The sequence below is a fragment of the Cibotium barometz genome, chromosome 2, assembly GCF_041138505.1.
Source record: "Cibotium barometz isolate CiBa-2024 chromosome 2, ASM4113850v1, whole genome shotgun sequence".
Classification (NCBI taxonomy): Eukaryota; Viridiplantae; Streptophyta; class Polypodiopsida; order Cyatheales; family Cibotiaceae; genus Cibotium; species Cibotium barometz.
Window position 1 is genome coordinate 58,181,876 of NC_141047.1, and position 72,089 is coordinate 58,253,964.

The following is a 72,089-nucleotide window of genomic DNA, read 5'->3' on the forward strand; positions in this document are numbered from 1 at the left end:
TGATGGGGCATAACTCATCTCCTCTTCAGGTTCTGGTTCATAGCTATGTGGGCTCTTAGGTTCCCATTCACCCAGTCAAATAATTGTCTCCAAAGTTATGTGGGCTCTTAGGTTCCCATTCATCTAATTGGATAATTCTCTCTATAGTTATGTGGGCTCTTAGGTTCGCAGTTGGGAATTTCCTTGCAAAATATAATTTATTGGAACTCGAACTTCTAAGCACAAGAAGAAGGTTATGAGGCTTGCTACATCCCATGGTGGGGAAATACTCATACTCGTCACACTAGGTTCATTCACTCAGTGGACTAGGATGTGCATTGATCCTTCCTTGGGGAGACTATGCCTTTGAAGGGGATAAAATAAATTCATCATCAATCACCTTAGAGAAAATGTTACAATGTGACTGTGATGACCCATGGAAGGTCAACTTTCACCTCCCATTGAGTCCTCCTGCACTCCATCTCGTAATGTGGGGCTTTGTTGGATTGTTCCTAGAGGCAAAGGCTCCGAAACTTGTTCTATTTGTTGTATCTTAAGAATCGTTATGGGATTTTTTAGATACTTGGGTAAACTCTGAGGCTCATCCATGGGTTTATGATTGGCTTTGGGATAAGGTGTGAGATATGCTCAAGCAAGGTTAGCAGCTTGTACTTGACCACTTGCTTTGGTACCATCAACATACACCTTCCTCTCACAAGCTCGCGAGTTTGTTTCTTCGTTCTATCTTTCTCCAACACAACTTTGGGATATGCATTGAATTCATTTGGAAGGTTTTTGTAATCTATAGGCTTCTCTTTAGAGTGGGTTTATGTAAGAGATTTCTTACTGTCTCCCCAAGGGAGGCAGCTTCAAAGCTCTCGTATGAACCAATTTCAATAGTTACAATGTTATTGTTCTTGACAATTGTTCATGAATTGCATTTTTGTGTCCTCTTCAAGGTCTTCTTCTTTTGAACTTTTGGTTCTGGCTCTTTAGCCTTTTTAGGGGCTATTTCATAGCCTTTGGAGCTTACATCTCAGGCTCTTTGGTTACTTGCTTCAAAGTTGAAGCCTAGACTTTCTGTTTATTGGCACCCTTGGATGTTCCTTGACTGTTACCCTCGTCTTAGCTTAGAGCCTTATGATGACATTAAGGGGGACTATATAAATAAACTTATTGGCACACTTAGATGTTCCTTTGACTGCTACACTCATCTTAGCTTAGAGACTTATGATGTTATTAAGGGGGACTATATAAATAATCCCTCCATACATGCTTAATAGGTTAAGGCTTATGTTAGCATGTGGTAACATCAGATGCTTTTGTCATTGGGGTGATTATCACTTTGTTGGGATAATCCTTGTAAGCATGGTCAAATCTGCAATTTTAACATGTGCCTCTATAAGGAATTGTGTTGGGGTTTAGCATGGGATTTGGAGTGCTTGAGGTGCTTGAGGGATTTGGCCCAAGGACTTTATGAGGGCACTCTATAAAATAGGGTGGGGCTTTGCATCAAAAGCATTGCAATAGTGACCTACATACCATATTGATAAGGTCTCTCATGCTTTGTTGTGTTGCACCATGGCTTCAAACAAAGAGGCATATTCTATGGGTGTAGCTTGGTCAAGATACCCATAAGGATCATACAATTGATGTTGCTCACATGGGTCTTGTTGATCATAAGACTCATAGCTCTCTCATTCTTGGGTTTCTACCTTTGCAAGCAGAGTCATCGAGTATTACTCTTGGAAAAAATAGTTGAGGTGGTAGTATTGAAGGTGGATCAAGCAATTATGGTGGTCTTTACAAGTAAGGGGTTTTGATAGGTAGGCACTAGAGCTTGTGCTTTGCTGAGGAGTGACTAGTGGGGCTAGCAAGGCTAACAGTTGCCTTAGTATGGGGAGCATCTGTCATGGTACCAAAGTTCATCTAGTTGGGTTGCCTTGGTACCGATGGGATGTGTCATGGTTCTAATGGTAATATAAAATTGTTGTTATCTAGGACTCATTACTCTACAAAGCAGAGTCACCGAGTATTGCTCTTGGAAAAAATAGTTGAGGTGGTAGTATTGAAGGTGGATCAAGAAATTATGGTGGTCTTTACAATTAAGGGGTTTTGATAGGTAGGCACTAGAGCCTGTGCTTTGCTTAGGAGTGACTGGTGGGGCTGGCAAGGCCAATGGTTTCCTTAGTACAAGGAGCCATTGTCATGGTACCAAAGTTCATCCAGTTGGGTTGCCTTGGTAGTACTAACAATGGGATGTTTAATGGTTCTAATGGTAGTCGGGTAGTGAGCATAAAATTGTTGTTGTCTAGGACTCATTATTGGGCACTCCATACATGTATGGTTTTGATGGTAAATTGTGTACCATACCATATCTCTTCGTTGAAATAGGTGTGGGTGTCCTACTTAAGCGACTGGTTGGGGCTCATCTTGAGGTTACCCTTGGGGCTAGTCTAGCTACTGCTGGCCTAAACAGTTTAGCAAATTTTCTACTGAATCATCCATGATCATGTCCTTAACTAGGACTCTAGCTGGTGTTGGTTGGTTGGGCACTCTTAACCATTGATACTTTTGATGATTCATCCCCTATATTTTGGTTTGAGTGGATGACTTCTACATCGTTGTCCTGTAGATTGTCTACTAGTCTATTACCTCGAGGGACAACACCAATTGAAAATGTCATGTCTACATCTATAGAATTGGTCGTGAAGCCTCTCTCTTGAAACAAATCATAAAATCACTCAAGGCATGATAAGTCATCCACTCTCTCATGGCACTACATTTTATGTGGAGATACTTGGTTCTAGCAATGTAATCCTACATTGTTACTCCCTCATCTTTCTTGAGGTTATAGATTTGTGTGATGGGGCTCCATCTAGCTCCAGTGGGTAAGAATCCCAAAATGAAAGTGTGTCTCAAGACCTCATAGAGCTGAATTTTTTAAGTAGGTTTAGAGACTCAAGCCACTGGCCTTTTTCCTTTAAGGCAAAGTCTAAATGACCAGATCTTGGAGGGATCATCAATCTATCCCATGGCATCATAAATTTGATCAAACTTATTTAGGTATTGAATGGGATTTACAGATCCATCAATTTTGGTCATCATCCTTAAGATGTGGATTGGCTTTGTTTCACCCAACTCTATGCCCCTTGGTGCTATGTTTGTTGCAACCCCCCTTCCCATTTCAAACACCATCCTAATCATGTCTTTTTTATATTCACGTGGCGGTGGGAAAGGTTGTAAAGCCAACCCTAAGACCCTTGGTGCTTTGTTTGTCACAACCCCCCTTCCCATTTCAAAAACCATCCTAATCATGTCTTTTGTATATTCACATGGCGATGGGAGAGGCTGTAACAAACCCTCTGTTTTAGAGTTTGGGATTTCTTGCCCCATGGGGTTGGGATGTGTGGATTTTCCAATGACACTTGTCCCCCCTATAGTGGCAATGTGAACATGTGTACAAGGTCTGAGCAGATCACTTTCTGTAGGAGAGTAAGCCTAAAGCTTTATGGAAAGCTTAAAACTTCTTTCAAGGCAACGCCTTCGTGAATAGATCTGCAACATTATCCTATGTAGAGTAGTAAGATAATGAGATCTCCCCTGCATAAATCCTCTACCTGACATAGTGATAATGAATCTGTATGTGCTTAGCACATGCATGAAACACTGGGTTTCGTGCCACGACTATAGCACTCTGACTCTCAATGAGTATGGTGGTGGGTGTCTCCTGACACTCACGAAGATCAGTCACAATCTCCTCAGCCATACACAATCTATTATGGCTGTCTGTAAAGGCTGCCATGTACTCAGCCTCACAAGTAGATGTGGTAACAGTGGGCTGGTTTTTGCTCAGCCATGATATGCATGAATGCCCAAAAACGAAACAATTCCCACTTGTGGACTGTCGTGTGTCATAGTCACCAGCCCATCTTAATCACTGTAAGTATGTAACTGCAAGTTGCCTCCCTTTGGATATACCAACGCAAGATCCAAGGAGTCCTAAAGATAGCGGAAGATCCGCTTCACTGCTAGCCAATGCATTGTACCTAGGCTGTGCATAAATTTGCTACATTGGGAAACCCCAAATTGAATATCTGAGCGTGTGTTGCATAAATATATGAGGTAGTCCACTGCTTGGCTCCACTGCTTGGCTGTAAACACTCATATCAAAAGACTCTCCAACATCATATGTGCTCAATTTCAGCCCTGGCTCCATCGGAGTAGAGATGGGCTTAGAATCTTGAAAGCTAAATTTGTGCAATAGCTTTTGAATGTACTTTGATTGGTGCACATAAATCCCCACATCTGTCTGCACGAATTGTATGCCCAAATAATAATGCAACAATCCCAAATCTGTCATCTCAAATGACGATTGCAATTCAGCTTTGAATGCTGAAATTTTATCCATATCATTCCCAGTTAGTAACATGTCATCCACATAAATAATGAGCATAATCAAAGTGCCATGATCCTCCTTAACATAGAGGGCGCTCTCCGTTGGATTATTACAAAATCCCTCCATGGTCAAATAAGTATGTATCTTCTCATACCAAGCTCAAGGAGCTTGTTTGAGACCATAAAGTACTTCTCAAAGCTTGCATACTTTGTTTTCATGACCATGTATCACAAAACCAATGGGCTGATTTACATACAATTCTTCCTGCAAATACCCATTGAGAAAAGCTAATTTTATGTCCAACTAATGCACTTTCCATCCATGGTGGGCCTTTGGCCATACGAGAAGTAGGTAAGAAAGTCTCATCGTAATCAACGCCTTTTTGCTGGGCATATCCTTTGGCCACTAGCATGGCCTTGTACCTGTCAATGGTACCATCAGAATTTCTTTTTAACTTGTAAACCCAGTTTGTTCCAATGGGCTTCTTGCCAACAGGCAAGTCTACCAAATCCCAAGTGTTGTTTTTATGGATAGAATCCATCTCATTTTGCATGGCTTGCATCTAATGCTCATCCTCATGAGCCTCTTCAAATGAATCTGGCTCATCTACATCACAAAGTGTACTCATGCAAGCAACATCTCCGTGTTCTCTTACATGACATGAACCAGCTCCTGTCCTACTACCAAGTGGAGCTGAAAGTTTGCTCTCATGTAAAGTATGGAGGAGCAGCCAACGAGGCACAACTCTATAGAGCCTCCTCCGTTTGTTGTCCGCTCTTGCTCCACTGCTTTCTCCACATTTTGAGGTGTAATGAGCTCATTCATTGGTTGATTTTGAGCACCCAAATTCTGTCTATTGGGCAAAGTTGATGGCTAATCTTTTGAGCCATCAGTTCCCAATGGGAGAAGTCCTTCAAACATGTTATGTGGGCCTGAAGGTGGCTATCCAAAAAATTCAGCCAATGGCTGGTTTGAATTTTCAGCAAATACATCATCTCTGTTGTCCAAAATCCTTTGTGTGGAAGGATTACAGAGACGGTAACCTTTAGTGCCACTACTATAACCCACAAATATGCACTTAGCTGCTTTGTCATTAATCTTACCTCTCAATTGCTGAGGTACATGTGCATAAGCTATACATCCAAAAACTTTAAAGTGATCAACTTTAGGTTTCCTTTTGAGCCAGGCCTCATATGGCGTGATGGTTTTCAATGCTTTGGTATAGGGAATCTATTCAACACATGTGTAGCACACATTATTGCCTCCATCTTGAATTTGTGAGGCAATCCTTTGCCTTTAACCATGCATCTAGCCATTTCCATCAAAGACCTATTCTTTCTCTCAACAACACCATTTTATCGAGGAGAATATGGCATCTTGCATTGATGCTTTATGCCTTTTTCTGCCATAAATGCTTTGAAAGCAATGGACATGTATTCCCCCCCTCGATCTGTGTACGAAGGGTCTGCACTTTGCAACCTGTTTGATTTTCATCTTGTGCCACAAAATGCAGAAAACATGCAAATACATCAAATTTGTCCTTCAATGAATACACCCATGCAAATCTGGAGTAGTCATCGATAAAGGTTACAAAGTATAGATGCTTTCCAAAAGATGGTGTCCACATAGGACCACACACATCATTGTGCACAAGTTGTAGATAGTGCGCCAACGCAGCAGCATGTCCATGGACCTTGGCCTGGTCTCTGCTACCACCGCCTCTCCCAGCCCTTTTGTTCCATCTTTTTGGAATGCATTTCTGTGTATCTTACCCAATATGCACCCTTCACATACATGTTTTGGTGGGAGCTCTACATGAGACATATCGTGTACCATACTATGCCTTTACAATAGCATCAAACTACCATAATTCACATGCCCAAACCTGACATGCCACAATTCTGTCTCGTGCATGGCAGGTGTAAGAGTGGTAACCACATGAACATCATGTTGTCTCCTGTCAAACTTGTCAAGCTGATATAGCCCATGGTACAATGTGCCAGAAGTGACCAATGCATAGCCACCTTCACAGTCTTTCACCGTGCATCTGTCGTCCTCAAAGTTGACTGCATATCCTCTTTTAGCAAAAGAGAAGATAGACAGCAAGTCCTTCTTAATCCCTGGCACATACAATACATCTAAAATACATAAGTTTGCACCATCTATTGTTGTGAGGATCACCTCACCAACACCCTAAATTAGATAAGAAGAATTGTTTGCACATGTTACCTGCTTGCCTTCTGGGGTAGCCATCAGCTTCGTAAACAAATCCCTCTATGAGGTGATGTGTTCAGAAGCACCATTGTCAAAATACCATGTGTCATGTGTTTCATTGACACTGAGAGACATATGCTCCAAAGATGCATCATAACTGCAAGTGATAAAAGTCCACTCATCCTGCATAAGATTTACTAATGTGTCATCTTTCCTTGCAAGTGATGAAGAAGAATCTACCGCCATGCCGCTTTCCTTTTTCTTCTCCTTTGCAAGCCTTTTTCTGCACTCTTTCAACAAGTAATGACTTGGCTTCTTGCAATAGTGACATTTGTCCTTCTTTTTTGGCTTACCTGCGTCATTTTTAGTGTTTTGTGAAGGTTGTCCACGAATCAACCTTTAGCTAAAAACTCTGTTTGGTTTTTCCTTTGCTCTTGTCCTTGGCAGCAAAAGCCCCATCACCACACATGCTGGAAGATTTGTTCTTTCGATTCAACTCCATCCCCTCAACTACAGCATGCTATCGTGACCAACTAAGTATCCAAAGTTCTTCGGGAAATACTTGGAGGATGCGAATGCTCACATCCTACTGTTCAACAGTGCTTTGCGCATAAATGTACCTAGCCCGGTGGACCAACACCTCAAATAGGTTGCATTCATCCCAACCTTACAAAGGAGTGCTACTCTCTTGGTTACTCAATATGAGTACGCACATTTCCCCACTTACGACACCATCTGTGATGCATTCCTTCAACGGTTAAGATAAGACAAGACCTTTGTGCATCTGCTGGATTAGTTGTGCCAGATGAACCTAAAGAGCCTTGGTGACATAGGAGATAGCGGGAGCTCAGGTGGGCAGTAGGAGTCGGCCAGACTAGAACAGGCGGGGTGGCAACGTGCAGGCGATGACGCGCCACAGGCTAGCTGAGTCAGCAAGTGCCTATGTGGCACAAGATCGACGAAGAAGCGGTGACGGTCGGATCTGACACAAAAATTCACCTATTTGTGGACAGTGCCACATAGGTCGCAAGTGTGGCTGAGCGCCGCATTGCAATGCCTCCCTTGGTGCGAGCACCGCTCCAAGAGCGAGGCAGTGACAGGGCCCTCTCCACTATAGCCACCTGATCGGTGGCCAAACAGGGCTGCAGAGAGGGCCAACCGGGCGGCGAAGCGAGGCAACCGAGAGGCCGGAATGCAGAGCGTTGAAAATTCACAGGCGACGGAAACGATGCTGGACGAACTGTGCAGGCTGGTTGCAATTATCTAGGAACTTCACCACTGGTTGCAACTAGGCTCTTTGCAACTAGGCTCTGATACCATTGTTGGGTGTTCTCTGTGTCTCTAAAACCCTAACCTCCAACATATACTAAGTGGATTCCTTTGGTCGTTTGAGGAAATCCCATACATTGGCTCTTTATCCTTCCCCATTGCGTGTTTCTCATTTGAACGAAAAAGAACCTAAACTTGGTTTTGTGGGTGAAGATGCTTCTATAATGAGCTCATGTGGAAAGTGGGAATCCTACTTGCACTATGTTCACTTGTTGTTATGTGTTTTGAGAACACATGTCCCCATGTTTCTCATTTGAAATGAAGAAGAACTTAAAACTTGGTTTTGTGGGTGAAGATGCTTCTATAATGAGTTCATGTGGAAAGTGGGACTCCTACTTGCACTCCCCTACTTACATTGTGTGCACTCGCTACTATAAGTTTTAAGAAACATGTGTCCCAAATGGTATCAAAAAAGAAAAATGGCCCAATTATCATAATTATAAATGTTGGGCTACCTATTATTGGTCATGGTCAGCATGAGATAAACCCATGTCAAGATCAATAGTGAATGTTGGAAAGTTGGGCTCCTACTTACACTGTGTGTGCTTACTATTATGTGTTTTGAGAAACACATGTCCCTAATGGTATTTTAAAAAAAGACATGTCTCGATTGTCATAATTACGCGGCTATTGGGTTGCTTGTTATTTGTCATGATTAGCATCATGAGATAAACCCACCTCAATATTGACAATATATGTTTGAAACATTATGGCATCCATCGACATGTTTCTTTCACTAGAGATTTGCCCAAAAATATGGTCATCTGATGCATTGATACAAAGCTAGTTTTGGTACCTAGATCTTGGAGGATCGTGGGTAGATCCTATTTCCTTTCGTTTTATTCCTCCACTCACGTGTGTGTTTCATTGGCTCATTTCTTCCTAAACCAGGTGGATTTAAAGGAGTATAACTTTCTTAATAGGGGAGAACGCTGTTGAGTGCTAGTCGTTTTCAAGGATCAAAGGCTTCATGGGTTTGAGAAAGTGTGGTTTGGTGCACTACAATCGATTGTATTTTTATTTCCAATAATAAGTCCAGATCAAAGGTCTTTAGTGCTCCTAAAGAGCAAGTTTGAAAATTGATTTTAGACACGTCTATTCTACTCAAGCTATGGTTTTAAAAAAATTTCTTTTCTTTTTTTCCTATGCTCATATCTGCAGGCTCACGTCCGTAAGCTCATGTGTCCAAGTTCACATCTATAAGCTCACGTGTCTAGGTTCACAAATATAGATTCACGTCTTCATGCTCATGTCTACAAGCTCACATGTCAAGGTTCATGCATCTAGACTCACGGCTTCATGCTCACATCTACAAGCTCACGTGTCCAATTTCATGCATCTAAACTCACATCTTCATGCTCACATGTGCAAATTCAAATCTTTTTATATGAACTACATTCATGTACTTTATTTTTATAAAGTAGGTCTATCGAGGGACAGACTTTTAGAAACTAGCAGAGCTTGTAATAAGATGTTGGATGGTGAAGATGAGGAACCGAAGCCTAACCACTGTCGTGTTCATGGTAGAAACATTTAAAATAAAACCAATTATGGAACTGGCTCACCTTAAGCTAGAGTTTTCCTAGAACCTACCAACCTCCCAAGCCTCATGGTCCAATTTCAAGCCATCACTCTAGGTAAACACTCAACACTCCTTGCCACATTAACCACCCCTCAAACCATTTTAGAAATCCAAAACATCATTTTGCAAAAGATGAAGACTACTCCCTAAATAACAACCCCAAGGACCTTTCAAGGAGGTAACCACCCAAGAGTACCCTAACTAGCCAAGGAAAGTAAGATACCCAAAAACAAGAAAATATCTAGCCAAAAGCCTAGCCATTAACAGAGATCTTCCTACCACATGGGATCATCCCAAAGAAAAAGAGTTTTATCCATAACTCATCGGATCCCTGATAAGATGTGTTCATGTTGTCAAGAACCCTTCTTTCTCTCTAGTAAAAGGAATCATAGTGGTAGTGGTCAAACTACTTACCTTGGATCATGGAAGTCCCTATTGGAGAGGCTAAGAGACCAAGTCTTAGAGGTGTGTCAAGTCCCTACTGGAAAGGCTAAGAGGCCAAGAGGTGTGTCAATCCCTCTTGTTTAAGCCCTTACTCTATTCTTTAATCAATTAAGTAATCCTTCCAAAAGGAAATGGTTAAGCTAAAAATCTTAAACCACCTTCTTCTCCACTCATACTCAATATCACACTCTCACTCAAGTAAGCAAGCACGCACACTCAACACACAAGCATGCATCCTAAATGAAGCAAGCACGCACACTCAACACACAAGCATGCATCCTAAATCAAGCAAGAAATAAGGTAAGAGCTCAATTGAAGAAGAAATCTTTACACTTGAGAAATGAAGGAATCCCACATTCACATGATCAAAAGCTTATATATACAAAGGGCTCTTCTCAGTTGTCCAACTTAAGTGGATGCCCAATTCCTCTCTACCCATATATACAAGGATTGCCGCTATGGCTAGCTTTTGATACATCGTTGGGTCCATGGCCAACACATAATGTGAATACATCTTGGGCTACAGGTAGGGATTTTGGGGTGTATGGAAAAGAGTTAATAATCCCCCTTGTCTAGACCTGCTTCTATCCTCAAAAACTGTGAAAGATAGGTGCATCGATTTGAGGATATTCACTTTGTCCTTGTAACAACTTATCCACAAAGGATGAAATTTGAAGAGAACATCTCCTTAAAGTCTTGCATCTTGATTGGCTCCAAAAATTGAATCCTCATGAATAGCCCATAAATTTAGCATAGTGTGGGCCCAAGACTATGTCAAAGGCAAGGCCTTGCACTTGAGATTCATTGTACTTGTGCCATTGCATGGGTCTTTATTATCTTTAAAATCCTGTACACATATTTGGATTGTGCCAAGGAATTTGGTAGAAGCTTGGATGGCAGCATCTAGGGCATCCTAGTATGAGGCTATAAATTAGATGATTAGCCCGCACATCCACTCCTTGGTTAGGATCATGCCAAATGGTGGTGAGTCAGGGTGAGCCTCTTCACCTTGTTTTATTCTTTCTTTCCCTCCATCTTTTATGTATTTGGGAAAGAATATCATGTGTCAAGGATCTGTAATAATTTTTCAATTTTATCCCATTAATATACCCATGGGTTAAGGGTCTCAATTCTGTATGCTTTTCAAAATGTGATCTCGTAATCAACACCAAGTAACATTGGGTGATCCTAATAGCTTGGAATGGATGGATAAAGGGAGTTGAGCCCTAGGCCAGTCGTCGCCGCAAGGAACGATGCCAAATATGATCAAGTCAAGATCTTACCTTAGCCTTGCTGAAGCATATGTCATTGGGTCTTGCCTTAGACCTGCAATTTGTAACTTCCCTATGTGGGTGCGCTAGCTCGTCTGCCGCATCCTCACTCCATTGTCACACTAGAATACTCCTTTGCCAAAGGGGTGAAGGGAGAGTTCACTATGCCTGGATGGATACAAGAAGAGATGGTCCTTTGTGATTGTTCTCTCTCACAAAAGGCGGGAAAAAATGGAAGTGGAAGAAGAAGACAATCAAACCTATTCAAATAAGCATCCATTTAGTGTGTAAGAGTCCAATAGCATGCAAGGAAGCAAGACGAGAGAAAAAAGGGAGCTAACAAGGAAACTATTACAAGGGAAGATTGTGCCTTGATTATTGTGAAAAAAGACTTATATACAAATGACTAGTGAAAAAAGGGAGCTAACAAGGAAACTATTACAAGGGAATGATTGTGCCTTGATTATTGTGAAAAAAGACTTATATACAAATGACTAGTGAAAAAAGGGAGCTAACAAGGAAACTATTACAAGGGAATGATTGTGCCTTGATTATTGTGAAAAAAGACTTATATACAAATGACTAGTTTTCACATCAAACCAGTCAAACTTAAAAATGGTCTGACCTCTATTACTATTCTTAAGCAAGTATGTCCACAAAGTCTGTAGACTTTCCCTATTTGATATTAAGCAGCATGAGGTAACTATTTGGCGCATTAAGCATGAGGTAAGGCCACATTATATATTCCAGCATTGTCTTACAAAGAATAAGAGCCCATTCAAGCGAGTAAGATGGCAAAACGCCTTACGGTAGTAGGTTGAGCAAGTGAAACCATGTTAACCTATGGAGTGGTTAACAATGATTCTTGCCAAGAACTAGAAAAGAGTTCATGAATTTTTCCTATGCATGTACAAAGCCATCATTTGAATTAATGAGAGAGAAAAGAGATGTATGTTTAGATGTCAAAGAGAGAGGCATGTGTGGATGTCACACAGAGATGCATGTGAGAGAGAGAGAGAGAGAGAGAGAGAGAGAGAGAGAGAGAGAGAGGCAAAGGCTTGCATGTTAGGGAGAGAGAGAGAGGGGGCAAATAGAGAGAGAGAAGACATAACTGCTCTCGCTATTCCTTGAAAACCGCTCCCTATAGTAATTGCTCACCAAAAATAAGTGTTGTTGTCCAAGCATTCTAGTGGATTCTTTTACGTGATCAAGTCTTAATCAACTTTATTGTTGTCCAAGAATTCTAGTAGAGTCTTTTGCGTGATCAAGTCTTAATCAATTTTGTTATCATATTGACTTTTGTGTGATCAAGTCTTAATCAACTTTGCTATCATATCATGGATTTGATTGTTTGCTTCAATACTCCCTAACTCCTAAATCTTGCACATATATTCAAATGGACATGATGAATTATGGATCTTCCACAATGAAGCATTGAGACACATGACCAATTGAAAGAGTTGGTTTTCCTCTCTTTAATTAGTGATGGGAGATGACATCATGGTAGTAGTGCAAAATGATGCAAAAATCTATGCCAAGTATAATTTCTTTTGTATCAAAGATGGATCACAAAAAAAAGTTTCATGTGCTCTCTATGTACATTATGGCCATCACGGACTAAGACTTGCAAGTCCACTTTGATTGTGAGAGTGCAATTATCTTGGATGCTAATAGCAATGTTGTTAGAAGAGGCTAATATGGGCACAAGTTGTGCTATTAAAGATTTGATCACTTGAGCTTTTTTTTTTTTCTTACGTAAGATGCAAAAAGGTGGGCTCATGGAACACCGAGAGTAATTAGATGTATATGCGGCTTGCTTTTTTCTTAAATGAGATTTGGCCACTTGAGCTACTTTGTCTTAAGATGCAAAAAGGTGGGCTCAAGGAACACCTAGAGTAGTCAGATGCATGCACTTACGTCGGTAAACCAATTTTTCAAGATGCCAACTTCAATGAAAAATCTTCTCTTTAGCTTGTCTACGATGATGTCTATATGAAAAGTCAGGCACCATAAGTCTAAACAGTTCTTCTTACTTTATGTTGTTGATTGACACTTACAAGAAGATATCATTAGAAAATTAAGGCAAATGCTTTTGGAAAATTTTAAGAGTAGCTTGCATTGGTTAAAAATGAGATAAGAAAGAAGGCTAAAAAGTGTAAAATAGACTAGGGTGAAGAATTTGTGTATAAGGAATCCATGGCCTACCGAAAGGAGCATGGGATCATGAGGCACCTCACTATGCTCAACACCTATGTAGAACGGAGTAGCAACTTACCATGCGCAACACCTATGTAGAATGGAGTAGCAAAACACAAGAATATAGTGATAAATAAAATGGCTTGGTGTATATACTCAAATGGAAAATCTCATCCAATACAAGTAGTAAACATTGTTTTGTACAATATCAACAAGGTTCTTAGAGAAACAGATACGAAGGCAAGGAAGGTCATGGTGGGTCATGATGTGGTATTATTGAAGCAGCCTCCTTTAGACATGGTACAAGTAGCCAACCCTTGCCAACTAAAGGAAGAAGCCCGCTACTCTTGTTAATTGTTTTATTGATTTCCTTGTTGGTGGTGGGGAGGAAAATCCCTCTTCACTCAAAGCACATTTTTCAAAAAACCCACATCATGACTTACCACTATTCCTTGCCCAAAGGTTATATAGGCTACAATTCTTTCACTTCACTCTACACTATAACCCATATCATGACTTACCACTCTTCCTTGCTCAAGGGTTACAGAGGCTACAATTCTTTGGCTTCACTCTGCACTATAACCCAAGAAAGTAAACTTTTAAGTTTTTCAAATCCCACATGATTTTCCAAACATTTAGGACATTCATAAAAGAATAAATGCCAAAAACTTTAGAAAATGTGTAATGGAAGGTCCCCACCTATTGACAGGGAATTGAGAGTTAAGTCTGGATGCTTTAAATGTGTGAAATTCTGCGCATGTTCTTGTTTTTTGGGGTAGGGGCTCCATGTCACCGAGAGTGTCAAAGGTGAGATCATGGAATGAATCCCATACAAGGATTGAGATGAAAGGAATAGGGACTGGATCACAATCGGTTAGAAAGCACTCAAGACTTTGAACAGGAATTAGCACAATAAAGACAACCCCCCCCCCCTCCCCGCCCCCAAGATGAACTCTCCATAGACAAACACACTTGGGGAAAGAACAGACAGACATAAGGGCAAAGAGCAGAGCAGACATATGTGTGTAATAAGCTCAAGAAAAAACATGAAACAAGAAGCAACTCAGTATATACAACTCAGAATATAGTAAGTATATCTCGAGACAAGATGCCCTTATACGTGCTGCATTTGACGAAACCCAATAAAACTAGAGGGGAGAACCTCATGCTCAGAACAATCCTCATTGCAATACATAATGCCAAGAGCACACTGACCGAGAAAGTCCCTTGATTAAATTTCAGAAAAAATAAAAGGCTTCAAGAGACAAAATATTGAAGTAGGAGTTCATAAACCCATAAAGAGCAAGTGGACAACCTCAAAGTACCAAGCCGAGCCAATTACTGGCACGACAGTCTTGCCTCAAAAGTTCAAAAATAACACACTTGTCAAAACTGTCACAATCAACCAGCATTCAAGGCCCGGCCTCTTTAAGATGCAGAAGACTTGGAGGCTACAGAGAGGCGAGACGCCCGCTTCTTGGCCAGACTCTCACTCCTATGCTCACGCTGTTCCTTCAAGCGTGTGGCCAGTAGCTTCTGATACTCAGCTGCCTCGTGCTTAGCTTTGGCAACTCGTTTCTTCTTCTCCGCAATTCTACGTCGCTTCCTCTGAAGAGTGATTGGAGTGACCAGCCTTTGAATTTTGGGGGCCTTGCTGCGCTTCTTGCCTGCAAGTTAAAATTAACTGAGCACAAGCATTGTTTTTCAGAATGCCAAAGCACTTAACAGGATAACCTGGGCTCTCACCAGTGGTTGACGTAAATGAGCGTCTGTAGGTGTTGACATACTTCCTTACATCATCCTCCTTAGACAGATTGAAAAGCTTCCTAATCTTGCTAGCCCTTTTGGGCCCTCTCATCCTGGGTTTCTCGGTGTCAGTCAGGCCAGGTAGATCCTGTTCACCTGAGGTATCAATAAGCAAATAAGGTCATCAGAAACCCAAGACCCTGTCATCAATTTCTACAGTAAGGTCCAAGGAGGCCTTCTACAACCACATACCTTGTTTCACAATCACAAGGTTCAAGACCGACAGATCTGGACTCACAATGCACCCTCTCACAGACTTGCGCCTGCGTTCACCCTTTCGCCTTCCATAGGCTCGGAAGCAGGACGTGCCTTGATGTTACCAATGCCAAATCATAGTGGGTACACGTTGGTCAGTAATCCAAGGCAGAAAAGAACTGAACTTTACATATTCTAGAATGTAGAGCCAGCAGCCAACGAAATCTCTTCTCCAAAAAGCCACACTTATGAATATGCAGTACAAAGCCACTTGAGTCATTACCTCTGTGCATTAGGAGCCGTGCACGACCAGGAATAAGAACTCCTTGCTTCATGGGAAACCCCTGCTTGTCGCAGCCTCCCATAATCTTAAACACATAGCCTTTGAACTCCTGCTTAAAACAAATCCTCCCTTTAGCAATCCAGTAAACTTCCCCTGCTTGAAAATCCCCTCACCATCACTGATCATGGGTAACAAGTTTATGAATATCATGTAAAATACGTCATACCTCACCAAGGGCATCACCGAGCACTTCCTGAGCAAGGCGCTTGTCATAAAAGGCTCGCCTATACCCCCATACATGACAAACAAAGCCAGGTTAAAATATACACAAGTTGGAATTTACTCATTTGATAGTTGAATACAAGCCCTTCCAAGCAACTCACAGTTTCTGGTCATCTTCGATTTCAACTTTCTTCTGGCAACCAGTAGTGGGATTTGCAATATTGAGCTGGAAAGTCAACAGACGTGCTTTAAAATTACAAGAGACGGTAGTATAAACCAAATCACTACAGACAATCAAAACAGAAGGGAGGAAAAGTGTTTTGGTCCATGAATAAAGTTGCATGAAAGGAAATGAGTAAGGAGCAGCCATGTCCTGGCTGTTCCCACTGGAGATGGTTAGGTAAAAGGCCTTCTTATTGTCGAGCTCCAATTCGTTCTCTCGTGCTGATCGGAGAGTGCGCAGCTCAGATTAGCTCAGTACAATGGAATAGCTCAAAAAAAGCCTGGTATTGCTGCACATCCTCAAAAAGGCAACACCACAGATCCAATATTCAACGCAGGCCCTGGCTATCCGACGGCACCACCGCTACGCGCCTCGGGGCAGGGAAAAAGACATTCAACGCACGCTTGTACTAGCTGCCAGAAGAAAGCCTAGCACAGCAGTGAAAGTCCCGGTAATTCCTGAACCAGGATGCAGAGAGCAGCTCCCTTTCTAAACCCCAAACCGTCATGAAGAACTCAAACACGAGCGAACGCTTCAAAACCCTAAATCGCTTGGAGGACCCGTACACAGCAGCGAAAGAAACTGTGATGCACATGGGCAAGAAATACGCGGACGGCATACCTTCATGGTCGCAGGAAGTGGAGCTCTCTCAACGTCTCCACGCTTGTTCAGTCCACAAATGAAGGTGAGGGGGAACCCTAATTCTATATACCAACCTTGCACAGAATTATTATTTATTATTTAGTTATGTGCATTTTTTATTTACACACATAAAAGGGGACCTTTGACTTGTTTATAGAGCTCATTTAGGTCACATTAATTAACGTTGGGTGACATGGGCGTTACTTGGAAACCTTAAGCATCAAAGGGTATAAGGTTTCCTACATAGTCCGTGTCATTTGCACCATGTTTGGCTTCCCACCACTGGAGCACTAGAACACTCTGAGGAGGTCGACTTTGTCAAGTAGAGAGCTGCTTCTAGTAGTTGAAGGACTGCAAGAATGCACTCCATTGATGGATAGGCTACCCTATAGTGATTATTGAGCGTGGCCTTGATATGTGCATGGATGATGGCTCCTTAGACCTTGGAGATCATTTCTGGTTCTAGAAAGTGATTTCAACACATGGATTACAAAGATCCATAAGCCAATTTTTGGGTTCCCATTGGATTAGGGATGAGGTAGAGGTGGGTTTGGATGGATTGGGAATGCTTCCAGTTTCAGCACAAGGATCACGAAGATCCATAAGAAGATTTTTGGGTTCCCAATGGATTGGGAATGAGGTAGAGGTGGCACCTTGTTTCCTAGTCTTGATGTTCCTTGTGCAAAGATTAACTTCTTTGTCACAATGTGGGGAAGAGGGTTGGACGTACCATAAAGGAGACTCGATGAAGGGGATAGGGGTTACGTCATCACAAAAGGAAGATCGGATTGCAAAGGCTTGGGAAATGAATGGTGTAGGTCGTCTGTGGTCCTGGATTAAATATTGTGTACTATGCGTGCCTAAGAGTGAGTAGTTTGCGTAGATTAGAATCTAAGGTTATGTGTATGGTCTTCTGAGTTGTGTATTTTCACGTATATACACTTGGACTTTCTAGGTGTGTACCTACAAGACAATCCCAGATGCTTGGGGGGGTGCAGTATGAAGAAATCCTATGTATCACGTGCGTTCAAGAAATATTTAAAGAACCCCTTACACTTCAATACTTTTGTAAATAAAATGACCCCTTTTTCTTTATAAACTTAAGATTTTTTTCAAAATTGATTAAAAAAGCCCCTCCTGTAAATGTAATTCTGTAACTTTTTAAAATTAATATACCCCTCCTGATTAACTCACGTGCTACACTTACATATTTTTAGGTGAAGCCCCTGGGCCCAAATGTACTTACTCCCCTTAGTGGGAGCCAAACAAGCGGTAAAAGAAAGGGGTAAGAAAATCAACACATAAACATGTTTGTTGAATGAGGATTGAGACCGACGTCACTTCGAGGTGTGCTTGCCTTAAGGAGATTTGGCGGCAGGAGGTTGGTTTGTGCTCGATGGTTGTTGGTTCTTGTCTTAGTTGCAGATGTAGTCATAGCTTTGTGGTCGTCTCCACTCTCATGTGACGATGCTCCCGTCGATGTGCCCTAGATTATTCCCAACTAGTTCTTTTCTTTTTTACTTCTTCCGCCTCATGATTTCCCATTTCCTACGTGGTTTATCCTTTCTTCCTCCTTCTTCCTTGACTTTCTTTCTTACTCTTCTCTTCTTTTCTCCTTCTCCTTCTGTTCTTCTCTCCTTCTCCTTCACATCTCTCCACTTTCTTTCTCCTTCACTTCTGCTCTCTTTACTTCTTCTTCTTTTCTCCTTCTTTTCTTTCTAACCTTTCTTCTTTGTTCCCTTCCCTTCTCTCTTTTATGTTAGTTTTTGTTGAAATATACAAGTGAATAGGGTGTGTGTGGGAACAAGCCCTTGGCTAGAGGCTGTAAAAGAGAATTTGTAAATGTGAGAGAACCTATGAAAAGGTGAGAAGAATCTACTGAGAGAGAATAAAGGGTAGCATGAGAAGCTTTAGGAAGTGTGGAGATATTCTGATAGATTTGGGTTTGCATTGCATAATGATATAAGATAAATATCAAAAGCCCAAAAGAACTGTCAACAAAACATTTAAACATGTTGCTCACATGGAGCAAGAAGAACTGACAGACAAGCTCATGGCCCCAGCCCCATGAAAGAAGAAGAACATCTCTTTCCAAGAGGAGGATCCACACCAAGAAGAAAATCTAAAGGAAGCATTGAAGGAAGACATGGACACGAGAAGAGAAGCTGCCACAAGAAGACTGAAAGAAGAGGAAGACATGGACGCGTGAAGAGAAGCTGCCACAACAAGAAGACTGAAGACAAGAAAAGATATGAGGCTCCAAAGAGAGAGAAGCCATGTGAAAATCTCTGAGAGAGAGAGAGAGAGAGAGAGAGAGAGAGAGAGAGAGAGAGAGACCCCACAACCCAATGTAACTTGCCCCAACAAAGTAAAACCACCTCTGAGCCACCGATGATGTAGGCCACGTGGTAGATATATGTGTGAGCACTTTAGTCAAGGTTGCGGGCACTTATAGGTAGCCTTGGACACATAGAGAGAGAGAGTGTCAAGGACTATGAGTTTAGGGACTTGAGGCATTGGTCGCAGACTATCAAGTAAGAGAGAAACTTGGTATAGGGTCCAGGTGTGCTAGGAGTATGCACTTGAGGGGAGGTGTTGAAATATATAAATGAATAGGGTGTGTGCGGGAACAAGCCCTTGGCTAGAGGCTGTAAAAGAGAATCTGTAAATGTGAGAGAACTTGTAAAAAGGTGAGAAAAATCTACTGGGAGAGAATAAAGGGTAGCATGAGAAGATTTAGGAAGTGTGGAGATATTCTGGGAGAGGTGGAGAGAATCAAGCAAAAGAGGTGGAGTGAATCAAGGAGAAATCAGTGGGATTTGATGCTCGGATGTAAACACTATGAATTGAGGCATTGGCCTAATGATAATTTATTGGTTTTTGATTATCCATGTCTACATTAAGCTATTTGTTAGTTACTCACTAATCACATCTTAATTATTTACTAATCACTTTGTTAATGATGTTGATTCTAGTATTTGATCCACCATAGCTCATCACATTGCTGTAATTTTAACAGTTTTGTTCCCTACTTCTTCTTCTTTGTTCCCTTCTCTTCTTGATTTTACTTTAATTTTGTTCTCTACGTCTTCTTCTCTTCTCCTTCTTTTCTTTCTTTTTTGTTTACGACAAGGGCTCACTCTTTTCTCTTCTTTCTTCTTTGTTACCCTTCTTCACTTCTCCTTCTTTCCCTTCTCTTCTTTCTTTTACTTCCCTTCTTTCTTCTTTCTTCCTTGTTCAAGACAAGGGCCTCCCTTAGTCTTTACCCAAACTGGTACTTTGTTGTAGAGCCACAAATGCAACTTCCCTTGTCAATCACCTTGATAGAGGTGAAAAGAAGGTTGCCTACACTATGATCAATTACACAAGAGGTGGATAGAGAGGAGAAGAAAGCTTATGCAAGAGAGATCCTACAATCAAACCTATCTAGCAAGCATCCATCAAGCAAGTAAGATTTAGTAGAACACAAGGAAGAGGATATAAGCAACAATGTACATAAAGTTGATCACTTCCCCATTTGGCATTAAGCTAAGGGTAAGGCCATTTTATAAAGTCCATCGCCATCTTACAAGAATTCGAGCTTCAGTTACATGTGGGTAAAGATTGCAAAGAGTCTTACATAGGTCGAGTGAAACCGTGTTAACCAGTGGTGGAGGTTAACATACCTCCCTTTCGGAATGGTAAGTGCATCCTTGCGTCACCAAGCTTGGGTGGTGCAGATGCGCTGCTAGTTTAAGAGAGGTGTAGACGGTCAAAAGATATAGTCGGTGCACGAGGAGACTAGTCCACCTGCTTTGGGGCCTAATAGAGAAAGGTTTGGTTGGCCCTTGGAGTCATGAAGCATGTCAATGTAAAGATGTGTGATGTGAGGCCTCATCTCTGATTTTATAAGTTGGTTGGGCCCATTTAAGGAACCATGGCCTATGGCTCGATTACAAATTCATGCACCAAGACCACCTCCATGTGATTGGCAATGGCCAATGTGGTCTTGAATTGTGCAACACGACAAGGTATGATTCTTGAAATCTCATGGTGGAACTAGAGACTGGGGTGTTTTGTTATTGCTTGTTGCACTTTGGTGGTGACGTTCTTGTCATGATGGTGAAGGTAGTCAAAGAAGAGGCAAATGGTCTCGAAGACCGCACGGAGTTGTTCTTGTTGTGAAGATGTGTAGGAGGTTTCTGTACACACAAAGGGGTTGCAAGTGATGGGTCGTACCATGGGCCATGTAAGATTCCTCCCCAACCTCTCAAGATGTCCAGCATCTTCCCCTGTAATCAAATCCCTCTTCAGAAAGATCTTGTTTCTACCAGTTTTGACCTAGAGAAAGAAAATATTCTAGAGAGAGAATATTCAGATTTTAAATATTTTTGGATGGAAAAAATTTTCATCTTATTAAAATAAGTTCCCCTGAAACAGAAGTTCAAAAAGATTTCCAAAAGGTGCATTAGAAATTAAGTATAATCTGTTCAAGAGGCATTATCTTAGGGGTGAAGATTTTTTTTGAAATTTTAAATTAAGGTTCCTATAGACCAATAAGATTCATCCAAATGTAGGAAGGAGATAAATAGAAGAATAAAAGAAAAATCACCCAAAAATGAGTAAATACTCACATAAGATGAAGAGTTGACTAAGGATAAGGTTAATAGTTAAAAAAGAGAGATATTTGGAAGTAATGATGCATTTTTGACACCTCTGCATGGGGGAATTCCCCTCATGAAAGAGGTTCCTATTTCACATGCTTGAATGAGTTTTAAACTCCCAAATAATGAGATATTTTTATCTCTCCTCTCTCCTGTTTCAACTAGATCCAAAAAGTGGACTAAATTGACCCAAAAATGGTCAAAAATTGACCAAACTGATCTGGAAAATTCTAGAATCAGTTGGCTTGGTTAGAAGCTCACTTTTTCCTATAAGTAGAAGCCCTCCCCTTTGTTGAAACTTAATAGTGTTTTGCAGTGTTACCCTGCCTCTCCCAAGTGCCAAAAACAGTGAATTTTACTCATAATTCATTAGTTTTTGACCTTCCCTCTTCCAAAAGATTGGTGGCCACTCTTGTTTCAAACAAGAGAAGAACCCTCAAACCATCAAGCCAAAGGAAAGCTCACAAATTCATTAGTAAGTTGGAGATTCTTCTCTTTTCCATTCATTTTATGATTTTTATGGTTTTTTTAATGATTTTTGTTTTCTCTAAATTGTAAATGATGTTATGCCTCATTAAAAAAGGCATTCCCCTCTCTTCTCTAGTAAATCCAACCATTCTTTATCCTAGATGAATGATTAATGAATAAAATCAAGTTTTTCATAATGTTTCTCTTAAATAAGTAGAAAAATGTTTACTTTAGAATGATTTAAATACTCCTGGTGCACTTCTAATTAATTTTAGAGACTTAAAATTTGAAAAATGGTCAGCCATACAAAGGAGGTTATGGTAAAATTTTTCAAAAATTTGGAAATAAGTATTATCTTCTATTATTCTAAAAGAGTAATCCTTATGATTTTTATATTCTAAAAGTGTCATTTTTCTGCATAGAAGATGTATTTTTAAATATTTGTATAAAAAAATTTAGTTTTATTTATAAAAGTATTGCTTTCATTATTATTGATTTTTATGCATAAAAGTATTTATAAAAGTATTGCTTTCATTATTATTGATTTGTATGCATAAAAGTATTGCTTTCATTATTATTGATTTGTATGCATAAAAGATTATTTTTTTATTATAAAAGTGTTACTTTTATCATATTTGATTTATGCATAAAAGTATGCATAAAAGATTTTTTTAATTATAAAAGTGTTACTTTTATCATATTTGATTTTCATGCATAAAAGTATGCATAAAAGAAATTTTTTATTATAAAAGTGTTACTTTTATCATATTGATTTTTATGCATAAAAGTATGCATAAAAGATTTTTTTAATTATAAAAGTATTACTTTTATCATATTTGATTTTCATGCATAAAAGTATGCATAAAAGAAAATTTTTATTATAAAAGTGTTACTTTTATCATATTTGATTTTTATGCATAAAAATATGCATAAAAAGATTATTATTATTTATTATAAAAGGGTTACTTTTATCATTATTGATTTTTATGCATGAGGATGCGTAAAAGAAATTTATTTTTATTATAAAAGTATTACTTTTATCATATTTGATTTTCATGCATAAAAGTATGCATAAAAAGATTATTTTTTTATTATAAAAGTGTTACTTTTATCATTATTGATTTTTATGCACGAGGATGCATAAAAGAAATTTATTTTTATTATAAAAGTGTTACTTTTATCATATTTGATTTTCATGCATAAAAGTATGCATAAAAGATTAATTTTTTTATTATAAAAGTGTTACTTTAATCATTATTGAATTTTATGCATAAATGGGTGCATAAAAGATATTTTTTTTGTATTAAAAGTGTGATTTTCATCATAAATGGTTTTTATGCATAAATGGGTGCATAAAAGATATTTTTTTAATTAAAAGAGTGATTTTCATCATAAATGATTTGTATGCATAAAAGAAATTCTTTCATGTTAAAGGAGTGATTTTCATCATAAATGATTTTTATGATGATAAAAGTGTGACTTTCATCAGAATCAGATTTTATGCATAATTAGATGCATATAGAATCTTTATAATTAAATAAGGGTTCTCCTTAATCCTCTGTTTAATTTTCGTAAAAATTAGAAAAATGAATAAGTAGATAATCTGTGAGAAGAAATGCTACCGTTTCATATTCACTAAGATGGTAATGAGAAAATTTAATTAAACTATCGAAGTCGGAGATCGAGATAAATGATTATTTTATCCCTCATAAGAAATTCATGTTTTAGAAATCTGTAAGCAAATATTCGTCGAACGAAATCTAGAAAAAGAGAAATTGAAATAGTACAACACACAATGTATTAGATTGTGTCAATGTACAAAGATGCAGATTTTACCTTATAACATGAAGGATGAGTCTCCAAATGCAACCTACGAGCTGCCTTTTTAGAAATAAAATCATGCGTACTATCATCATCATGCAAAATAGTGATATCATTTCCATTAATAGATCCTTTTGAAGGAATCCTTTTGAAGGAGTGATTAAAGTACTTGCCGATTCGCTTTGCGTACCCACTTCTTCATTGTTGAGTTGATCTTCCGTCCAATGTAGAGCCGTATCACCATCACCATCATGGTATGTGTCATCTTCGATATTGTGAAGTTGTGCCACTTGAGTAGGACGGAAAGTAAACCTGTCGGCTCGATGACACTTGAAGCATGTAGGCACATTACCGCCTTGACGAGGTTGGGTGTAGGGTGAGGAGTGGGTGCATTACTATTGTGACTAGAATTGGGTTTGGGATGTACATTGCTTGGGGTGGTAGCATTAAAATTGTTCTTTACATTTGAATTAGAAAAAGTGCATGCATTGCTGCTACCATTACCAAAATTACCATTATTACCATTCCATGGACGCCAGTGTTGTGATGAAGGAGATTGATGAAATTGAGGGCGTCGAAAAGAAGATCTGAAATCTTGATTCCCCACCATGAAAGAAGATTGTTGATTGGGTGGAGAAATATACTGACCACTACGAGGTAATTGAGATGAGGTAGACCTTTCTTGTGCTCAGAATCATGAGCAAGAGAGATTGTGTCATCAAGAGAAGTTGGCTTGAACATGTTTACATCCACTTGAATAGTTGTCTCAAGACCATCTTCATACTTTTGTTGGAAATAGACCTTTCTTGTGCTCAGAATCATGAGCAAGAGAGATTGCGTCATCAAGAGAAGTTGGCTTGAACATGTTTACATCCACTTGAATAGTTGTCTCAAGACCATCTTCATACTTTTGTTGGAGTGACTCTTCAGGAACATCCTGGAGCATACGAAGCATAAGAAGTGATTGTGCCAAAATCTCTCCGTGTATTGAGAAAAAACAGTATCATGATCTATCATCATGCGGAGAAGATTCCATGCTCGACGAGTGTTAAGGTGGAATTGTGGAGGAAGAAAAGTAGACTTGAATTTGTCTTGGAATTGATCCCATGTGAGAGGCTTGGTAGGACCCATATACGAAGTGCGTTCTACCACAATAAAGCTCGATCACTCAAATGATTAATAGCACACTTTATTTTATCTTCCTCAGAGAAGCATTCATGAGCAAAATAATCATGAAATTGAGTCAACCAAGAAAGAACTAAACGACCATCTTTTTTACCATCAAATTTGGAGAACGTGAATGTACGACGGTTGATCTTGGAGTCCTTGTGAGTCCGTTTGCGAGTCGAAAACGGATTTGAGAATCTTACTCAAGCGATCATCTTCGGGAGGCATGACATCAAGATATTCTTTGTGAATGCACTGGCATTTGCGTTGTTCTTCAAGTTGCATCTCGAACAGAAGAATGCACTCCTCCAAAGTAGGAGCGGGAAGAGGTGACACATTTGAAATGGTTGGTGGTTGAGTGCCGTCATCAGAATCCATGGTTGGAAGAAATAAAAAATGTTGAAACAAATAGAAATTTGAAAGATCTTTGAAAAAGAAAGACCCCTTCAAAAAGATGTTATATATATATATTCTCTTAAAAAAAAACCTTCTTTTTCTTCTTCTTCTCTTTCCCTCTTCTTCTCTCGCTTCTTCTTCCTCTTCTTCTCTTTCCTTCTTCTTCTCTCGCTTCTTCTTCCTCTTCTCTTCTCTTTCTTCTTCTCTCTTCTTCTTCTTCTTCTCTTCTCTTTCTTCTTCTCCTCTTTTTCTCCCCTTCTTCTTCTTCTCTTCTCACAGCTCACCAGAGATCACCACGCGGCCTCCTATAATCCCACATGATGTCGTAGAGAGTAAGTCAACCGGGTATAAAGGGGAGAAAAGAGAGATATTTACTAATGTTCTTAGGAGACATCCACGCTTGAGTGGTGGGGAGGTGAGGTCCGTCGGTCTGTTCCATCGTCGGTGTTATTGTGTCGGTCCGTCGGCTATACTATGTGCTCCTTATGCTTGCTGATGTGTTGGCAATCCTGCGTGTACTTGGTGAATGGGTGGCCAGTATGTTCGCTTGTCGGGGTGATCGGTGTGCTGTCCACTGTAGACGCCTAGCTACTCGGGTGGCACTTTGACAACTCGTGTCACCCTGGGGTTTTGTGCCAGTTTTTTTCACCTTCACGCAAAGGACAATAGTCCCGGGCCATCTAAGTGCCCAATACACAACCTTTTTTTTTTCTGACAAGAATGTATGACGGCACAGTTCTCCTTGATGGCTCTGATACCAATATTGGAAGCTCACGATTGGCCCCCCATAAAAATAACTTGAAAGAAAATACTCAAGCTCAAAATAGATGAAAGCTTATGCACGTGACACAAGAATGGGTTAAATCTCACCCACCATAAGAGTGGCTCACGTCCTCTTCATGGTGTATTTAAATATATTTCCTTGTACAAAAATCAAGAGCCAAAAATACATGTAGCCAAAAATATGGATCTCCACTTTGGGCTTGCATAAGCCTAAATACAAAAGTGTGAACACTCTAAGGTTCACTCATGAAATAGAACTAATGTATATCAAAATGTTGCACATTAATGTGCACATAAAATATCACTACCATTGCCGATCATAAATAATCGCCATGCACCATGTGTCAATAAATTTTCGTCAAGCACACATCCCACACACTAACCTTGCCACTGATATGCAATGGCATTCACAATATAAGCTCAAAATATGTGACAAGTTAGAGGTGATCAATCTCGCTTGCACATAAAATAAATATCCATCAAATAAATCCATAAATGCCGAATAATTTGAATAATTCCAACAGTCACCCCCTTGACCACCCATTTAATTGGCTTGTCTTGATGGGATTGACATTGACAGATTCCTCAGATCATGGAATAGCTATAGCACCCCGACTCTACCCTCTATACTAATAGGATCACTAATTGCCTCGATATATGCCTCATCAAGCTTTATTTGGAATAGAAGTTCCATTAGCGATCTTGATCTCATTGCAACAAGTAGGTGATATAAAAGACCACAAACCAGGGCAACCCTAGTAACGCACAATCTCATGGGTAACAAATGTGGTGGCAACCCTACCTTCTCCAGGCAAAGTATTAGAAGGAGTACTCCTACGCTCCAAGGCACTTGAGGATCAATCCTCCTTATTTTCTAATCGAATGTAGATGGGCTAAGACCTATTTGAGTAGGAGTTAAAGAAGAACTTAAAGCTCCAATGCAATCTCCCCTAGATTCCTCTACATCGATCACCCCTCCTTCTTCATGAAGAGTGGATGCTTTGTAGAATATGAAGTTCGTCCAAGAGTATGATGTAGTGCCTAACCTTGACAAGGTAATTACCTTTTACTTTTTTTTAGCTCATCATTGTCCTTTTGGTGGAGTTTTTAGAATGGCATGAAGGTCAACAGGGCATGGCCTTCAACATCAACAAGGGCCGCACTCTTCACTACATACGTGGCTACTATAAGCGAGTACAGATGCAAGGGTGGTGTATGCTCACATTCAAAGATATGTTTGAAACAGCCTTCTCTAGACATTCTACAAAGCCTTTCATCGAATCACCCAATACACGAAGTCTCCCATACCACTAGCCTCCCATTGAGCTTCACTACTACTGATTTCAAGGACGAAACCATGATTAGGGAGGGGGTATGCTAACCACATTGGCTAACATTACTCCAAATGAATGGTAATACTTTTAAGCCATATTTTTATACCACACAATGCAGTTTCAGTAAAATGATTATGGGAAATCTCCGAGCTTACGACTTGTGTAATGCCAAACACTGAGCTTATGATGTGTAATGCCAATAATATACAATTAGACTAGGAAATTAGCCTAGACTCCCTAGACATTATTTGGGCCGATTGGGCATTGTATGAATGAGTCTTGTATATAAGACATTTTGATTGATGAGAAAACACATAATCCATTCTCACAATTGAGTTTGATTCTTCTCACTCTTGTGTTTGAAGTTGCTTATATGCTTTCTCTTCTTGTTTGTTGCATGCATGCTTAGGGATTATGTGGGTGAGTGATGGTGTTGATGTATGTTCTCTTCTCCCTCTCTCCATTTCTCAACTACTCTCTCATGCTCTCACTCACCATGGCATCAAAGTAGAGGTGGTGCTTTCCATAGCTCTCTCTCTCTCTCTCTCTCTCTCTCTCACTCTTTGCTCGCCACCCATTTGCAAAGCACCTTTGTGGTGATAATGAAGGAGGCAAGGTTGAGGACCTTAGCTCTCCACAAGAGAGGGTTACTCTACCAAGAGTGGCAAGAGACACAAGCAGGTAAGACCCTTGCATAGTCTTCTCCTTCCCCCTACCTTGCATTCTCTTCTCCCTCTCCCTACTTTGCAAGGCTCAAGTGTTCTCAATTAATGAACACAGAATATTCAAATGCCAACTTCCAAGTTCTTGATTTGAGTGTTACAATATCAGTTGTTGGTGGGAGTGATATTAATGATTAATCTCAGTTGTTGGTGGGAGTGATATTAATGATTAATCTCAGTTGTTGGTGGGAGTGATATTAATGATTAATCTCAATAAATTTAATAATTCATTGTTGTGGTTGTTACTCATTAGAAAGAGGAGGCACTGTTTTTCATTTACACTATCAAATGGTTGTTAGAATTGATGCAAAGCTAATCATTGCAGTCAATAAATTGATCAAAAAGTAACTTAGATGAGATAAGAAGGGTCATGTTGGTGGAATCGTAATGTGTAGAGCTTTAAAGCAAAAGCATTAGGACTTGTTTGGGGTCTTCTTGGGCCCTTTAATTTGCCCCAAGCTTAATGACAGTCATTAAGGAGTGGTGCAATGGGAGAAGGCCATGTGGAGAAAAATGTTGGGTTTTCCTGCCCCTAATATGTAGGGGTCAAACTTGAATCATACCATTTTTTTTAAAGAAATTGGGCTGAAAAATGCAAAATCTTTCAATAAAATCAAATTTCCCACCTTTTTTAATAAAGACAGCTCAAACTGGCATAAATGACCCCACCTCAAAAAGTGGGCTAGGGCCAAAAATGCCCCCCATCATTATCCCTCATTTAAAGCTACTTTTCCCTCTCCCCACTCCCTCTTCCTCTCTCTAAAACTAGCAATTCGGTTTTGAGTCTCTCTCTAACTAAAAGAGTCTTTTTTTGGCCTCCTCCCTCCCCATTCTGCCTTCCCCTTCCCTCCTAAAGTTAGATCTATCTTTCTGTGCCTTCTTGGCTATGGAAAGCTTGGAAAACAGTCCACTTTTTCCCCCCATCAAGTCCATCCTCTCTTGCTTACACACATTCTTCACTCTCCTCTTGCTAGCTTATACACATTCTTGACTCCTCTTGCCAGCTTATATGCTCAGCTAGCATTAGGTTGCAGAGATCTTCTTGGCTATGGAAAGCTTGGAAAACAGTCCACTTTTTTCCCCATCAAGTCCATCCTCTCTTGCTTGCACACATTCTTCACTCTCCTCTTGCTAGCTTATACACATTCTTGACTCCTCTTGCCAGCTTATATGCTCTGCTAGCATTAGGTTGCAGAGATCTTCTCACACACCTATAACTTCATAGCATTTAGCTTAATCGGTTAGCCAAGCACAATGAGTCGCCGACCTCGTTCAAGGGTGGAGTCCTTTAGCAGCAGCAACGAACAAGACGACACTGGCTTGTGGGTTACAAGCACCTTTGCAAAAGGAATGTGGGTGACGATGCGTCCAAGCACAAGGGGAGCCCACAAAGTCTCTCGCAGATACATAGGGTTAAAGTCACACCATTGGAAGGGTCGCATAGTGGATCTCAAGCAGGGGGCTGACGGAAGCAAGCAGGTGATGATCCAACACGTCTACAAGGCAACGCAACTCCCTGTTGACAATGCCAATCACAAACGCTTTCCTGCAAATTGTAAGTTTTATTTGTGCTTCTTGTTTTATGGGCTGCACTGAGACATGCTAATATCATTTCATGTTACGGAAGCTTGATTTTTTCAAGTGTGTTCTTGTAATGTTCTGTGCAGACATCTTTCCATCGACATTTGTGGAATGGAAGCCTTTAGAGGCCCTTTCTGGAACCTTTGAGGCGCACCACTTTGAAATCGGCAAGCTACTATATACTGGTTGTTCGGCATTAGAGCTTTTAGAGCGCTCAGTTTTCTTCTTTCATGCAGAGTATATTGTACCCACGTCAAGAGATGGTTCCAGGACTCTACGGAGGCTCCCTACACCAAGTCTCACGGACCATGATTGGCCAAAGCCCGACAATACTTTGGTTGCACTAACCAGACGTCGGATTGAGATTGATGTGTGCAATGCAATGAAGTGCATCTATGGGTCACATCGTGCGACTCTCACGTTCTTCATGCCTTTACATTTGTTTGTGTTTTTGTTCAAGGAGGCTGATGTTCACCGGGACTCCTACAATGTGGATTGCAAAGGGAGGCACAGCAATGAGTGCCTTTCTGCCACCTTCGTGGGATTTGAAGGTTATTCAACATCAGGGTGACAAGATAAAGCGCATGGTGGTGTCGGAGAAGATGGTCGTTCGGTACCAGCTTGGAAAGCAACAACTCTCTATTATCTTTCCTTACAGACGTTGGAAGCTGGAGGCGAATGGCAAGCACTCGATTCGGACATCAACGATGCAGAACAGCTTGATGTACATGTTAGCACGCAAGCTGATGTGTGGGATATCGTGGTAAATGCTTATTGGAATATGGCGAACCTAAGGGAGTACTTAGGCCTTAGGTTTGCACTGAAAGGTGACTTTTCATTTGTGATTGATAACACACCTCTACGTAAGAGGAAAGAGGCATCTTACTTTTGTAAAAGCATTCCCTTCCCTAGATGTATCCATATCAAGCAAGCTATGTAACAGATTTTGAGAGATTAATTCATAACAATTTTGGCTACTCGCAATTTGCGTTCAATTTTGTACACTTTTAAGTTATGTCGCGTGTTTTTATTTTTTTGGAGGTTTTAAGTAAATTTTTAAACATAAAAAAAGTTTTAAAGACCTCTTTATAAGTCACTTTTGGCCACTTTGAGTTCATCTCCTCACTCTCGGCATCTTTGCGGTCCCCTCGCCTTCTTCGCTACTCAAGCATGGCCACCCCCGCCCAAGCTCTCCTATCTCAATTGCACAAGCTTGACCTCGGTCACTTGATCGAGAATCTTGCACCCATCTTTCAGACATCTATTGACATGGAAGGCACCGCCGAACTTCATAATGACGTGTTTGGGGCGTTCACTAGCTACATGGACACATACATGGCTGAATATTGTGTCAACTTTGAAGATGAGGAGGGGACTTGGGTGCCTGTGGATCTTATCAAGCATACCTACAAAGCGGACAAAAATTTTAGGTTCAGGCTTGCAAGATTCCTCAAAGGCCTTAGTAGCACATATCTAAGGGAGGAGGAAGAAGATAACCTGGTAGGTCTTGGAATGGGCAACATCGGCACAAGTTTTTTGAGGTGGGACATGACTCTTGCCCTCCTGATCTTGGAGGGAACAGAGAAAAGCAAGGGAAAGAGGAAGGCCACTTCTTCAAAGAAAGCCACACCTTATCTCTTGATCAAGGAAGTTGACCCAGAGGAGGAGATTGTCACCCCAGTGCAAGAAGCATCTCTTGCACTTGTGACTCTGGTGGAAGAGCCGCAAGCTGAGGCTGTGAAACGGGACATCGAAGGGGACGATGTCATGGATGAAGTTCCAGAGCTCGAAGTGCGAACTCTACACCCCATCATAGTAGAAGGTGTAGAGTTCTTATTTTTGGATGACATCGCCCATGTCCTTGGGCTGCACCAGGATGAAACTCTCTCAGTCATTGCTATGTACGCGGGCATGCGAGACACACAACAGCCGTACAAAGATGATGACATCCGCATTGACTTCAGTTCCGCAGATGTCACAAAGGTGCTTGCGCTCCCGGAAAATCATGCCTCAATAGAGTCCCTTGTGGCAGAGACTCGTGTACAAATATCCCAGTGCAAGGATTTCTACGAGAGTGTGCCAGAAACTAGCTTTGCCCCTCACAAGCCGCTTGCCATTTTGGATTCCGTCAGCCTCGGGAGCATCAATATTAGTGATGCAGACCTTGCGGATCATGATGATGCCACTGAGGTAGTACACCCAATTTCTTCCTTTCTTAATTTGTAATTTTTTGAAGTCAACTCATTCTTCTATCTACTTTGTAGACCGCAAGAGAAATGGACTGGTTCGCAAGCCGAAAGGGTGGAGCACGAAAGGAGGTGGAGGGGAAAGATGCTGCGCTATGGCACTACATCCCGAGCTTCAATGCCGAGATGCTTCGCGTGATTCACAACGACTTTTCAAATGATGCGCAAGCTGAATTTTTGAAGTGCAGAGCCCTAAGCGCCATCCTGTCTGAAGCCCCTATAGCCCAAAATGCCCATAAATGTATTCTTGTAAATAGGGAAGCAGCTATCTATAGCTTTGGTGATAAAAGTGCAGGGTCTTTCCTAGGATTTTGTGGCCTTAGCCTTGGACAAGGCATCACTAATGCCAAAGAGATAGCCGAATGCATTGGTGACAAACCATCAGTAAAGACTCTCACCCACCATGAGGCTTTCACCAAGCTCATCAAGCGAGTTGGCTAGATCCAATGTACTCATTTGCCTTTTGTGAAAATCAAACAATTAATGACATCAAGATGTTTTTCGAGCTGATTTTAAGTTTTATCTTCTTGATGTGTTTATATGTTGTTGTCGTGTCCTGTCATGATGTTTCAATCAATTTTTGTGAACGCTCGTCTGCTCCACCACCCGTCCGACTTTGGCTCGACTCGACGGGCCGATTTCTCCTGCGTATGGTCCCAAAAGGGTAGATCAGATGTGCGGGGTGCGTCGGGGCCGACGGGGGGGCCGGTGGTCGCGCCGTGGAACCTCTGTGCGCCACGGAGCGACTGTAGCCTGTTTGACCCTGCGTATGGCCCCAAAAGGGTAGATTAGATGTGCGGGGTGCGCCGGGGCCGACGGGGGGGCCGGTGGTCGCGCCGTGGAGCCTGTGTGCCACGGAGCGACTGTAACCTGGTTGAAGATGTGCGGGGTGCGCCGGGGCCGACGGGGGGGGCCGGTCGTCGCGCCGTGGAACCTGTGCGCCACGGAGCGACTGTAGCCTGGTTGATCGCGCCGTGGAACCTGTGCGCCACGGAGCAACTGTAGCCTGGTTGACGCCGTGGAACCTGTGCGCCATGGAGCGACTGTAGCTTGTTGGTTGACCAGGCTACAGTCGCTCCGTGGTGCACAGGTTCCTCAACCAGGCTACAGTCGCTCCGTGGCGCACAGGTTCCACGGCACGACCACCGGCCCCCCCGTCGGCCCCGACGCACCCCGCACATCTGATCTACCCTTTTGGGGCTTGACCAGGATACAGTCACTCCGTGGCACACAGGTTCCACGGCGCGACCACTGCCCCCCCCCCCGTCGGCCCCGGCGCACCCCGCACATGTGATCTACCCTTTTGGGGCCATACGTAGGAGAAATCGGCCCGTCGAGTCGAGCCAAAGTCGGACGGGTGGTGGCAGACGAGCGTTCACATGAGGTCGAATGTACGTAGCGACAACAATTACATGCAAAAGACTACAATTACCTTGACAAGACGACAATCACTTGCAATAGAAAATAACTTTTTTGAAAATAGACATGGTTTTTCATTAATCAAATTGAGATTACAAAACACGGATTTGTTGCATTACAAAGGCTTCTCCTATCTAGTGAAAGAGAGCGTCCTCTCCACGGATACGCCTAGCTAGATGAAGATCAGATGGCTTCAAAGTGACACGTTTTGCATGCACCATGCACAAAACCGCATCTTGGAAAAGCGAAACCAAAATATCCTCGGCACCTTGTTGCAGAGCGCCTAGTGCCGCCGCTTGCACATGATTGACATCCCGGCACTGGTCGTGGATAATCTCTTTGACGAGACGCCCAAAAGGTGCCTTCGGAATAATTGGTGTGCACGTCTTCTGATATTTGCGAATTTCTCTAAGGGCAACTGTCCCTGGTCTCCACCTTTGCTTCTTCTGCGTTGTTGGGGGCGGTGGTGCTTGCGCGTGGCGAGTCCAAGCTGGCGTGTCATTTTTGAACTTTTGTCGCTGCTCTTGGAAGTTATCGGAAGGGAGTTTTGTGCATTTAGGAATGGTTTTCCCCTTCTTAGCCTTTGCAAGTGTTGGAGTTTTCTTTGCCTTTGCAGATGGAGTCTTCTGAGCTTCTCTCTGCTCTGCCTCCTTCCTTACTCGCTCCTCTTCATCTTTCCTTTCTTTTTCCTCACGAAGCCTCCGTGTGTTTGCTGCCTTGGCTTCTCGTTCAAGCTTTTGTCTCTTATTTTCTACTTCCTCAGCTGAGAGTTTTCTCTTTCCTTTACCAAGTGCACGAGCCAAGACTCTGTCTAGCATTGCATTGAGAATCCTATTACTCGGCAGGTGCTCCCTTTCTACTGTGTCTTCATTTCTCCTCTTTGTATATTCTGCTTGAAGACTTTGTATAGCCGCTTCCAAAATTGTGTCATCTTCGTATCCGACCATTCGCAGGTCAGCAACAAATCCGCGAGCTTTTCTGTTAAGCCAATCCTCCTCCGCAGCAAAGAATGCTAATCTTCTCTCGTTGCTTGCGGTGGCCTGAGCTTTTTCTACAGCCTTCTTATCTGCCTCCGCCTTCCTAACTGCCTCGTCTTCTTCCGCTTTCTTGGCAGCCTCATCCTCCTGTGCTTTCTTTGCTGCCTCGTCCTCCTCCTGTGTTCTGACGGTCTCTTCGGCTTCTTTTCTTGCTCTCTCAGCTGTCTCCATGTCCTCTGCTTCTTTCTGTAATCTCTCCGCTTCTTGGCGTTCTTGGGCTTCTTGGGCCTCTCGCTCAAGCCTCACACGCTCAGCTTCTAGATCCATTTGGGCTTGTGGGTAAATGTTTGGGATTTCAGTTCTATGTGCCACCGGTAAGGGCCCAAGGTCTTTGAAAATGTCATCCTGCGTATTGGAGGGAGGATCATTTGGGGGCTCCATGTGCGTGAGATATTAGTGCACGAGCGAGAGAGAGAGAGAGAGAGAGAGAGAGCGTGCGAGAGAGTCAAGGGGAGAGGAAGAGAGAGAGCTCACAAGTCAAGACTTTTAAAAATGACTATAAAACTCACTGATATTTATAGGGGGCCAAAATTACAAAAAAGTCAATTTACAATGAATGCGCCAAAAAGTGGCGAACAAGAATTATTGGGTGGGTAACCACACGCGGCCATTTCTTAGTCGACCACTATGCCATTGCCTCGCTCTTTGACGTGCCATTGACGCATTGCACCCTTCTCTTTCGCCTTGCACCTACCACCTTCATGATTTTGCGCCTCAAGGATAAATTTTCGGCTCGCTTTTGGGCCTTTCTCCCAGTAAGTGCACGGTAAAACCAATTGAACATTTCCTGAAACGCATTGCTCTGCGAACCTTGCCACCGCCATGACTCGTGTTCTTAAAATAGGCTGCCTTGGCTTGGTATTGTGATCGTTCCATGCCTTGGTTGCTCCAGAGTGCAAGAGACCCATATTCATCTAGAAAGAAGGAACTGTGCGCATAGAGAATATGCATGTAGTGTGTTATATGAGTTTCCCCCCAAGCATTGATCATTTCTTCTGTGAATCTGTCAATCGAAGTCTTGAATGTAGCTATCTCTGCTTCATCAAGATACAGGCACTCAAGAAGCCTCATCATCTCATCACAAGCTTCCCACACATGTGCACGCTTCAATCCTAGTGTCGCCTCATTGCCTCGATAGGTTGTTACATCACAAATCTGCTTCCATAATTCAAAATGTGTATGGCTTTGAGCCTCACCATAGTTTGAGAGCAGGTGTCTTGCTTTTGCACCACCCATACATATCTTATTAGGGTTATCTTGGGTACTTGATGGGTTTTTGCGATCCTCAGAGAGGGTGACAGCACCTGCGTGAAGCCCCACGGCGGATGATAAAACAACTTTAAGCTCTTGGATGCCCTGTTCTCGCCGTGACTCTGGCTCCATGTTCCAAGCATAATTGATGTGGAGCATCAACAATTTGTCCAGAATTCTAAGTCTTGCGTGCAAGGTACACACATGTACTCTCGCGACAGTGGAATTGAAAGAATAAGGTTCCAAGTAGCATCCTCCTCTGCGCGAGATGGTGCCTTGCTTTGATTGCAGCTCATAATTCCATTGAGCCAGATGTGCATACCCTTCCCTTTTTGTAATTGATTTGAGCCCTTTTGCACTTGCCTGCTTACGACCTTTCACCTTGGTTGCTTGTTTGGCCTTCCCCACTGCGACACTTGGCATCCTTGGATGACAACAAAAGATGCATGGAAACAAAGTGTTAGCACCGCTTTTAGTTCCCAACATGCATTTGAGGGTCTTGAGATCACCACCAAGGTGCCACTCTATTTCAAAGTGACCAGTGCCAGGCTCACCATTTGATTGCCTATGTATCACTCCTTGAATACCTGTACGGGTGAAGTACCACCTCAGACTGTCATGGTCCTCATGCGGAAGGGTCCATGCCGCCTACCACCATATGTTCTTCTCAGACTGCACTCCAAAGTAATCTTGCTTGCGTCGCTTTGTGTGCAAGTTATTCTCCGCATCACCTGTTTCATCTTTGCCGTCTAAGCTCTTTCGCTTCAATGCCCTGCTCATGAGTGTCAGACTTGTACGTTCCACCCTTTGGCCCTTTACAACCTGACATTCATCCAATTTGAGGACAAATATAGCCTTTCCATCCGTCTCCTCTAATGTCATATCATAAAACTGAATCATAGCTCGTTGAAGCGCCTCCACCTCGACGTAAACATTGTTAAACTTGTTGTAAGCAAAATCTTTTGAATTTGACATTGGCATGCTACCATCCACCCATCTGTAGCCGCCTAGCAAGTCGGCAATATTGTTGTTTGCTGACTTCCTTGCCATAACTATACTGTATGGTGTTGGAAGTATAGATCGTGTCATTCCTTTGCCTCGTAGACGTGCTGTGATGCAAGTATACAAAGCCCTGTATCCCTTATCACTGATACCTGCTGTGTCGCACACAGTGAGCATGTCAACGGGACTGACAATCTGCTCGAATTTCTTGAGAAAATACTTTTGAATCCTGTCATGCAACGCACTATTTACTGGATTGGTTATCATATTGATTACTTTCTGCTCTGGAATAATGTGCTCAAGGATAGACTCCTCAGTATTGGAACAACCTAATAAGTTGCTTTAGCACATTCCCTGGACATCACATAGTTCAGAGTCAATGACATAACTATATGAAAAAGGAATGTAATGCTAGTTTTGAAGCTGTGATTACTTGTTTGACGCACACGTCGCTTGCGAGCCCCCCCATCTTTGGAAAGAAGACTCAGAGGCTTGCGCTTTCGCTGCCTTGCATTATATCCCACGGGGAGGTGAGTGAAATGATCGACACGTCGGCGAAGGTTCCGAGTTGAGTTTCGAAGACGGAGATAGTTCTCTATAGCTCGATCCCTGCTTTCCACACCTTCATCAAGCTTCATCTTCTGCTCTGCATCCTCCTTCTCTAGATCCTTGACTCGAGCTAGCATATGTTCCTTTGTGGCCATGAAAGTTGACGCACATTCTTCCTTTTCTGCCTTGCATAATTTTAGAAGCTTCCTGAGGTGATTTTGATTTGAGAGTTCCTGCAAGTACAAAGAATAGAGCCTCTGACAGTACCCTAAGAAACCATTATAACCATCACCCAAGAAGCGTACGACCTGCGTGATATTACGAAAAGGGGGAGGTGCACCAGTCTGTGGATCAAGGGGATAAATGCTTCCATCAGTCCAAAGATCAATGGCTTTTGCACCTTGAAGTCGTAGCACCTCAGCAGGAATACATCCCTTCGTTCGATTACTTCGCATTGTGGCATACTCCTCGTCTAAGTCCACGTGCAAGCGAAACTTTGATTGCTTGTTGGTGATGTCCCGTAGAGCCATTGTACCTAGCAAATGGAGATGGAGATGTAGATGGATACAGAGATGGAAATGTGGATGGTGATGGAGATGATGGAGATGGAGGATGGAGGATGGAGGTGATGGTGATGGAGATGGAGGATGGAGGTGGAGGATGGAAATGTGGATGGTGATGGAGGAGATGAAGATGGAGATGGTGATGGAGATGGAGGTGGAGGAGATGCAGATGGATACAGAGATGGAAATGGAGGCCTTGAGGAGATAGATATGGAGAGCTTGCTAGTGATGGAGATGGAGAGCTTCAGCTTGCAAGGATGTGTAGATCTGTACCTTCATAGGAGGGGATGGTGAGCTCTTCCATGAGAGCTGGTGGAGAGGATGATAGATATGGAGAGCTTGCTAGTGATGGAGATGGAGAGCTTCAGCTTGCAAGGATGTGTAGATCTATACCTTCACAAGAGGGGATGGTGAGCTCTTCCATGAGAGCTGGTGGAGAGGATGATGGAGTAGGAGGTCCAGATCTGCAGGCCATGGCTCCTAGTAGAGAGAGAAAAAGAAGCCCTTACCCAAGTAAAACACCCTAAACACATTTTAGAGAGAGAGTGTAGAGAAAGAGTGGGATCTGCAGCACCTCCAAAAAGGGAGGGAACAAAGTGACGAAAATTTTCAAACATTCTTTGTGAAAGGTACTTCACTACAAGACAAAAAGGCAGTTAGGTCCATATTCCTTCCCAAGGACAGAAGATCTAATGATTAGATCACCTTTTGGCCTATTTTCCTTTTTGTAGAAAAGGAAAAATGCATTTTCAGGCCTAGGCCACTAGCTTGGTCAAAGCTTGATTAGCATTTTAAGCATTTCACTAAGTGTCCAAATAAAAGGGCCCAAGAAGACCCCAAACAAGTCCTAATGAACATGCACACATTGCATGATGGGATGATTGGTTATTGCATGAAAGATCTAGATAAGCCTTATTATAAGAATGTAGTGCGGAAGATATTGAAATTTATATGCAGTATGGTGCAGATGAGAGAACAAAGTATGCCTTACTCCCACAAATATTTTTGATTAGCTCATTGATGTTTTAGAAGTTCAACTTAAAGCATCCTTTAGGCAATAATTTTATACTATAATTCACATATTGATCAAAGACGGGAAAATATTATCCATCACCATACAAAGGTAGACGAATGGAGCTAAGAAAAATTGACGCTTTTTGTTTGGTAATCGAATTGTTAATGCTTCTCAATATTTTTCTTTTTTAGCTATAATTAAGCAATGCAATTGCTATTTTGAGTGTGTATTGAAGGTTTTGTGTGTGTGTGTGTGGTGGTGGCCACGTAGCTTAGTTAGCATGCAATTGTTTCAAGCTTAAATAAGGAAGGTTAAATTGTCTCGCTAATTACTGCCTGCATTGAATGTGAGAAACATGGGCAGCTTAAAACGGGTTCTAGCGTTTGAATAAATGGTTCTTAAGCCTTATACTAAGGCTTTTATCCATTGATTGGGAATTTCACATGAATCTAGTCATTCACATTTGGTAAATTCAATGAAAAGTTTATATTTTTTATACAAATAATTAACATAATAGTTCATAAATGTGAAGGATATATTATATTTTTGGCTATGTGTTATTGTCTATGTTATTTCTTATATTGCTATTGTTTTATGTAGATGAAACTAAAAGATATTTAATATTTCTATTTCATGTAAGAAAGGTTAAAGTTAATGATTTAAAATGGTATATGCACATAAATAAGATCCAATAATGGATATCATCTTCTAATTGTTTAAGACTATATAGATATATTTTATTATATATAATATGAACTATATAAATATTGAGCATTTTCTTAATTAAAAAGGAGATAAAAATAAAGTAAATAAATATTGAGCTATATAAATATTGAATATTTGAAAGTATTTTCTTATTATTTATTTTATTAATTAAAAAGGAGATAAAAATAGTAAGTATGTTAAAGATAATCAATTAAAAATTTAATAAAAAAGTAGTGATATATTCAGTAATATTCATTTAATTCTATGTAATTAATGACAGATAAGATAAGGATAAGGATAATTAAATAGAATAATTATTTAATGATCAAAATGATGTAGTGGTGTAAATTATTTTGTTTTTTGTTTTTTGTTTTTTGGAAAAAAGCCGTTGGGTAGCTGATGAGGTAGTTGAGAACACTTCTTGGCCTCGACTCTCTCTCTCTCTCTCTCTCTCATTATAACAGTCGCGACGCCGAACCCTGCACCCATCTCTGCATCACCCAATTACCTGCTTTCGTAGCCATGGTACGCCTTATAATTAAACCTTCCTAACCCTTTCTTAATCCACTCCTTAATCACCTGCACATCAGGCTCGCTTCCGCATTCCTGCTCCTCATTCACCTCTTACAGCACCCATCAGCAGCTCCACTTCAACAATCAATCTTAAAAATTAGATAATTCACGAACTCTAGTGTTTGTTAATGCGCTCTGATTGAACGGATTAAACATCTCTCATTTCATGTACAGTCAAGCTTTCGTAAGGGTGTTGGGGCGGCAAGGCGAGACAAAAACAAAGGCCGCACTCAAGGCCTCACCGAGGAACAAAAGCAAGAAATCAGAGAGGCATTTGATTTGTTTGATACGGATGGTTCAGGTGATTAACTTAATCGTGGAGTTCATCATCGCAGTTAAGTTAATCTCTTAATTCGACAGTGTAATACTGCGTCGGATCTCCAGAACTAACCTATCAAGATTTAATTAATGAATTATGACCAACTCAGCAAGAGATTAATTCTGGAAATTATGACCAACTCAACGAGATTTCTGTTACTATAACCATTCCGGCTTAAACATATAATCGCTGCTTAGCAATTATAAAGGCTGACTTGTAACCCCAAAAAAAAAAATCAATTTACAGGCACTATTGACGCTAAAGAGCTGAAAGTTGCCATGAGGTAGTCTAACTAAATCATTAATTTTCACTATTATACTTAAAATTCTTGCTTAATTGTATCCTGTTATCGATATTTTTCTAACCACTGAGTGTGGTCGATCGATCGTTTCGATCTTTGATGATGATACAGAGCCTTGGGATTTGAGCCAAAGAAGGAGGTAACTAATTAACTTAAATATTTAACTTTCCATGCTCTGCTTATATCAATAATTATAGTTAGTGTAAAGTGGATGATAATATCAACACGATTTCCTTGTTTTTTTTAAAATAGAAATTGGTCGCTACTAATCTCCACAGTACTTAGCTACTAATCTCCACAGTAATTAGTGTAAAATAAGTGATAGTATCAACGCATTTTTCTTAAATCTCTTTTTTTTTTCCCAGGAAATTAAGAAGATGATAGCCGACATTGACAAAGATGGCAGTGGGAATATCGATTTTGAGGAGTTTCTGCAGATGATGACAACTAAAATGGGAGAGCGAGATTCCAAAGAAGAAATCATGAAAGCCTTTAGGCTTTTTGATGATGACGAAACAGTAAATTGATTTTCTGATCTCTTATAAGTTAGAAGATATTGCTTTAGATGATCTGTATGAATAAATATCAGTTCAATAGCTAGGAGATTCTACTTATCATACACTGTCAGTATATCATCAATGGTTTTTGGCATTAAATAATAGTGTTTAGAGGGTAATCAGTATGGTATTTAAGTATCTAATTTCAAGATTAGGGATTGGTACATTTATAGTAGTTAGGATTACAATGCTATGCCCTTCATAAAAACTAACTTCATTCAACATGTAATGTTGAAGTTAGAATTAAGAGAGAGAGAGAGAGAGTAAATATGATGTATTACAAATAACCTACATTTACATGCCTTAGGGTAAGATTTCCTTCAAAAACTTGAAGCGGGTTGCCAAGGAATTGGGTGAAAACATGACAGATGAAGAGTTGCAAGAGATGATTGATGAAGCAGATCGAGACGGTAAACATTTGTGGGATCTCTAATTATTTAAGTTTAGAATGTATTAACTAGTTTTTACACATCATACTCACTTCTAGATTACATAAATCAAGAACATTGCCATAAATCATAATCATAATCATAATCACTTCTAGATTACATAATCTTGCATCCGTGTAACTATCCATAGCTTCTAGATTACATAATCTTGCATCCGTGTAATTATCCATAACTATATAATGTAGCCATCTGTATATGTCTATGAATTAAGATGCATCTTTACATGTATATATTGACTATAAGTAGCCATTTTTTTCAAAAATAATAATATAAGACCTTGAGTTAACATTTGCAAAACTAAAAGCATTCACACGAGCTGTCATTTGATGGTGTCCAACTTCTCATTTTCACATCAAGGCAACTCTCAAACAACTATGTAATTTGAAATTACCAACTCTGTTATTGTTGATAAGGGTTTGCATGTTGTGGAGTATATTGTGAGCAGGTGATGGAGAGATTAATGAGGAAGAATTCTACAGAATCATGAAAAAGACAAGCTTATTCTAGAGAAGGAAGTTGTGATTACCCTAGAGCCAGAAGTGCAATGTAGCACTTACAAGTTGACATGTATAATATCTTGGATTACAGCTCTAGTAAAGGCAAATAACCATGCTTTTTTGTTTCATTACATGTCAATAAGCAGTACATGTCAATAAGATGATGGTTTTTGTATTCCATACACGATAAAGGCATGCACACACACACACACACACACACACACTTTCTCTCTGTCTCACTTATACACACACACTTACACACACACACACACATAAGATGATGGTTTCTGTAGTCCATGCACAATAAAGGCGCGTGCACACACACACACACACACACACACACTCTCTCTCTCTCTCTCACTTAAACACACACACACACACATGCTCTCACACACACAGAAGATGATAGTTTTTGTAGTCCATGCATGATAGACGCGTACACACACACACACACACACTCTCTCTCTCTCTCTCTCTCTCTCTCACACACACACACACACACACACACACACTTACACACTTACACACACACACGCTCACACACACACACAAAAGACGATGGTTTCTATAGTCCATGCACGATAAAGGGGCGCGCACACACACACACACACACACACACTCTCTCTCTCTCTCTCTCTCTCTCACACACACACACACACACACACACACACATAAGATGATGGTTTCTGTATTCCATGCACGATAAAGGCATGCTCTCTCTCTCATACACACACACACATAACCCTCTACACTGTGTGCCATAACCCATGCCAATATTCAAGTAGCTCCTCATGCAGTATATGCTCCAAACCTCATTAGTAGTAGTTAGGTTGATGTGGTTGATCGGATCACAGACAGGGCTTGTTGCTTTGATCATTCTCATTTTTGCCTCACATTAGGAAGTGAGTGGGGTCTTCTTGGGCCCTTTAATTTGCCCAAGCCTAATCAAGGTGATTAAGGAATAGCCAAATGGGGGGTTGCCATGTGGACTGAAATGTTGGGTTTGTAAGAGAGGTGTAAGAGTGGTCAAAGGGTGCACTTTTCCCCCCAAAAAGGGGGGGGGAGGCAATTTTACAATTTTCGGACCTCCATAACTTCTACATACAAGCTCCGATTTGAGCGGAGATTATAGATCCATGATCTACGCATCAAGAGCTTTCCATAGATATCTTACATGATATGGTTTTGTCCGCTAGATTTTAAATTCTATTTTCCCTCCAAAATTCAAATTCGAATAAAGTAGCCGTTTTGAAGCTTCTAATTAGAAAACGTTTCTTCTTAAGAGAAAAGGTTTGACTCCTTAAACTGCCAAATAAAAGGGCCCAAGAAGCCTTCCATTGAGGTCCTAATGATTAATTCAGCTTAGCGCAATCCCATAAACATGATTATGAGCTTCTTATTCTCAAAAATTGTTCATAGTTTTGTGCTGCAAATATGAATATGGCTTAGTGCATGGTTTCTAGCTTCATTTTGATCACCAATGTTTCTTTACTCATGGTTTGAGTTGCCTCTCTTTAATCACATGCAAATTATGGATTTGTTCTTATAATGGTACATGTTACCATAATCTTTGGTGTCTATATTTATGCTTAGTTTGTGTATGAGGTACCATGGTAGGTACCTTGACTTAAGACACACACATTAATATAGTGTTTGTTAATGCTAAGTTTGTGTATGAAGTACCATGGAGGATGTCTTTCATAATTAAGGAGAACTTGTCCATTCCACATTTAATTTGTGTATGAAGTACCATGGTGGGTGTCTTTCACTAGAAGAACTTGTCCATCACACACTTAGTTTAGACTATAAAGATGTGACACCATCTTATAAAGTATCTTTGCCATTTGGTCTATAAAGACATGACACCATCTTATAAAGTATCTTTGCCATTTGGTCTATAAAGATATGACACCATCTTGTAAACCATCTTTGTCATTTAGTCTATAAAGATGTGACACTAAAAATGATAAAAAGGTTGGGGTGTTGACGAGCTCTTCTCTCTTGGCTTTATGGATTGCATGGCAAGTGGCGGTTATTATAGTCTCAATACTCGACATCAACATTGCATGTCATTAGGCTCTCACTATGTCCTTGAAAAGTTTCATGGAAATAGCCATGGATTTGGTAGTCGGTGGTCTTTCTTGTTGACTGATTTTATGACGTTGAGAGCTTAGAATTTTGTTTTACTAAACAATTATTTGTATTGGTTTTTATGATAAATTTGACTAAAGCAATAACATTGATTGATTTTGATTTTGAGGCTAGTCCTTGTATCATTCACTTAATTGATTGTTGGTAGTGATATTTGATAGGATCACAGACACACACACACACATATACACGTAGCCAAGAACCTCTTTCTTCATGGATCTAATTTGGAATACAATGCCTTCCTTTCTAACCTTCCTAATTATCAAATCAATAACTCTTTCCACTAGATGGTGGTAGTATCTTTAGGGTCCTTTGCCAAATAAAAGTGCCATGCCCTATATTGGATGCATAATCCCTTCTAATGTTTTCTTGCATACATAGTAATTTTTTTTCCGTATACACCTCACCATGATTAATAGAAGATGGGCCCATGGGCAGGCTAGGTGCCACATGGTATTGCCATGTGGTAAGTCATGGACTTGTAGGTAGCCAAATTATCATAATTGTTGGTGCATGGGTAGCCAAATTTTCATATTCATCATCCACTTTCCTTAGTGTTGGACTTATGTAGGTAAAGTGCTAGTAATATAGGTCACAGGTTTATGGTGCCAGTAATATAGGTCACAGGTTTATGGTGGTGTGGGATAAAGCACCTAGCTGATTCTTCAATTATAATACTCTTAGGAACTTTTTTAACTCTCAAAAGAGGATTATTTAAGGTTTATCTTACTCTTTTCTAGGATTATTCCTCTTCTAAGAATATCTTCATAATTTCTCAATCACATAACAAGGGACTCTGTTCCATATATTCTTTCTATTTTCTTTAGGCTTATATCTCATGAAACATTCCAGAACAATCCATGGATTAGTAATAGAACATAAAATAGTCTTCTTCTTCCTCTCTTTGAATGCCCAATCTTAGCATTAGTGACTCTACCCTTTCAATGAAGCTTATCTCTCTAGTTCCTATAGTTAGAAGTTGATACAATTAACTCCTTTTCTCCTAGGCTTTTTACAAAGAATCTTAGTATTCAAGCCCTCTAATTGGGGCCTTATGGCCTAGTCTACTTCTAGAAGAATTTATTAACATAGGTTTGATGTTTCTCTTAGAGAAAACTAGCCTAATTCACAAGGGAATATCATTAACATAGACCTCTATAGGTTCTAAGTATAGCCCTTAAAAAGCTCCTTAGAAAATATACTAATTATTCTAAAGTTAATTAGTCTTGTTATCCTAAGTTCATGCATCCATTTACACTATCCATAAAATATGAAATCATTTCTTTTATCGAATGCATTTTTAGTCATATCTTAGGAATGCCTTGCTTTATATCCCCATGTCATATGGTGCCAAAAATTATCATGAGAAAATGTAAAGGGATCAACCCTTACGTAATTTAACCTAATATGGTACCAAAAATTATCATGAGCAAATGTAGCATGAATCAACCCTTACATAATTTGACCTAAGATAACAAGATGCATAACCCTAAGATAACAAGATAACCTTATGTAATTTAACCTAAGATAACAAGATGCATAACCCTAATATCATTCCCTAAGGTCTAGCTAATGATTGCACACATTATAATTCTTCATACCTTTTTATACATACATATGATGAGGATCATGTATATCTAATCATTCTAATTACCATCATAAATCATTACTCTCCTAGAATGGATCACATCATTAAGTTTATGCTCCAGAATACATAGGTAACTATTCTCTCCCTATTATACATGCTATCCTTTATGGCATAGTAAGTTCATATGATTCCCTAAGTTCTTTTCTCAATCTTGTGTCATTGTACTAGGTACATAATGAAGCACGTGTTGCTTATCTATGCAAGTAATTAGAGTCAGAGCGTTTGAATGAGGGAGACTCCATGGACAATTTTCTTACAAAAATCAAGGATTTTAAGGAGAAGTTGGCCAGTGTTGATGAAGTATATATCTTGACAATTCATTGGTGCCTACTATCTTGAATGCGTTGTTGGACTCGTATTAAAGTTTTGCTTCTACCAACCATTAGAGTCATGAAAGGCAATCCAAATGCCTTAAAGTTTGAGGAGTTGGTTTCTATGCTCTTGTAAGAGAAACGAATTCCACACAAAACAGATCTGTCATGCATATAGGAGATCCAGCTTCTACCTGCCAGTTAACAAAGAGACAAAGGTAAATCCTTTCCTCAAGGTAGTTACAAGCCGAAATTAAAGTCATCAAGCAAGCCTATAAACAAGGAAGGCGACAAGCCAAAGAAAAAGGGCAAATGCAACTATTGCAGGAAACTTGGTCACTACATTAATGAGTGCAGAAAATGGCTGGAGAAGGAGAAAAATAGAGACTCTCTTATGGCTGTAGTAGTTGATGCGTCAACATCTAATGCAAAAAACGACGAATCTGCAAAATATGCACATGATGATTGGGTATTCATTGTGTGCAATGCAATTTTGACCCTTCACATAAGGATGCATGCATGGATGTTACAGATGTACATGTCTGGTATTTTGACAGTGGTGCTAGTAAGCATATTGTTTCTTATCTTGCTATTTGTTCTCATCGCTTGAATCTTCTCCATAGGAAAACACTCTTACATGTGCAAACAACTCCTCATATCATGTAAAAGAACTTGGTAAAGTTGTTTTCAAGCTACAAATGGTGGACCAATCACATTCTTAGATATATTATATGTACCAAGGATTAAGAAGAACTTGTTTTGGATCTCTGCCATTATTAAGGATGGCTTAATGATTCAGTTTGTGGATGACAGATGTATTGTTCACGATTCCAATTATGAAAATACAATCGTTTCTTTTGGTACTATCTTATGGCCTTTACAGGCTAGATCCAAGCTAGATGAATATTTTGAAAGACAAAAACATGTTGTATGTACAATTTTTGCCACAAAGGCAATGGGTGATGCTAAGCTATGGCATGCACGCTTTGGTCACTTGAACTTTGGCAGTTTGCTATGTTTGCATAAGCATGACATGGTGTCTGAGTTGCCACATCTTAAAGCCCCTATAAAACATGTTTGTGAGGGTTGTATTCTTGGAAAAATGCAGCGGGCATCATTTCCCAAAGATGGTTGAGTTAGAGCTATCCAAAAATTGTAGCTTATACACAGTGATGTATGTAGTCGTATGAGGACACCAACTATCGGGGGCTACCTCTATTTTGTCACATTCATTGATGATTATTCTAGACATACTTGGGTATATTCATTAAAATAGAAATCAGAGGTTTTTATGTGCTTTAAGCACTTTGTTGCTTTGGTTGAAAATGTTTCTACATGTAAGATTGGTACCTTGTGTATTGATCGAGGGGGGAATATATGTCTAAAGAGTTTCAACCATAGCACTTTGTTGCTATGGTTGAAAATGTTTATGCATGTAATATTGGTACCCTCCATATTGATCGAGGAAGGTAATATTGGTACCCTACAAGAGGAAGGGAATATATGTCTAAGGACTTTGATGCATACATGGCTGATCATGGGATAAAACACCAATGTACTGTGCCCTATACGCCTCAACAAAAATGTGTAGCTGAATGCAAAAATAAGTCTCTCATGGAGATGGCACGTTATATGGTCAAAAGTTAGGAGTTGCCTCATGGTTTTTGGCTAGAAGTATTCATGTGTGCAACATATGTTTTGAATAGGTGTCCTAAAAGGGCTTTGCATACAATTACACCTTTTGAAGCTTGGAATGGTAGGAAGCCCTCTGTGGCTCACTTACACATTTTTGGTTGTCTTGCTAATTCAAACATGCTAGTGCCAAGCTTTGCAAATATCCGATACGGACCTGTCCATCTTAACTTGAGCTTACCCGAATGTAGACCTATTTTGGAATTAAACAATAATACCGGGTCACATGCATCAAAATTTTTGAATTTAGTATTTCTTCAACAAAATGCTTTCGTCATTTCTAGATGACTTCAGCATTCTAGCTACTCTTTGGAGCCTTTTCTCGCCCAACGCCAACAGCTCTAGTTGATGCATGACTGATTCCTTTGAAGATAATCTATGAGTCACTACCACCCAGAAACTTGGGATTATGAATTCCATTGGCACCATTGCTTCTTCCAGACCATATACCAAAGAGAAGGGAGTGCTTCCAATTGCTACCTTATATGCTGTTTAAAATGCTCATAGTGCCAAATATAGCTTATGTTCCTAATCTATTCTATTCTAATTCATAATCTTCTTCAGTATTCATTGTTGTAATACTTGATTAGTGGGATTCTGCCTTATCATTGGCTTATGGATAATACACTGTAGACTTTTTGTGAATGATCATATGATATTCAGTAAGATTTTGGATAACTTGATTCAGGAAGTGTCCACCCTGATCACTAAACCAGTTCCACTGGACAACCGAACGTGGTCATTATCATTTCATATAAAAATTTTGCTACGAACACAGCTGTGTTGTCTTTGAGAGCCTTAGCTTCCACCCATTTGGTACGATAATCAGTGGCCAACCAATATATATTTGTTGCCAGTTCTCTAAGCTGGTGGTTGGAATGGACCCACAGAATCCAATCTCCACTTTTGAAATGGTTCAAAAGGTAACACTAGGTTGTGCAGCATCCTACATATGGTTACCCTAATCTTGGTAGTAATCGGCAAGCTTTGGTGATTTGCCACATATCTTCAGCACTGTCAGCCATTATAATTTGGCTTGAAATATTTTTCAGCCTATGATTTCTCCAAGGAAGTGCCCTCCACTTATGCCTTGATGGGCTTTTGTGATTATTACTATCTTCTCTCGTAATATGGAATGCACTGTCTCAAGATTTGATCCACTCCCATCTTGTACAGCTATCCTCCCACAACTTTAAATGCTCTACTTTGAAGTGTCAGCCTCTTTCTGTGATCTCTACTCATACCTTATGGAAACGATCCATTCATTACGAGAAACAACATCTTATCATACCATGTATTTGATGGAATATCCAGAATAAATAGATCTGTATCCAGAAATTGATCTAGAACACCATCTGTCTGTTCCCTGGATTCTATCTGAGACACAAAATCAGCAACAACTACATGCTCATTTTTGGGTCTATGTTTGATGGTGAACTCAAACTCCTGTAGAATAGCATCCATCTTGCCAATTTACTTGTAAGATTAGGCTTGTAAACCAAATAAATTAGTGCATGGTGATCAACATGAAAAATAAATTGATTTACCCAAAAGATAATGCCTAAACTTATTGACAAAATAAACCATGCCTAGAGCTTCTCTCTGTCATGGAGCAATTCTTCTTAGCTACTACAGACAACGTCCAGCTAGCATAGTAAATTAGATGAAACCATCCTGCCTTGGTTTGTTGCATTAAGGCACTACCTATGCAACATCTGATGCATCTATAAAAACATGAAATAGCCTCTCCCAATCTAGAGGTTTCACAATTGGTGTTGTGGATAACATCATCTTTAAGTGCCGGAATGCTTGTTCACACTTCTCATTCCAGATATACTGAGCATTTTCTTTGTAAGCAGGTATAGTGGGTATGCCACGTGCCAGATATCTAAGAAACCTTGTATGCCATTTAATCTATCCCAGGAACCTACTTAGTTCTTTAGTATTGCGCGGAGCTTGCAATCAAACGATAACGATCACCTTTCGGGGATCCATTGCTAACCCATCTTCTGAAATAATGTGGCCAAGCAAAACTCCACTTTTTACTACAAAAGCACATATTGCTGGATTAAGGCTCAGTCTAGTTTCATGGCACCTCTGTAGACACAATGTCAAGTGTTGGAGATGCTGCGAACACCCCCTGAAGACACCGAAGTCATCCATGAAGACCCTCGTGAATGTTGTGAGGTACTCATAAAAGATTTCCAGAACCATCCTTTGGAATGTGGTCGATGCATTCTTCAACCCAAAAGTCATTACATTGGAGGTGAACACCCCCCACTCCATGACAAATGCCATCTTTTCCTTACCTGATTGTATCTGCTGTATCCATACAAGAATGAATATATCTCATGATCACCAATTGCATCTAGCAAAATAGAGTCTGTAAATGGTAGTGGAAAAGGATTTGTGAAACTGTGGCCGCATTCGACTTTCTATAATCTACACATACCCTCAACTTGCCATTATTCTTCGGACCAATGACAATTGGAGACACCCAATTAACTTTGTTAATTGGAAAAATGAAACCTACTTTGAGCAATTTGTCAATTTCTTCTTTTACTTGCCGAGCATAATTTGGATTCATTTGGTACCTCTACTGTTACCGGATGGGAATTGCATCTTCCTTGAGATTAATTTTATGATGATAAAAAAGTTGGGATCAATGCCCTTCATATTTGTATAACTCCAAGAAAACACATCTTTGTTTCTTGACAGTAGTTCTTGCACTGCCCTAACTTTCGGCTCATATTGTGAAACTAAGTTTGGATCTTCCTTCAAAATTTTCTCTTCCTCGTCATCTTCCACTCCCAGCTAGTTGAGTCCTTTTGCACAGAGTGGTCAGTCCGGCGGCTCAACTTTTCCTTTAGAGAAAAGGGCACCCAGACATTTTTCTTTCCTTTTCGAATGGTCAGCCAATTTGCCTCCCAATTGTGTTGGATCTTTCCATGCATGGTCAGCTAAGCAACATTAGGTATGCTTCATAGTTCTCCTTCATCTGGAGTATCACAAAGGATGCCCAAAATTTATAGTCAGCCACACTAATTTCTTGATTTTGAACAATGCCCATAGGCATAACTCTCCGCTCGCCCGCTGATCCACCCATTTTGACAACAAAGAGTGCCGATTGGATGTTTGTGATGCCTAAGCTGTGGGCCATTTCTTCTAATAACACATTAACCTTGGATACTCCATCAATGAGAACACTAGGTACTGTCCATCCTTTAAATGTCACTGTAACTTTCGAAATTGCTTCATCATAGTCCAGAACTGGTTCTACTGAGCCACATTTAATTGTATTTATCTAAATATTGTTGGATTGAATTTCTACCAAACGATTCCATATGAATGATCTTTTTTAAAAGTTACTGCATCTTGTAATTAGGCACTAAGCACATGAATTGATCCAATGTGATATTAAGCTTCATCTTCTGCAAATCTTTCCATAAATCATATTGTGTTAATTCATTAGCTATCTGCACTTCACTTGCTCAGTTCGAGGTAATATTCCTACCCCTTTCTCATGCACACACCACTCCTGGTTTTCCTGCTCTCTGAGTGGGGTTTTTCTTTCCTCTCTGATTCCCACAATGCTACAACCCTTTGTATTCTACTTGTGGGTTATTACTGCTATTTTACCAACTTTATGACTTGGTAATGATACTTCCAGCTATTTTTGGACTTGTTCTACACCATTCCTGCGTAGTTGTGGTGCTTCTGGTACTTTTTGGCTCTTCTCTGCACCTTTTTTGCTTTATTCTAGCGCTTCCAACACTCTCTGGCTCTTCTCTACACCTTGTCTTAATTGAGTGGCCTCTAGAAAAACTGCTACCACTGTGATTGGATCTCGCCTTGTGCTTCCTGTAGTAACTTGGTGACTTGGTTTTTTCGGACATGCCATTGCTCCTCCCAATTATGGGGTTTATCGTTTGTCCTTGGTTGAGATTTTGATTTTCCATATCAGCTATTGGGGGCATTGTGCCCATGTGTCTGCCATGACAGCTTGTGGGGGCTCTCCACTTCCTCCAAAATTGACTAAATTTGCACTAAATTAATTACTGAAGGCTTAGCTGAAGTGGACCCCTTCGTTTGTGTTTTATAGAGTTCGTCTTCCCAACAATGACCTACTGTCTTGAAGTAACATTGAAAAGTTACACCTAGCGCACCTCCACGACCTTGTTCATAATGGCGAGCTTGTGGTATGCCTGTAGTGAATTGATTGAGTGGTGTATCTATTACACTGAGATTGCGGACTAAGTTTGTGTCATGGTTTGTCTGTCCGTCCTTTTGTGGATTAATTGGGGATGCCTAATTACCACTATGTTCGTAGCATGGCACTTGGTTGATTCCGAATATTCCATGTGTAGGACATAAAATTAGGGATGGCTAGAATATTCCATGTGTAGGACATGTGTTATCGTGAAACTTTAGCATGTGTTGTGCTAATGTGTAATGTGTTTGAATGGACAAGCTATGTAGGTTGGTGAGATTGACGGGCTTTGTGCTTGCAAGCCGAAATGGCTAGGACGTGATAGCAGTGATATGGCATGAGTAATTATCAGGAAGGTTTTTCTCATTTTTGGTATTTGGTCGTAGTATCTACTACAAGATTTGTATCATTGTTGGCTGCCCACTTTTGTTATACTTGGGCATGTACTTATTAATTTGTTGCACACGAATTAGCCTTTGGGGTTCTTTATGTATTTTTCCTTTAGTGGTTTAGATAAGAAGAATTTATATTAGCTTTTGGTTAAAGCAACTCTTATTTTTGTAAAGGGCAAGTCCATGCATAATTGTGCAACTATTTTTGACATGTGGGCTATTTTTATGAATAAATCATAAACTCGAGAGCATCTTACCTATGCATCTTACAAGAGTTTACCTATGCATCTTACGAGAGTTTCTTGAAGTCCTCATCTAATTCTTATGAGTTGGCGCCATCATCAAAAGCCATTGTTGCAAATTGAACTTCTCTCTGTTTTCTGTAGTAGAACATACCTCCCTTCCTAATGGTGATCACGTCGTCTCCCGTCACCCAAGTCAGTTGAGCAACCTGGTTAGCAGGATTGCACTCACTTCTTGCACATTGGCACCTACTAGTATGGCCTCTATTGCCGTGCACTCTCTCTGAGAGCTCTTGGGAGGCTGCCATGTGGCCAAGCCAGCAGTCAGCGGCAGCAGAGCAAAGCTGTCACCTAGCAACCTAGAAGAAGAAGAAGAAGATAGGGCTTTCTCTCATGACCTAGTTAAATGGACTGTGAACATTAACTTTGCATTAATCACAATAATTTATTCGCCCATACTTTCTCATGCTTTGAACATGATGCAATGGCCAAGTGATAAGGCACCCAAATATTTTTTGAATTGATTACGTAAACGTAAACCGTAGGTGCCACATGTAAACCTTAGGTTTTTCAACTCAAGGAATCTTAAGTTTAAATGGAAGATTCAAAGTTCTATTTTTAGTATTCATTCACTCTGAACCTTGTTTGCAAAGAAAGTGCATGTGATGCACGTGTTGTCTCTTTCTTCTCTCAAAAGACACACACTTTATCATATCTCTTTGACACCTTGACGCATAGAGGATAACCTACTACATGGTTTTAGTTTTGGTGCTTTGCATGTGCATGATTTCCCTATGTTGGCCAGATTTCCCTACGATGGCATAGATGATAACCTGCTGGCACGGTTTTAGTTTTGGTGCTTTGCATGTGCCTGATTTCCCTGCGGTGGCTATGCAATTCTGTAGGAGTGCCATTCCGTTTTCCTTGTGATGGGCATGCTTCGGAAAGAAAGGCGCACACTATCACCCCCCTCTATCACCTTCAGGCATAGAGGGTGTCCTCCTACATGGTTTCAGTTTTCGTGCTTTGCATGTGCCGAATTTTTGTGTGATGGCCATGTGACTCTACAGTGACTGCCATTCGGTTTTCCCTCTGATGGCTATGCGATTCTCCAGTGACCGTTTGCTTTGACATCCAAGTCGGGTTGAAGCTTCTACGTGATACCGCATGGGCCATCCGATTCTCAAGAGCTGGTTATGGTCGCTTTCCCAGGGATGGCCATTTGATTCTATAGGGATCGCCATCCTGTTTGCTTCTATGCAATGTCACATGGCTGTTCAATTCTTAAGGGCTGTATGTGGCCGCTTTGCCAAGGATGGCCATATCTGATTCTATAGGGATCACCATCCTATTTGCTTCTACACAAAGTCGCATGGGTGTTCGATTCTCAAGGGCTGTATGTGGCCGCTTTTCCAAGGATGGCCATATGATTCTATAGGGATCACCATAAGTTTTCTTGGTGTCTAGGTCAGGTCGAAGCTTCTACACGAATCCGTAGGGGCTGTCCAATTCTTAAGGGCTGTATGTGGATGCTTTCCCAGGGATGGCCATCTGATTCTGTAGGGATCACCATCCCATTTTTGTGCTTTGTAAGTGGCGTCAAACGTTCTACATCATGTTGACCATGTGCCTACAGTAGGCACAATATCTTTCTGTGTACTATTTCTTTTTTCGAGCATCTTAACTGCCATTATTTATAATGATGGTGTTGCTCTCCTTCGTCGTGTGCTTGTAACGATGGCACCAAAAAGGTTTCCTCTACATGATGTAACTGATATGCTGCCTGGTGTACCTTCACCTTATCTTGTTTGCCATGAACCAGAGCCAATGAAATCTACTCTACAATGAAATCCTCCTCTAAATCATCCATCTTCCAAGATACTAATGCTGCTTGAAGGTCCCTCATCCGTCAGGAATGTGCTTGTTGTGATGTTGTTTTTGATTATAGGTTCTCACAACAATTTGGGTCGATAGCCACCTTTGCAGTTTTTTAATTTAAATTCTTCAATGAGTATAAGTGTGCCCTAAGTAGCTCCAATTTATTTTGTTGGACCTTCCCTTCAAGCCATTCGCCCATTGTCACATTGGAATGCTCCTTGCCACCCCAGCAGACGATTGTTTTGTGTTAAACAAGAATGGAGCTCTACTAGAGAACTAATTGCATATTGTTTTTTATTATAGGCTCTCGCAAAATAGTCTGGGTCAATAGCCACCTTTGCAATGTTTTAATTAGAATTCCTTAATGAGTATAAGTGTGCCCTAAGCAGCTCCAATTTATTTTGTTGGACTTTCCCTTCAAGCCATTCACATTCTCACTCCATTGTCACATTGGAATGCTCCTTTGCCAGAGGATTGTTTTGTGTTAAACAACAATGGAGCATTTTTTATTATAGGCTCTTGCAAACAGTATGGGTCAATAGCCACCTTTGCAGTTTTTTAATTAAAATTCCTCAATGAGTATAAGTGTGCCCTAAGTAGCTCCAATTTAATTTGTTGGACCTTCCCTTCAAGGAGCTCCAATTTAATTTGTTGGACCTTCCCTTTAAGCCATCCACATCCTCACTCCATTTTCACATCGGAATGCTTCTTTACCAAAGGGGTGAAGGGATAATTCTCAATGCCTAGGTGGAGGCACGAAGAGATGGTTCTCACTCACAAAAGGTAGGGGAAGAATTTGTAAAAAGAAAACCTACAATCAAACCTATCTAGTATGCATCCATCAAGCAAGCAAAATTCAATGGCATATAAGCAAGCAAGAAGAGGGAAGAAGGAAAGCTCCCAAGGAAACTATTTTGCAAGGGAATATTATGTCTTGCTTATTATAAAAAATGACTTATATAATATGGAAGGAAAGAAGGCTGTGTCGGATCCTTCTGTTAGCAACTGCTCGAAGTTCCTAATGCGAAGAAGAGTAGGCTTTTTAAAGCCTCTATGAGACAATGGTGGTGGGATTGGAAACGGTGACATAGATGTATTGCACTGGGAGCCTCTTGAGGAGTTTGTCCGTACGAAATGTCTTAAAGGCATGTTTGCATTAGAGAAAAGAGGAACGCTAAACCACCTTCACTTCAAAATAGTGGTAAGTCTCATGGCACCATCCCTCATAAGTATTGGCAAGTTGTAAAACGGTACATGCAATGAGACTACTTCAAACCTGAAGGAGGCTTGGTGATGTGTAGAGGCTTCCGTTAAATCCCTATGCACACTTTTGAGGGTATGCTTGTTTACTCATATGAAGGATCTACGTAAGAGCCATTTCTGATTTTTTGCACGATGTTTCGTTTGAAGAAATAACTCGTGGCCGCCAACTATATGCCATGTATGGTCAAGGAGATATGAAGAATAAGGTGTGCCTGTCCACCAGTGAATCTGGTCGAACATGCATATATGTGTTTATGGAGAATTACATACCCAACAAGTATGGCACCACACTAGAAAATACTCTACTTTGAATGATATGCATGGGTAAATATTATCATGCCGCATCATGGATTATACCTAAAAACAGGCAATGGTATGGATAGAAAACGAGTTGCATCAATTTGGAAAGTGATGAAAATTCCGCACTTGATGCAATGCAAATTGAAAGTATCTTTTACATGGACATGCCTGCAAGAAGGTATTTCAATGCAAACAATATTGAAGCAGAAGAAAACCATGGGAGTGATCATGACAGTGACGAACAACTATATGTCTGTGTGTGAAAGAATTGCAAAGTTTAAAGAAGCAACTATGAATGGAGAAGATTTCGTCCCTCTTTCTCCTACCACTAGAAATGTGAGTTAACACTGGAAGCACGAGTTAGTCATATTGAAAATTTTCCCGTGATTTTTTTAATTGAAGGATTATGGTGTGCCTTTGTTTTGTGTAATGTATGGTTTTATTTTTTTTAAAATTTTGGAGACTACTAGAAGAGAGCAAAGTATTCCACATCACTGGATTATGGTGTGCCTTTGCTTTGTGTAATGTATGGTTTTATTGATTCATGCCACGTCACGGGCATTAATTAATATGCATGCACCCCCCAAAACTGACAACAGTATTCCTATCTGCTGGCACGATGGCGAATCACAATGGCTAGGTTATCTGACAGGACCTAGTTAATTAGACCATGGGATAAGCTTGTCCTCCACCCTTTTCCACAGAGTATGGGCGCCTTCCACACAGCCTCTCATATTTTTGATTCCTTGTCGAAGGGGTATCGTTAGGGGGGGGTGCTGGCTTGCCCTCGTGCTTCACGGCTCCGTATGGAACAGTCTTGGCAGGATCGCTTCGCCAATCCATCCCGTCCGGGCTGTGGAAGGATGAGCAAGGTTAGTGCATAAGCAGATCTGTACTCGTTGAATATTAATTAATGCGCCAAACTCTCCATGTTCTCGGACATGATTGAACTTTTCAACAAATTTGACGGTTTTTTTTTTAAAATTCGGGAAAAGTAAATAAAGAAACTTTTCTCAATTGATAATAAGAACTTCGGTGCAAAATTTGCAGTAAACATTCTGTAAATACTCCCTTAAGAATATTAAAACACCAAATGGGCTCATTTTTACTATTTTGGTTTGTTGTGATCTTGATTATTTACGCTGCCCCTCTTCAATTTTGACAGGAAAACCGTAAATCCTCAAACTCAAACCCTAAACTCAATATGGACCTGCTGTGGATATACAGTTGGTACAATACAGGTTTGGGGGGTAGTTACTTCTTTGGTACAAGGCGGAGGCACGATGGTAATGATAGAGGACTCACCTTCGGTGGGCGTTCAAGCAAGAGGAAGTACCTACAATCTCCGAAGATTGTGTGTCGGCATGGTACTTCACATAAGGATCCAGCTTTGCCTTGGAAGAAGATGTATTTCAAGCTCAGCTAGTGCAAGAGGGCGGCTAGCAAAGGACACTTACCCCTCTCTATCTCACAATTGGACATAATGGATGAACTCTGTTCGGTTAGCCAAATCATCCGGGTCTTGCAAACATGCATGAAGAAGAAGGATCTCTCTTATGCTAGGCAGGTGCATGAACACATTCGCAACAATGGGCTGGAAACGCATCGAGATGTTGGAAATCACATTGTGCCCATGTTCGTGGAATGTGGAAGCGTATTCGATGCCCAAGAGGTCTTTAACAGGCTCATTCACCGGAATGTGCATTCATGGACGTACTTGATGCTAGGATACACTCAGTGTGGGCAATCACAGAATGCACTTAACTTGTACCCAAAAATGCAGGCGGATAGAGTGCAGCCCAACTGTCATACCCTTGTGGCTCTCTTGAAAGCATGTGCTTGTCTGAAAAATGTTCAAAAAGGCCAAGAAATTCATGTCGAGGCTGTGCAAAAGGGGCTTGAGCAAGATCTTTTCATTGGTGGCACTTTGGTTGACACGTATGCAAAATGGGGCTCATTGTGGGAAGCCCGGAAAGTATTCGACAGGCTTGTAATACGAGATGTTGTTTCATGGAATGCACTTATCGTGGGATGCGCTGAACATGGAGAGAGTCACAATGCACTTGAATGTTTTCAACGGATGCAATTTGAGGACATTCCTCCAAATGCTGTCACATTTGCTTGCATCTTGAAATCTTGTGGCAGCTTAGGAGCCATCAGCAAAGGCCAAGAACTGTATAAGGAGATTGTGCAAAGGGGGTTTGAGAAAGATCTTTTTGTCAGGAGCAGTTTGATTGACATGCATGTCAAATGTGGATCTCTTATTGATGCACGCAATGTCCTTGACAAACTGCCAGTTCGAAATGCTGTGTCATGGAATGCACTTATTTCAGGGTATGCTGAATATGGATGTGGTCAGGAAGTGCTAAGGTGTGTTGACCAGATGCAGCAGGAAGGTGTCATTCAAGATGCTGTCACACTTATGTGCGTCTTGAAAGCTTGTGGCAACATGGAAGCCATGGAGAGGGGTCATGAAACACACACAGAGATCATACAAAAAGGATTAGAGACTGATCTTTTTGTTGGCAGCACTTTGGTTGATATGTATGCCAAATGTGCCTCACTTTCTGAAGCATGGGAGGTCTTTCAGAAGCTGCCGTTTCGAAATGTTGTGTCGTGGAATGTGCTTATTACAGGATATGTGGAACATGGGCCCAGTCAAGCAGCATTGAAATGCTTCGAACAGATGCAACATGAAGGGGTCTCTCCTACTGCTCTTACATACGTTTGCATCTTGAAAGCTTGTGGCAACACAGGAACTGTGGCCAAGGGCCAAAACATACACACACAGATTATACAAAAGGGGCTTGAAAGAGATCTTACCACTGGCAACACTTTGGTTGACATGTATGGCAAATGTGGTGCACTTTCAGAGGCACAGAAGGTCTTTGATAGCCTGCCAAACCGCTGTGTTGTGGCTTGGAATACGCTCATTTCAGGTTATGTTGAACACGGACCTTGCCATGAAGCAGTGAACTGTTTTGAGTGGATGCAAATGGAGGGCATCACGCAGGATGCGGTCACCTTTGCATGTATTCTGAAGGCTTATGGCTACCTGGCAATGGTTGCTAAGGGACAAGAGATGCACAGGGAGATTATTCAAAAAGGATTTGAGAAAGATCATCTTGTTGGCAGCATGTTGGTGGACATGTATGCCAAGTGTGGCTCACTGGGAGAGGCACAGGATGTGTTTGACAAGATGCCAGCTCAAAACATTGTGTTGTGGAATGCACTCATCGCAGGATATGCTGAACATGGACCCGGCGAGGAAGCATGGATAGGGTTTAAACAGATGCAATTGCAAGGGGTATCTCCAACTTTTGTCACATATATTTGCGTTCTAAAAGCTTGTTGTAGCATCAATGATGTGGGCAAGGGCCGAGAAATATACATGGCAATCGTAGAAAAGGGGTTTGATGGAGACCCTTTTGTTAGCAGTGCTTTGGTTGACATGTATGCCAAATTTGGCTTGCTTGTAGAGGCACAAGAATGTGTTGACAGGCTGCCACTGGTCCAATCTGTTGTATCATGGAATGCACTAATTGCAGGATATGCAGAACATGGACTTAACCAAGAAGCATTTTACTGTTCTGAAAAAATGAAATTGAAGGGTGTATATCAAGATACTGTCACTTTTGCTGGTGTACTAAGAGCTTGTAGTGTCTTGGGAGCCTTAGACAGGGGTCGAGATGTGCATGTAGCCATAACGCAGAAGGGTTTTGAAAGAGATCCTTTTGTTGGCAGCACATTGGTTTACATGTATGTGAAATGTGGCTCTCTTGCAGAGGCAAAGAAAGTCTTTGAGGATTTGCCAGCTCAGAATGTTGTGTCGTGGAATGCACTTATCACAGGATTAACGGAACAGGGATTGGGGCAGGAGGCTTTAAACTGTTATGAACAGATGCAACTGCAGGGCATCTCTCCCAATGCTATCACGTTTCTTTGCATCTTGAAGGCATGTGGCAGCAAATTGGGAGCTGTAAAGAAGGTCTGGGAACTGCACATAGAGATCGTACGCAAGGGATTTGAACTAGATCCTTATGTTGGTAGCACTTTGGTTGATATGTATGTCAAGTGTGGCTTGCTTGTGGAGGCACATGATGTTTTTAACAAGCTGCCAGTTCGAAATAACGTATCGTGGAATTCAATCATAAAAGGTTATGGCATGAACCTTGAAGGTGACATGGCTGTGGAATTTTTTGAGAACATGTGTGCTCAGGGTCTGAAGCCAGATGCCATCACCTTTACATGTATACTAACTGCATGCAGTCGTGCTAGCATGATAGTCAAGGGCCAAGAGATATTTGAGGTGATGAGAGATGAGCATGGTATTGTACCGACAGTAGATCACCTCACTTGCATGGTGGACCTTCTTGCACGATCAGGGAAATTGGATGAGGCAGCTAAATATCTTGTTAGCATTCCATCTTCTCCATCTAAAGATATGTGGACAACATTACTAAGTGCGTGCAAAACTTACCAGGAAGGAGGATTAGGTTTTATATGCTTTGAGCATCTTGTTTGAATATATTCAGAATCTTGGGTGCATTATCCTCAAATGCTTTTATGTCCGTATAAAGTTGTACTCTGAAGTTTTTGTTCTCCAAAAAGATAAAGGTGGGGGTGTCGTCCTTCAATGAGATCATGTATATAGGTACTATGCTGGAGTCCTCCCCGAGGGCATCACCCACTTGATCCCTAGTGATTTCTAGGAGATTTGGGGTGGTGCCCCATCACCCTCTTAGGCACTACTTACACTATCCTGGCGAAAGTCATCATTTTTCTAGGTACTACCTACAAAATCTTAGCAAAAGCCATCAGTCTTTCTACGTTCTCACCTTCCCGACAGTCTTTCTACATTCTACTTTCTACGTTCTCACCTTCCCGACATTATTTATGGCATTGGGACAGGTTTATAGGACTGTCATTGATAACGTCATGGATAACATCTTCACTTGTTGAGAGGCTACACAGGGACATTACCTTGCAGTGTTTCTTTTCAACTTCAAGAAAGCTCATGATAGAGTTTATTGGGCCTCTCTTGATGGCTCGTCTTGTTGGCTCGATGATTGGGATGGGCTTTGTGTCTTGCACCTTCTCTTCACCACGGGACAGCTGCCCCTCATTTACAGTCACCACAATCTTTCCCTTGACTACAGGATGCGTGTCCCTCATGTGTATAATCACCAGGAATGCATGAGATACATTTTCAGCATAGTGTTCATCGTTTACATGGGTTCCATGGTGTACATCTTTGACAACCTGTTCTCCACGGGCTTGCCTTTGTATGTAAGATAGGATTGTCTTTCGCATAGAAAGGTGGAAGATCCTAGGCTCTGATACCAACGTCATTTCCCCAAACAGTGTTGAGCACAATCTTGACGCAAGATGAAATGACACTACAATACGGCCGGAAAGGGCTGACCCCCTATTATAATATGATTATATTATCAAGGATCCTCAAGATACAATCTTCATGGGCATCACATGCCCAATTTCCAATGACATCCATGCAATGAAACATTTCGCAAACATGTTTTGTTGAAGTTGGGATTGATTCCACTACTTTAGTGTGAAGAACTTCACTCCTCAATCCCCAGTGTCTTGCCACAAGCAACTATGCTCTAGTGGCATCCATACACAAGCATGTGTGTGCCAGGCCAAGTCATAGAAGACCTTAATGGTCACGCACGCAAATGTAGAGTAGATAAAGAGAACTTGAAGAAGTTCTTACCACTAAATTTACTAATTTTGAGAGAAGAAATCAGCTTTTGACCAAGTTGTCGGTGATAGAAATGATCCAAAGCATTTTTAGTAGGTACATATCCAAGAGATAGCAGAGCTGAAAAGGACTCCCAAGGGTTGGACATCAGTGTAGCACTCATTTGCCGGTTGATCCACGAGTTGGAGAAGCAAGAAACCATGTCAAAAAGTATGTGTATGGTTATGCTGAAAATTGTCTTCTCTCACCTCATGAAAAAGACGCCTATTTCCCTAGAAGAGAGGGAGAGGATAAGACTTTTCATACAATTAATGAGTGGCCATTGGGCCACCTCAACGGGAGCCACACCTCTCCCATAAGTGGAGAGGGTGCCCAACAAGCTGTCCACACTCTTTTATTTAAAAGAGTGCCTGATTCATGAGAGTTTGACTAACCGCCATCCAGTAAGTGTCCAAACTCACTTATAACTTGTCCACTCATTCTTTAGTGAAGTGTGGATGCCCAAACTCACTTATAAGTTGTCCAACCGTATAATGAAGTAGGAACCTGCAAAGCAACAAAGTGAGCTAAAATACAAATAAGTTTAAACAAAAAGTTTAGGGTCACACCTACCACTCACAAGCAAGGTCAGAATATAGATTCACGTGCATGGTTCACGAGAGGGCGTCCCCTAAACTAGACACACAGAGCTTGGAGGAAGTAAACATTTCACGTGAAAACATGCAAGTATGCCATGCGTCAGAATGTTTTTGGACAATCTCCCTTTCATTTAGCTTGTAGTAGGCGGTCATTTTGGGTGTATTCTGGATGTGGGGGTAGACCAAAATTCCTAGCCTCTCATATCCAGCCTATTGGCCCTTGATGTAGACATCCGTCCCCTACCATATGAGGTGCTAGTCGACATGACCCTTGTTGTAGATGTAAGTTCCCACCATCAAGTGTCATGTCCACACTATGGAGCCCGTCCATAGGTCCGAAAGCAATAGTGACAAATACACAACTCAAACCAAATGTGAATTCTTGGGATCAACATGACATTGCAACATTGTGGGGTTTTAAGATGCTTATGCACTGCTTCAATACCTTGTAGAATCCCAAATACACCACATGAAATTCTTGTAATTCATTGCATAACATGGTTCAATAAGACTTGCCAAAGTAAAGGCGTACTTAGAAATCCACCATTTTTAAACAAGTGCAATTATAAAAAAGCAATAGTGAGGTTTAATTACAAAAAGTCTTGCACAAAGGATTGTGTTCACACTATGTTCGGACATGACATAAAATTACTCCTTGGCTCCTTAATATAATCCTTCTGAAATTAAACTTCTATACTTTCCATTCACACAATTAAGCACATGATTAGGTGCCATTTTAATCCATACCGCTTTATACAAATGAGTAGAGTTAATTGAAGTGGGTGCTGTTGCAAAAGATGTTCGGCATTCTTAGCCTGGCTTCAACAGCCAGCAGTAAAACAGGCACATCAAACGCATCAGCCCAAAAATGCAAGGAGGCAACTTGGCCTTGTTATGGCCAAAACGCAAGGGTCTGAACGTATTGCAACTCAACGTTGATGACAACAATGTTGTTTATCAATAGTTGCGCTTGCCCACTACAGCAACATTATAGCATGGCCAACAAAAGCTCCTGTGCACATAGTAAGCACAACAAACCTTTGGCAGCAGTCTGGCAGTGCCAAACGACATCAGTATAGTAGCAAGGTGTAGGGGCAACAACGCAAGGACGAGCTAAGCAATCGGCAGCAACGACGAATCCGTAGTGCATCGTGCATTAAACGTTGTAGCCACCGTCCGTCCCTGCAGTCGATGTCATCCGTTGTTTTTCCGGCCATCGTCCGTTCGTGCTGTCTTCCGTCGTCCGTCGCTATCCAGTGGCTCCGTCGAGCAACTGCCGCCTGGTGTTGTGTATGGTGGTTGCTGTAACAATAGCTTTATAAGCTACAACAAGCATATTGTGGTAGCCTCTGCAACTCAGCAGGCGGGACAGCCGGCCAACATGCGCATCATCGTTGCGCATCAAGAAGCAAAACGCAATCACGTTTTTTCACAGTGGAAGGTTTAAATACCTTGGTTTTTTTTTTTCACAGTGGAAGGTTTAAATACCTTGGTTTTTTTTTCATCAAGGGTTTTTTTAAAAGAAAAAAAACCCTCTTCTAAAGGTTCTTTGAAACCCTTGAAAGTTCTTTTTAACCTTTTCTTGAAACCTTATCAGTGGACCTAATCAAGTAAGAACACCCCAAGAGGAGACAATGGAGTAATGGAGGCAAGAGTGTTACATTGCACTCACCCCACCATTTCATGAAATGCTCTTACCCTGTTATGGGGAGTAGTAGGCAACTTTATAGATGATTTCCAGGACACAAGATGCTTGACAAACTTACTTGAGTACTTACGCCCTTTCATGCATAGAGACCATTGCCTTCCCATCCAACCGATGATTATGCTTTAGGAAACCCAAGTGAGAGGGAAGATCAACCTAGTGACGTTGAATCAAAGCATGCTTACGAACTATGGTTATCTGATGATTAAGAGATTGCATGTCCCTTGTACAAGCTTCTCATTATATTTGAGTGGACATAAGAATGCCAACAAGCCTATGTCACGTTGAAGCAAATGTTATCTTTCATCTGCATATTGCTGTTTCTAACTTTGCAATTGGGTGTGTCCAAGCCCAGCAGGTGAACACAAACTGGACTACCCCATAAGCTTTTCCAATCGACTATCATGCAAAGCTGAGATAATTTATACCACCACGAAGCACAAAGGTTTAGGAATGGTATATGCTGTGAAGAAATTCTGACATTACCTTCTAGCTCTAATAAATATGTCAATCATCAAGCCTTGCTATACCTTGTCAACAAACCTTGCTCCATAGGGAGAATCACTAGGTGGTTATTGATCCTTCTTGAATTTGATTTCACAATGGTGGTATAGCCTGGTAAGAAACATGTCATAGCTAATCATCTATCTCACGTACCTAATGGTGAAGCACCAACTAGAATAGATGATGATCTACTTGATGCTACATTGTTTAAAGTTGAGGCCATACTAGAGTGGAGTGAGAAAATCGTTAACTTTCTAGCTAATGGTTTTCTAGAGGCAAAGAACTTAAGGAAAGATCTAGCAAGGAAGTTGCTTAAAGAAGCAAAACCTTACTAATCAATTGTGAAAATTCTTTATAGAAGAGGTAAGGATGACATATTAAGGCGTTGCCCTAGGGAGGATGAATGCTTATACATCATCGAACAAGCACACCAAGAGGAAGCCGGTGGACACTTCGTAGAAGCTGTTACGGCAAGAAAATACTCCAATTGGGATATTGGTGGCCCACTCTCTTCAAGTATTGTGCACTATTTGTCAAAGGATGTGACGAGTGCCACCAACGATGTGCTAAAACACAAAAGAAGGACATGATGTCCTTGCACCTTATTAAAGTTCTAGAATATTTATGAAATGATTTTGTGGGACCTGTCAGTCCGGTTGCACATAACACCCAAGCAAGGTACATTTTAATAGCTATGATTTATGTCACAAATTGAGCCAAAGTAAGAGCTTCAAGAAAAGAGTGAAGTCCCAACCCCATTGTTGGCTATCTAAGCCCCAATCCCAGTTGCCTTGCCGCCGCAAGTGTCAATTGCATTACTCTATAAGGGAGAACCCATAAGCTCCATCCGGTCTTATGAAAGTCCCTTACCGCCCTTAAAGCTAGAGATTGATATGCCACAATAAGTAACAAAGGGCGTCCCTAGCCAACAAACAATAATGGAGAAAAGTTGGAAGGGATGGTTACAAAAAATCTAAAATACCTTCCATGAGGTCAAGGTATAATAGGAAGCACTAAGGGGGGACTTATGCGAATATCATTACTTTTATCCCCCACGTTTCACTCCCCAACAAATTTCATGTCCATATTAGGAGATAGCCTGTTGGAAAAAGCTAACCCATGATCATATAGCTTACACTAACATGCACAACAATATAGTATCTATACACATACTAAAAATACTAACAATAAAAATTAAAACAGATGATGAGAAAGAGCATATATCAAAATAAGAGAATGAAAGTACGACTTTGATGTTCCTACAAGTCGTGAGCATGGACTTTTTGTGGATGAATGACCCTATCCTTGACTCAGATTGTCTGGATTGGTACTATTAAGGGCAGCTAAGTATTCCTCCTTTCAAAACCTACTCACGATACTTTTATATGCACCATTAGAAGAGCGATGTTGTGGAGCCACCTTTGTGGACCTGTTCTACCTCAAGTTTCATCCCCTTGCACCATGTCTTAACTGTGAGCATCGCATGTTGTCGGCAACGTCCTACTTATGCTGGCATTGTAGAACTTATTTTAGGCACTATGGGGTAAGACTCTTGCAGTCCATGATGGTAGGAGAGACCCCACAACGACATGATGACATGAGTGTACTTTACCCTGTGGTGGGAGGACCCTATTAAGTAACGAATGTACAAGAAGACCTTGTAGAGCAAGGGGAGGAGAGCAAGAGCTTACGCACTTACACCGTCATTCTCTATGAAATAATGATATCGACTCCTTGTCCCTTTTGGAACATGGTGGGTGACAACAGCTTAGCTAGCGGTAGCTACTTAGCTCACTTGCTTGTAATACCCATTGCGGCAGTGGTGGCGAACGACAGTGCGACTATGTGGCAACATTATCTCCTAGAGAATTTGAGGCAACTAGCTCACAAGGTGACTGAGACACCCCAATTGTTGCTAGCCCACGGTAGACTGGTTTCCCACTTGAGCTGTTTATGCTCTCGAGTGTGGTTGGGAAAAGCCCCACGACATTGGGTGTTCCCTGTGTTCTTTCTATGGTGCTAGTGCTTCTCCAACCCCACGATCACACTGTGACAACCCCACGATCCCGACCTCTCCCACAAACAAGAACCCCCAGCAACAACCTGGCACTTTAGAGCAAGACCTCGGCATATCACCCCAGAGCTGACACATTTGTAATAAACCAATCGATACACCATAACTGACGCTGGTAATAACAAGCTAACATTGCCAGCAGCCAGATGCCACCAGCAAGAAGAAGGCCGCCAACAAGTGATGATCAACGTAATGCCGACATCCATGTCTTCTTCCCAACAGCTGGTAAGTGAAGGTAAAATGCTTCTCATCCTCCTTTTACTACTTATTTTGGCTCCCCACCCACTGAGTGGCTATAGTGCTCCCCACCCACTGAGTGGCTATAGTGCTCCCCAATGGAGGGTAGAGCTAGTACAACTGGGTTGTTTGCATTTACTGGAAAGTCCAAAAGCCTCTTCCCTTAACAGTCCAAAACCCTTTTCGACCACACACTCTCTACACCACTATACACATACGTTTGGCACTAACACAAAACTGCCCACACACTCTCTTTTTGACCCTTTTCGACCACACATTCTCCACAACACTATACATATACATCTAGCACTAACACAAAATTTCCCATATAACGATGGTGCACTTACCAAAAACCTAAGGACTCAATCCATTGCGCACAAGGAAACTTTGTGCACACATCATGGTGGATGACGCCACATCCTTTTGCCCACTAACACCTAGGAACATAAAACCAAACTATCTCCTACCTTGTGGTCCATTTACCATCCATTCACGAGCTCATGCCTTTTGTCACTCATACCCAATGGTCTCAACCCCACGTTATCAAGACACTCTGACCATCCTTACATGTAGAATCCATGCCAACGTTTTGTATGCTTGCCTTTAATCTTTTGTCATGCCTCATCTTCTTCATGCCACATGCGTCGACACTTTGTATGCTTACCTTTGATCTCTTGTCTTGTCTCATCTTCTTCATATCGAGTCTTGTTCTTGCTTAGTCGTCCAACCCTCTTTCTATCCATTACTCACGATTTTGGCATCTCCACATTCACAAGGGCTACTAGTCTTCTATCCATGCACGGCACACTTAGATGAGGGGCATCCCCCTTGTGGTCCATGGAGCCATCGGATTCATGCACCCAAACAATTATCTTCCCATAAACAATGACTCAATCCACCACACTCTACATCTCCTTCCAAGGCACCTAACTTGCCTACATTTGTGCTAATTGTTAGCACCCAATTAGCCCATCTGGCCACTCGACCAAAGTTTTACCCTTTAGTAACAAACTGATCATGTGTTAAGTCTTCTTGTTTTGTAACAACCTGGTAACAACTTCTTGTAAATGGATAATATCCAAATGGATGTGGGGAGCAGATCGGTAGATGTCGGATTGATGTATGTTTGAGAGTCTGAGCTAATATTCAAGAATGTCTTTTGCATTGGTCTCTCTTGTCGGTACTCTACATTGCATGATTTTGTCTACTCTGTAGTATCACTTGCACTTTTATCTCTGTGTTAACTACTATCAAGGAAGCATAAAGGATCTAGGAACTAACCTGCGTATAGTCATAGACAAATCTCCTAAGCATGGGCAGACTTGTAGCTCAACACTTGACGTTTTGTGAGGCACATTTGAGTTAGTCATCGCTCTGCAGGAGTCGTGGTCTAGAACCACTGAAGTGTTGGGTCTTGACCAGACAGCGACACTTTTGGCGATCCTATTGGGGAGACGGCATGCCAGGTAGGGGAGTATGAAGTAATGGGTTAGTTTTGCATAGGAAGATTGAGTTGTGTTGTGCATGATATGGATGTTCTCTTGTAACACTTTTGATGTAGAGGGGAGCTAGTTGGGGTAGATCATGAGAGGGAGTGTGAGCGTCATGGTGTCGGGTTCATAGGAGTGCAATGGACACTGCATAGAGAATGAAGAAATTCAAGCAGAGCAATGCAGTAGTTAGAGGCCTCAAGAAGTGAAGAGCGACCACATCATGTACGAAGATTTTTGGAAGGGACTCCACGCCAGCAAGATCAAGATTGATAGAATCAAGAACCTCTAAGAAATCAAGAGGGAGAGGAAGAACACCAGGAGCTTCGAAACAGGAGGCATGGAAATCAAGAAGAAGAAGAACTAGTAGTAGCCTTGGGAAGGATGTCTCTAAAATACCCAAAGTTCAAGGGCAAAAGTGAGGAGGATCCAGATGCTCATGTCTTTGCCCTTTTAGACCACTTTCTTGGCCATTGCTACAAAAGATAGAGTACTTTGCAACAACTCTAGGTAAAAAGGCCACCAGACAGCTAGTACGCTCAGTATGGTCTAGAGCACTTCCAGATGTTTGAGAAATTGAAGAAAGCTTTCTTGAAAAGATTCTAGAGAGACAAGACCACCACTGAGACTCAAAAAGCTGCAAAGGTTGACTTAAAAGAAGAGACTAACATAAGATTATGTAGCAAAATTCAGAGCATTATTAACGCGGGTCTTGACTAGCCAAACAAACTTGCAGTAGCCACCCTAAGTCAGTGGTTTGTGAGAGGATTGAGGGAGAAGATCTAGATGGCAGTAGCCTCTTATGATTTGGAGGCCCTCACATTTGAACAAGTGGTATAGCAAGAGAAACCGGAGTTAAAGGTATCTTGAAGCAAACAAGCAACGACCTCAAGAAGAAAATAAAGGAGCTAACAAAAGGAAAAAGAAGAAAGAAGAGACTTCTAACTCAGATTCCAGTGTGCAGACACCTCGGAATAAGACTCCAGTCTCAACATTCGAATGCTAAAGAGCGGGATTCCCAGAAGAAGAAAGGTAGGAAGCAGGCAATGGATAGTTAAGAAGAACTAAAGGTTGCCCTAGCCAAGCTTGCTAGAGGACACGCAGGATCCGGACTGAGACTAGATGTTTGGCACTAAGTGCAATAACCCAGGGTCATACAAAAGAAGAGTGTCAAATTAAAACCACACATCAACCATGTGCTATTTACAAATAAGAGCAACCACACCATTGACACATGCTTTTACAACACTCGTCGGAATAGGAATCCGAGAGTAGTAGAAAGGTAACAACGTCAGCAACAATAGGTTCCAACCAATCAAGTTGCCTCTAGGCCTCAAAACAACATACCTTATGAAAGAGGAGGTGGAAGATTTTGACAAACATGAGTTAGGTTAATATGCTACTATTGCAGTGCCCTTGGGCATAAGCAAAATGACTCTCATACTACAATGCCATCAGTAGAAACTGCAAGAGACAAGGTCGCAAAGAGAGGCAAACCCAACAGGAGCTAATATGCAGTAGAGTGAACGTGGTGAAAGTAGATCAATGGACAATAAAACACCAAGAGAAGCCACCAGTGGTAATGGTAGTGACAAGGTCGCAAGGATCTGTCAAGACAGTGATAGGCAAAAACGTTGATCCGAAAGAAAAGCAAAAGCTAGAATAGTGGGATAGGGCAACAGAGGGTCCAAGAACAAATCACTAAACTTGTGCATAGCGCGCTCAAGAAATGGTATAGACGATGCAGGAAGGCCCGCTCCTGAATGAGCATGCTAACACTAATCCGGATATAGGACAATCCTGATTAGGAAGAGAGAGGACATTGTAACAAGCAAAAGGCCACTAAGCAGTGCAAAAATGACTGAAGAAGGGATGTAGGAGTACCAACTGGAGCCTAAAACAGCTCAGAGTAGTAAAAGCATCTTGAAAAAAGAATTCGAAAAGAAACAAGTTTGGATAAAGGACTTGGCAAGGAAAGGTCAAAAGAAGGAAAATAAAGCTAGTAAGGAAGAAGAAAAGATGAGCAGAGGGTAGAATATGCCATGGCAGGAAATAAAAAGTAGTAACTTTGAAGGGGAGTATGACTTGTGGGAGGATCTCAGCAAAATGAAGTTGAAGATAACACTAGATCAAATGCTGAATCTAGTACCTAGCTAACCAACAAAAGTTGCTCCAAGTAATAGTGCTGAGTGAAAAACTGGTGCAAGTGTCTATTCAAGAAATGGAAAATCCGATTGTTTCTGCAGAATGAAGAAATGTGAAAATAGGACTGCGACACAGATATTCCTGAAGTAACCATAAAAATAAGAGGGCAGACGATATCACGAGTCATTTTGGATGGACAATCAGGAGTCCATACAATATCAAACAGCCTAGGGAAGAAGCTAGGAAATACAAAAATGCAGCTTGCTCCATTCTTCCAGATCAGGATGGCTAATCAAAGAAGGGTTTGGCCAGTTGGAATCATCATAGAGGAGAGCAAATTGAAGTGGCAAGATACATGTTCAATGTCATATTTCTAGTCCTAAAGATGATTAAGATCGCGAGTGCATGTCCCATGTTGCTGGGAAGACCGTGGCTCAAGAGTGCAAAAATCAAACACAGCTAGGAAACGGACATGATTACAATTCGGAAAGGAAAGAAGAAGGTATGCATCTCAATTGTAGGGAAGGACAAGTTAAGTCTGGCCAGTTGACCGTTGCATGCTGAAGGTCTAAACTAATTGGAAGGAGGGGAAGACAATGAAGAAGAGCAGATCCTGAGAGAGAATCTGGACCTACTGTCACTCTTTGAAGTAGACATAGAACGGATTGTCCAAAGGTGCAATCGAGAAATCCTGGTCACTCAACTTAAGGTGCTAATGAATGAACAAAATAAAAAAGAACAAAATGGGAAAGAAGATAAAGACAATCAAAATAGGATAACAGAGATGCATACAGAGCAGGAGAAGGCCATGGTTGTTCTCAATCAAGAAGAAGACAAATGGAAGAGGCATAACATCAGAGTGTAGGAAGATGAGCTTGAAGAGATAAACTTATGAGATGATCAAGAGCCCAGAACAGTCAAAGTCAGTGCAAAACTGACTCAAGAATTTAGAGAAAAACTCTTGGAGCTGTTCAGATCCTACAAAGATGTATTTGCATGAAACTACTTTGACGTGAAAGGAATTGATCCCAGCTTCTATTAGCACAAGATCAATATGAAGGAGGATGCAATTTTAATAAGGCAGAGTAGGTACAAGATGAATCCTAACTACACCAAGTAGGTCAAGGAAGAGGTAGATAAGCTATTGTGAGAGTGGGATTCGTCTACCCAATAGACAGACCAGAACGGCTATCACCCATAGTCATTGTCCCCAAGAAGAATGGGAAGCTCAAAGTTTGTGCATAGACTATAGAAAGTTGAATGCCTCCACAATATCGGATCCATTTCCTCTACCACTCCATAGG

The 72,089-nt window shown here is 41.0% G+C and overlaps 3 protein-coding genes across 5 annotated transcripts; 2 read left to right on the forward strand and 1 right to left on the reverse strand.

Moving 5' to 3' along the window:
* Positions 1-14,625: 14,625 nt before the first annotated feature.
* LOC147641266 (small ribosomal subunit protein eS6-like) lies at positions 14,626-16,857 on the reverse strand. Of its 3 annotated transcripts, none has more exons than XM_086819857.1 (7): positions 16,765-16,857; positions 16,082-16,571; positions 15,925-15,982; positions 15,699-15,807; positions 15,413-15,529; positions 15,161-15,316; positions 14,626-15,081 (listed from the first exon to the last, which is right to left on the reverse strand). In XM_086819857.1, the coding sequence occupies exons 2-7, from the start codon at positions 16,288-16,290 to the stop codon at positions 14,843-14,845; spliced, it is 888 nt and encodes a 295-aa protein (XP_086675983.1). In that variant the 5' UTR covers positions 16,291-16,571; positions 16,765-16,857; the 3' UTR covers positions 14,626-14,842. The 3 variants fall into 3 exon arrangements, with proteins under 3 accessions (XP_086675983.1, XP_086675987.1, XP_086675979.1); XM_086819861.1 differs by having other exon boundaries at positions 16,082-16,146; positions 16,765-16,855; XM_086819853.1 differs by lacking the exon at positions 16,765-16,857 and having other exon boundaries at positions 16,082-16,751.
* Positions 16,858-39,968: 23,111 nt separating this feature from the next.
* LOC147641267 (caltractin-like) lies at positions 39,969-42,331 on the forward strand. The gene is made up of 7 exons (XM_086810077.1): positions 39,969-40,012; positions 40,235-40,361; positions 40,626-40,662; positions 40,792-40,819; positions 41,046-41,198; positions 41,545-41,647; positions 42,132-42,331. Exons 1-7 carry the CDS (start codon positions 40,010-40,012, stop codon positions 42,191-42,193), a joined length of 513 nt encoding a protein of 170 aa, XP_086666203.1. The 5' UTR covers positions 39,969-40,009; the 3' UTR covers positions 42,194-42,331.
* Positions 42,332-56,864: 14,533 nt separating this feature from the next.
* Positions 56,865-60,829, forward strand: LOC147641268 (pentatricopeptide repeat-containing protein At5g27110-like). The gene is made up of 2 exons (XM_086819869.1): positions 56,865-57,142; positions 57,436-60,829. The coding sequence occupies exon 2, from the start codon at positions 57,754-57,756 to the stop codon at positions 60,793-60,795; it is 3,042 nt and encodes a 1,013-aa protein (XP_086675995.1). The 5' UTR covers positions 56,865-57,142; positions 57,436-57,753; the 3' UTR covers positions 60,796-60,829.
* The last annotated feature ends 11,260 nt before the right edge of the window (positions 60,830-72,089 follow it).

What these genes read in the sequence shown, in the direction of transcription:
- LOC147641267 (XM_086810077.1), top strand. An exon ending in GATTTGAGCCAAAGAAGGAG is followed by an intron (nt 40,820 to 41,045) that starts GTAACTAATTAA and finishes TTTTTTTCCCAG; the next exon opens with GAAATTAAGAAGATGATAGC. An exon ending in TTTTTGATGATGACGAAACA is followed by an intron (nt 41,199 to 41,544) that starts GTAAATTGATTT and finishes TACATGCCTTAG; the next exon opens with GGTAAGATTTCCTTCAAAAA.
- LOC147641268 (XM_086819869.1), top strand. Translation starts at nt 57,754, where the DNA reads ATGGATGAACTCTGTTCGGTTAGCCAAATCATCCGGGTCTTGCAAACA.
- LOC147641266 (XM_086819857.1), bottom strand. Translation starts at nt 16,290, where the DNA reads ATGGCTGCTCCTTACTCATTTCCTTTCATGCAACTTTATTCATGGACC. An exon ending in ATCGAAGATGACCAGAAACT is followed by an intron (nt 15,983 to 16,081) that starts GTGAGTTGCTTG and finishes ATGGGGGTATAG; the next exon opens with GCGAGCCTTTTATGACAAGC. An exon ending in CTCATTTACGTCAACCACTG is followed by an intron (nt 15,082 to 15,160) that starts GTGAGAGCCCAG and finishes TTTAACTTGCAG; the next exon opens with GCAAGAAGCGCAGCAAGGCC.